The sequence below is a fragment of the Dermacentor andersoni genome, chromosome 11 (genome assembly GCF_023375885.2).
Source record: "Dermacentor andersoni chromosome 11, qqDerAnde1_hic_scaffold, whole genome shotgun sequence".
Taxonomy (NCBI): domain Eukaryota; kingdom Metazoa; phylum Arthropoda; class Arachnida; order Ixodida; family Ixodidae; genus Dermacentor; species Dermacentor andersoni.
In genome coordinates, this window is record NC_092824.1 from 51,926,676 (window position 1) to 51,998,764 (window position 72,089).

Below are 72,089 nucleotides of genomic sequence, written 5' to 3' on the forward strand. Positions count from 1 at the left end.
GCTCATCCCTCCGGCGGAGACGTCGGACGAGACCGCCACATCCCGCGCCGTTTAAATGGGCCGGCTTCGCCGTAAAGCCTCCAAGCCGTGCGCGTTAGCCATCGCCGCCTCGCGCTGGCGGTGGAAGCAACAGCTTGTCCTCCCACACTTTCCGACGTTCGAAAAAACAAACAAACAAAAGAACGAAAGGAAGATGCGCTGCCGACGCTGCTTTCTGTAAAAAGCGCTTCCAACGCTGCAGTCGCGTTCGGCCGCCCACGACCGCATGTCAGACGTCGTTGCGGGTCGACTATCTCGACAGACGCGTTTTCGAGAAGACCAGCTCGTCCGATTCACTTTCTTTTTTTTTTTTTTGTTATATAGCTTTCCGCTCTTGCGTGCTAAGAGTTTCGACCACAGTGTCTGAACCACGTGTCTGAAATGCGTTGACGCGCCTCTCTGCGCTCGCGTATACCGTAGGGCGCCAACGAGGGAACTGCGCACGGTTAAGGCTTGCGAACGCGCGCAACCCCTCCTGTAAGGCACTTTGTGTTGCTGCTACAATTCATCACGTAATGTAATGCTATTGAAATACTTGGTGCGCTAACTGGCTTCTTTTGTTTTTCTCGTCTTTGTGACTTAAGTGGTAATTAAGCATATGATTCGTCTGTCTTCTAATTTTATTATTTTTCTGGAACAGAACACGCTAATATATCGAGCTTCAGCCGGGTTTTCTAACTTTAGCATTTCGCGTCAAACCGCATGTATAGCTAAATAGCAAAACGTCACGCGAGACTGCCCTTTCTCGTCTAAGTAAGCAATAGTAAGTAACTTTGGTTCTTTGTTGTAAATAACGTGATGAAAGGCCCAGCAAGAAAATTACTGCTGACGGCGCTACAGATGTCTCTATAGCTACGTCTGACAGTTGAGCCTGGTCAGTGCTGAGCGTCGCGGTAAGGGGGACAGCGGGCGAAGGGGAGGGACACGGAGAATGTATAGACTAGGACGAAGGAAGCTATATAAATAAGGGGCGATAAATAAATAAATAAATAAATAAATGTCGCTAAATAACCCTCCTCAGATCATGCCACCTTCTTCACGCATATCACAGCGCAGTGGCCATCAACTTCAAGTTGCACGTCGTCGCAAACGAACCGTCACATTTCAAGCTTCATTCTATTGTTCTTTTCCTCGGGCAGCTAAAGACTGTAAGGACCTTCGCTGCAACTTTCGGAATTTCCGGAAGCTGCTTCGACTTGGTATTTCACCGCAACCGCCTGCTAATACCGTAGCGTAATAAACTGAGGTGACAATGTCAACCGAATGAATGCCTAACGGCAGGAATCAGCGCACAGATCGAGAACACCGCGCTACTGTTTTTGCTTGCTGAGATGATGACCATATGTTGTAGAAGGAAAGAAATGAAGGGGGCGGGGGGTGTATTAGGAAGACTACAAGCTACGGCCAACATCCCCTTTGATACATCGTAGGTACGAATTTCGGCTCTCCATCAAAGCTGAGTTAACAGGATCGTAACTCGCAATTAGGCAAACTATTAACCGATTAGTTGTCCCTCCGTTACAGCTGTCTACGACGAAACAAGTTTCCGGAGTGAAGCCGAACCTGAAAAACACATCCAGGGGCGCATTTTATGCTCAACACATTTTCTCATTTTTGTCGCGGATCAAAGTGACAGTTGGTGCTAGCAACTTGGGAGGTGGGGGCGGGGGGGGGGGGGAGGTGTAATGTGAGTAATGGCGTACGTCAGTTACCCTATGAAACACGCAATGCTAAAACAATCCTAGACAGGCTTTTTTCTTTTTCCTTTTCTTTCGTTTTGGTATCGCACGCCAGTCACAAGATAAAAAGGGCTTTGTGCCCATTACTTCCGACTTCGTAGTACGGTCGCACATCTACAGAACAATAGCAACACCTCATCGCTACAATCACTGCAGACAATGCTGCCTTGGGCGCTGTTCGCGGGATCGCCGGAGATGGCCTTAGAGATCACTACTTTTCGGCTATATTACGACCGGTTTCTCTAGAGCTCAGACAAGGAAGCATCTCGCGTGAGCCACAATCCCTTGGGTGTTGAAGGTTCGAGTTGTGTGTCTTGTCAGCGACGGCCAGTTATAGCGACTTCGGTATGAGCGATAAGAGTGGTCTTGTGTGCAGGGAATAATAGATGCATAAGTATTCAAGCAAAACTTTTTGTTCTGCTAGTTGGTGCAGTTACTGAAGTAATAAAGCGCCAAACAGACGACACAAGAAGAGACACGGACGTGTCTCTTCTTGTCTCCTAGTAGAGCGCACGTATATAGCCTTCCTGAACCGGGCGCACTCTCTGTTCGCCCCTTCGATTTGGGTATTTTCTTGGAGAAGACGTGAAAGCAAGCGCAAGCGTGCCATATAAATAAATGAATGAATGAATGAAGTAAATACATATGTAAAGGACAAATCTGAATGTAGCTTTTACAGTTAGGCCACGAGCGCTTCTCCCCGACGTAAATTGATTGATTGATTCATTCATTCATTCTTTCATTCATGCATGCATTCATATTAAGGAATTTAGGGGCGCCGCACCGGAAGAGTGTAGCACTTTCGAATGGTATAAGAACGCACTTCTGAACATCTTTGATGTATCAGTTGCTAAGATTGTCATACGCAAATGTTTTTGCAAAAGAAAGAGAGAGAAGAAGAAGAAGAAGAAGAAGAAGAAGAAGAAGAAGAAGAAGAAGAAGAAGAAGAAGAAGATGATGATGATTATGATGATGATGATGATGATGATGATGATGATGATGATGATGGCGGCGGCGGGGTGGTGGTAGTTGTGGTTCATTGGCGCAAGGTCCAGGTCTGGTCAACGAGCGCCAAGCATGCGTGAATAGATATTTAGGGTGAGTGATAAGAGAAAGGCAAGGGGGATAACTTGGACTCGACCCTGTTGGCTACCCTTCACTGGGGAAGGAGAGAAGGGGGAGTGAATGATGAGAAGAAGGAGAGCAGAAACTCTGACACTATCAGCGCTCCACGAATGCCTAAGCGGCAGCCGTTCAGTCCGTTACAGGTGGTCATATATAAGCTGGTGGACATCAAGCAGCGCGGCAGTGTTTTACGCAGCCTTTCGTAGCAGACGCACGAGTATTCGGAAGCGCAATGAAAACCGCTCGTCCTTGTATGACGGGCAGTCGTACAATAGGTGCGCTATAGTTTCTTCTGTGCTACGTGTGTCACATTTGCTGCTGTGGGCCACCTGTCAGTTCAGTCTTCTTCTTCATTCTTTTTCTCTCGTCCTTTTATATTTTTTTAAAATTCGTCCCTTTAGCCTACCTGTAGCTGCAATTTGCTTTGAACCGAACACTAGCTTCATGGCAATCGGTTTAATTATTGTGTACCCGCTTTCTACGTTCATCTAATAAAGCTAATTGATTGATTGATTGATTGATTGGTTGATTGATTGATTGATTGATTGATTGATTGATTGATTGATTGATTGATTGATTGATTGATTGATTGATTGATTGATTGATTGATTGATTGATTGATTGATTGATTGAGAATGAAGAGGCCTTCCTAAGAGCAGCATCTGTACTCAAGCGACAGAGTAAGGTTTCTTTACGTGAAATATGACTGGTTAAACGGGCTACCGCATGCGCCCGATATTGAAGCGACAGGACGACCCTGTCCCACTGTCGCGGCGGTGTCGCGCATCCACACGGACGCGACAAATTTATATTGTTTTCCGAGTAAATACGATAAATGCAAGGAGTCACAAACATGTTGCGAGGACAAGGTTTTAAACAGAGTGTCTGAAGCCCAACATATCTTCAGGGGAACTCTACCATAAAGCCGGCACTGTCTTCATCGCCGGCCCTGTCTTCAGCGTGAGATGAGACGAAGCGAGGGTTGATTTTACCCACTTATTTCTAGCAGTCAAAACACAGGGCAAGTAGCAATAGCGAATTCATATCGAAGCGGGCGACCTCGCTTGTGCCATGTTATTGCAATCGACGGTATTCCGGAAGCCGGTGTACAAACGAAATAATTTTCACGCCGGCTGAAGACCGGCGACGTTTGAAGCGACGGCGACAGATTACCCTCCGTGACAGCAAAACCTGTCGCTCCTCGTCGTCGCTCGAAAAAAATCGCGTGCATGTGGTTAACTTGAAATATGTGTCCATTTCGTCTATATATGCGGCGGTTTGCATACTAAACCCTACGCTACGCGCGCGGGCTTTAAAACTCTCCAGTGTCCCCGCATTCTTTCCGCGTTCGTTTCATCACTTTATTTTTTTATTCGGCAAGCTCCCTTCCCTGAGCTCCAGACACTTTATTACCCCGAAGTTCTCTCTCGTCGTCTGACATGACAGCTTCCGAAGTGCTTCCGAAAGCTTCTTTACGCGCGAAACGACTGCGATCAGAATGGTGCGACGACGCGGTTTTCTGGTGAGTACAGCGTGTCACAAAACGGGGTCATCGGGGGACCCAGCTTCGCGGAAACAGTCGCGCGAAGGCGTAGTAATATATAGGGGGGGGGGGGGGGGCGAAGAGGATGGGAGGCGAGGAAAAGACAGGCCCGCGCCTGCGTCCTGTACCCACATATACATACGAGACAATCGCGCGCGGTTAAGAGCAGAGGGTGCCTCTGCGGCCTTGTCTATACGTGCTCGCGCTGCGGCCGATCATCAATCACCGGACACTCATCCCCCCTCCCCCCCGCCCGCCTCCTCCTCCGGCAACGTGGTGTGTACTTACCCGCCGGTTTTGTCTTACCGCAGTGTCATTGCGGACACACATACTCTGTGTGTCGTCGTCGTCTACTCCATTCTTCCTTTAACATTTATTACATACTTCATCGTGCGGCTGTTTCCTTTCGTTTCAACGCTTTCTTTTTTTGTTCATTTATTTATTTTGTTTTCTTTTCTTGTACCGAGTCGTCGCGTGGTGAGGCCACTTTCGAAGGCTCTTTTATCCGGGCCCGATTCTACTTCTAAGGTTTCGTTCTATTGTTATTATTTTTTCTTACTGTTGATGTTCTTCGGGGAAACCCGAATTGACTCGATGGATTTCGCGATACTTGAGAGCCCGTTTTAATCACCCTCCTTCTCGCTTCTTCTTGACCTAGTTCTCATCTACGAAATAGTTATGCGGACGCGAGTGCTGCTGAGCTGACACTCGGTGATGATCTGGAGCAGTTTTCCTTGGGTACGGAAAAGTTCTCGTCACATTTGTTTCGGTAACAATGGCAATTGTATCCCCATAGGCAACTGGGGTCTTTTTTCTTTTTTTTCTTTCTTTCTTTAAAGACTGCCACAACTGTCGCAGGCCCTAAATAAAGTTCAGGGCAACAACAATTAGCATGTCCTTGTCACCGGATTTTTATGTTTCTCATCTTCTACATCTCGCTCTCATCAAGCCGCGGTGATTCTGACGTCAGCGTTTTCGTCACGCCGGGCTTGGCAATGGCAGTTTCGCTCCAAGTACCGCGGTGTCATAAAAGCAGAGTGTGCACAGGCCTTCCATGTAGGAGGCGCCGCCGTTTCAGTCAGCATCGTGCAACAGAAAGACGCGCTGACAGCGCGAGCCGGCAGTGCGGTCGAGACCGCCATAAGCAAGTCGACTCGCTGACGGTGTGTATATATATATATATATATATATATATATATATATATATATATATATATATATATATATATATATATATATATATATATAGCAACGTTCCATCACGCGAGCGGTCACGACGAGGCTACGGCTCCCTAGACAGCAGCGTTCGGGGAATGACAAATAAAGACGCGCTCGCACGCTGCCCGGCCGGATCGTCGCACAACTCGAAATCTCTCGTGGCGTCGGGTTCAATCGCGACAGGTCACCGCCGCACACCGTGAGCAATGCGCGCGATTGGCATTAGGAACGCAAAAAAATAAAGGCAGTGGCTTAGCTCTACTGTGCCAGGATATACGTAGCGAAAGCTAAGGAATAGCATGGTTAGCCTTGGCTAATCTTGATTGCAACTCCAGGTTTGTCTGGTTGTCCAGCTATGTTACGGCGTTTAGCCTGTCCTTCGGCGCGCTGTTCGTCTGTTTCCTGGGCGATTCGCTTCCTCTTCATCTCGTTCCGATGTCCATTCCAGGCCTCCTCCTGCTTATCAGAATTGTCGCCGTCCATACTGCCGCCTCAACTGTGGTTGCGGCGCACGCGAACTCTCCTTTTCAATCCTCCGACATGTTATCAGGCATGCGACGCAGCTGGCGAAGCGAGCGGAGGCGAGCGCAACGACGAGGAACGCGTGGGACGTCATACCAAACGGCGGCTGCGGAAAGGCGCGGCGCTGCGTAGCGGCGGCACTCCTGTGGCTCGGTGCTACCAGTGGCGCATGCGCAGTAGTGACTAGGGAGCGAGAGAGAAATATCCGCGGCGAGGAGCGCGCGTTGTGACGTCATGTGCCTCCTCGGAGCATCGCAACGGCGAAATCGCAAGTTCTCGGCGAGTAAAGCTTTCGCTTTAAAAGAAGCGGAAGCAGGATCGATCGACAGTGCGAGAAGTTACGACTCGATCCTTCTCCAAGCGTTTGGAGGTACAGTGGACAGACCTGCGCCGATTGAGACTGATTGCAATGAAATCGCGTGGGTAAGTCCTGCCGATTTTTATTCGGAAATGAGAAACGTAGACCGAGCGAGATGAGTGCGAATTCCATGGGATCGAAACTTTCAGTGAGAGACGTGAGCAGAATAAGGATGCAGAGAGGAGAAGATTTGTGCGTGCTTAATGATTGTCAGTCAGCTTATAGAGTCTGTGCGAGAGTATAAGTTTTGTAGGCCAATCAGTCGCAGAAGATCAACGGTCATGACAAGAAAATTTACAGAAGGATAAAAATATGGGCTGGACCACAACGATAGGCCTTACCGAGTGATGACCGGAAGCTTACCTCTATCTTTGAAAAGAAAAAAAAATGTGTACAGTCATTGAAATTCTACCGGTAGATATTACCTGCACCAAGTGATTCAGGACCTCATAGCCGACAAAATGTACGAGTAGGGCTGATGATCAACATGCAGAAGGCAAAGACACTGTTGAATAGCCTGCGAAGAGAACGATCGAGAATTCGTGATCAGTAGGTAACCTCCAGAACCTGTGAAAGAGTACGTTGATCTTTAACTCTTGCTTTCTCATTCTCATTTTCTCTCTGATTTTTTTTTCTGGAGGTTCACTAACACTTACTGTTTATGGCCTTTTCCGTCAATTTACGGGGAACAAATGACTTAGTTCACTCCCTTATACGAACAACTTTTGCTCCCCTTATAACTGCCGCTTTCAGGGAGTACGAAAGGCTGGAGTTTTCAGGCATCAAGCAATATCCAAGCAACAATTCTACCAGTATATTGTCACGTGGTAGTGACGGTGAAGAAAGAAGCAGTACGGTGGAATACAAAACTAGCTTTTATTGGGCGAACCTGTGCCCACAAAACAGGCTACACTTATAGCACAACGATAGCGGCGAACACGGTCGGCGATCGTCGGAAATCTAATCAGCGGGTCAAGCGCGTCGGCTTTTATAGAGCAGTCGTCGAATGTTCCAGACTAATCGTTCGGACCCACGTGCCTTCCACAAAGTTCTACACCATTCGCGTTACGCGATGAAATCAGATAACACACGGTTCGGCGAAACAGACAGCCGGGTAGAAGCATCGATAACTTTCCAGAAACGTCGGATCATGCAGGCGCGTCCCTCGCTGTGCTATTACATTTGTTAAGCGGCGAAACGTGGTCGCCCGATAAAGATAAGTACATGTGTCAATATATTAGCCACACTCTGGGTTGTATGACAGGCCCGGTGAGCAGTTGTATTTCTTTTTCGGAAATTAAGACTAATCGACTTGCGCAGATGAGATCTGCCTCTCAGTCTAGGTATACGGGTAGATGTTAGCAAAGACAGAAATGAAATTCATTTCGCTCACAGCATTCGCGACAAAATTTTCACTATACCTCACAAGGACGCGCATTGTTCAAGTTAAGAAAAAGGCGTTTTTTTTTCACCACCCATAATAACAAAAAGAAAGAGAACTTGAAATCAGAGAATCTCTGTTGTTTCAGCTCAAAGAAATTTCCTGCACTGAAAAGAGCTATTTTCTATTATTCTTTGTCTTTTCGGTTGTTTTCGTATACAGCGCACTGACCCGAGTTTTCTGGTGAAACTGCAGAAATCGCCGAGCGAACGCTTGCCACATTCGAAATGTGTGGTTAGGATATGAAGCTTCCATGGCGCACCGCGCGTGACTACGACGCCAGATACGCCGGGACTCGACAGCCTTGACGCTTCCAAATCAGCTGGCAACACTGAGCTGAGCATCAGAGATAGGTTCATCTTCTCCCCCCCCCCTCCCTTCCCCCTCCAGCACCGGGGAAATCTTAAAGGATTTCTTTTTATTGAAGAGAAAGCGGCGAAAAGAGGCTAGATATGCAGGCACAAAATTGCCTGAAGTATCTAGGCTAAGAATCCTAATCGCATTGACAACAACACAAGCCGTTGGTTCGAAGGACGTTTAACATTCGCCAACATGACCCTTAGTGGCACTGGCTAAAACTCGCCAGTGCTAACATCATACACAGAATAAAATACCCAAGGGATGGGCGGGCAGTTGGCAGCGCTACACGCATCAAGCGGGGGTCGTAGGTTGGTTTCCCACCAGTAGCCGTTCGTCAGTAGCAGTTGTCACAAGTTGTCGTTTATTTCACATTCATACCCCCCCCCCCCCCCCCCTTCCCCCGCACCTTTTATTTACCTTTACTATTACTCGGCATTTCAGTTATCAAATGCTGTCAATTTTCCCGATTTTCTTTTTTTTTCAATTTTGTTTGTTATCTTTATACGATCGTAACTCTTGCACCCAAACATTCTTATCGCTTGCACCATGCCGCGTAGCGACTCCGCGGCAAAAGAATAATATTAGTAAATAAAATATGAAGACGTTCACATGACGCTTCACGACTGCAGGAGCTGTGCGTTTAAATTTAAAGTGGTCTTTACTCGCCTGGGAACCGTCTTACTCTGCGTTGCGGTGTCTGCACCTGTCAGGACCAGTTTCGTCTGGGCATAGGGTTGCAGTCAGAATCACTCACCTGTGAAGAAGAAGAAGAAAAAATTCACTCACTTATACAGTGACAAAAAAAAACGGACATAGCCTCTCATAGGCTGTATCAACTGCTCAGCCCGAGCGACTCCATTGAAAACGCGTGAATAAACGTATTTGAAGGGAACAGCACAATAGACTGGACACGTGAGCGGAAAACACACATACACGGAGGGCGCTGTCTGTGTCTGCCATACGTTTGTCCCAATTCTTTCGCGTTTTCCCTTTCAAAGGCGCTTACCTTACCAACTAGTTTGGATTCCGAAGTTAGGGATAAACACGTCATAAAGAGAAACGTAAGAAATAGGGAAAGGCAAGGGGATTAACCACAACTGAAAATCTGGTTTGCTTCCCTACTTTGAGGAACGGGCGAAGTAGAGGAAGGTAGAGAGAGACAGAGAACTTCGACGCACGATCCCAACCGACCACTGTCACCGCAGATAGAAAGGACACGTGACATTACAATGACTTTCAAGTCATTGCGCGGGACGTGCCACAGAGTTAAACGCATGCAGAACGAGCGTATCTAACGATCGATGAAGATTAGGCGATTATACGGATCAGCGGTAGAATGCTACCTCTCCGGCTAAAATCGCTGCGTACCCAGTGAGAAGAATACCTCGCTAAATCAAGCGATTGGTGGTGTTTAGCTTTACTTGCTAAACGTCACCACTTGCTGCACACAGAACGGTGTCTTTAAGAAATTTCGGAAGGAGGAGGCGAGATGCCCCTCCCAAGAACACAACAGCAGTGTAGCAGTTTTCGAGGCTTTACCAGAGTCGTTATCTCGTGAAGAATGCACATACTATCAACCTATATTTATTGGCAAAGGTAGGGTATAGGTGCTTAATTTGTCTTTAAACTTTTTATTCGAATATTTTTTTAAATAGCATAACGTATAAGATGTACCTAAAGCCTGAAAAAAATGAGACCAGAAGAGACGACTAGGCCAAGAGGAACCAATTTTGCGCTTCAATGAGCAGTGTATTTTTTTCTTCTCTCTCTCGGCTGCATGTTCTATTGGGCTACTTGTTTCTCGGCGCCCGCGGCCTATGAACCACGGCCTATTTTGTATATTCACTGCATCAACTTACCGGAAGCAGCAGAATTATGCTTGCTAACTAGTACGTAACCAGAGGTCCACCACGCTCTTAACATAACGCTTTTGTTTTTGTTTTCGCGCGCGCTGGCATGACTTTAATGCACCTTTTTCGCGCTCACAGTCGAACACTTAGTATTGTTTTTATCCCGCCCCTTCCAATCCATCGGAGACGCCTAATGAACTATTATAGCCCGCACTGTCGCCACTTTGTTGGTTCTCGTACATTTCTGCTCTAGCTCTTAGTTGTGCAGTGCTTACTGCTGAACATATCCACTTCACTGTTTTGCACCATTGTAGTCCGTACATGTGCTTACTTTTTGTAATCTATGAATTAAATTTATGATGTTCGCCTCAAAGGTTGTCTACAGTTTTCTCAATCCGACTACATAGCCAAGTTGATGTATGTATGTATGTATGTATGTATGTATGTATGTATGTATGTATGTATGTATGTATGTATGTATGTATGTATGTATGTATGCATGTATGTATGTATGTATGTATGTATATATGTATGTATGTATGCATGTATGTATGTATGTATGTACACTCTTAAACAAATGTACACTCTTTGGGTAGTATCGTGCCACACGACCATAATCGTCATCGGCCTTGCATGACGATTAAACGCCGCGCTCGCTACTTTCCTGTCGAGAATGCTCTGTCATGCTGATAACGCGCATGTCGTTCGTGACCAGGAAGTACCGGGCTCGCAGCGTAAAAGAAAGGAAATGCGTACAAGGCAGACGACGATTATTGTTGTGTGGCAAGATACGACCCAAAGGGTGTCGTTTTGCTTAAGAGTGTACATATGCAGGTAAACATATCAGTGCATCGCGAACGCGACACGGAGCGATCCTGGTATCTCGCGACCACTCGGTTGCCCGAACTACCTGCCAGTTCGTACGTATTATACAGCAGACATCACAGGTTCTGCCGACTTCGACGACACAGAACCGCGGCGGAAAAACACGGGGAACCGCGACGCGAATGTGTCCCTGAGGGCGTACGTAATGAAGGCGCAGTGCGCTGCGCTTGGAAAAACAGGAGGCGCCAGCCGTTAAGTTCGTTGGTGGCACACGTCTCGCGTTACGCGGGTGTTCATCCTCGTGTTCTTGTTTCTCACGTATTGAAACGAAGCTTCACTCGATTTTCATAGCGATAAAGTGTTGCCACTTCCGCGCTCGCGTCAAATACGACGCGATAACGCCGATAACACAAGCGGGAACCGGCTACGTACAAGAGGAAAAAAAAACTTCACAAACAAATATCATGCAGTAATACCAAGAATCTTGCGATTGTACGTGGGATATATTCAATTCGGTTACAATTTTTTTTTAAACATTTCGGGTTTTACGCGCCGAAACCACCATCGCATTATGAGGCGCGCCGTAGTGGGAGACTCTGGCTTAACTTCGACCAACTGGGATTGTTTATAACGTGCACCTTAATCTGCAGTTCACCCATGTTTAGATGCGGCTGGCGTGATCGGGATTGAAACCACGACCTAGAGCTCACGTGCGCAAACGCAAATAACCACTTAGAGCTATCCGCGGTGGGTATACAATTCTATCATATTTTCGAAGGAAGGAAGGAAGGAAGGAAGGAAGGAAGGAAGGAAGGAAGGAAGGAAAAAGTGGAGAAGGAAAGGCAGGGAGGTTAACCAGTTTAGCTTAACCGGTTTGCTACCCTACACATGGGAGAGGAATGGGGGAGATGAAAGGCGGGGAAGGGGGAGAGGTACACACACATGTCGCTGGACTCTGGCATATTAACGCAGCAATCAACGGCTAGTTCGGTCCACCGAAACAACGGCGAAAGGTTGCCTTTGAACTCAAACTTTACACCGAGCTATCGGTAGCGAAGAGCAAACGTCAGTGCGCTGGACGTGCATACAGATTTCGTCTGGCGTCTCCACAGGATCTAAGCTTGAAAGCCGGCGAAGCTAAAACCGTAACATGTGACACGTAGGAGAAAGAGGGAGGGGGAGATGGAGAAAGTGGGAGTATCAACTGAGTTTGACGCATAAGGAGTTGGGTAGCCGAAAGCAGGAGAATTAACAAAAACTAAACGCTTCCACAAAAAGCAGAGGGCGGGAGGAACGCTGCGCGGCATGAATGAGTGGCGCGTCGTGACGCTGGCTTATTTAGACGAACAGGCAATAAAATAAAAGAAATAAAAGGAAAAAGAAAAGGATATCCTACGAGGTCGCGCCGCTGGAACTCGAGTCGAAGACGGGGAGAGCCTTCAAAGAAACGAAACAAAAGATGGCGAAAGCGGCTCGGCAGTCGTTCATCTGCCGAGGAAGGCACTTCGAGCTTTCTTGCCGGGACGGTGCCGGTTGGGAGTGGCTGCGAGGGCAAGTCGTGTGCGCAACGAAAGAGAGAAACAGCGAAGGAGATGCGAACGGCACACCGCCGCTGACTCGTGACGCCAAGCTCGTCGGCGATGGAAGCGGCGCCCACAGCGGGGCATGCGTTCGGGGCCCCGACATCCATCAAAGTTCGGGGTGGGAGTGGGGGGGAGGGGGGAGGCTTCGAGTTGGCGGCTGTCAGAATGGAAGAAAAGGAAAACTCTGCAGCAGGTGCCGCAGGCCTGCATGCGTTTCCGTTCCATTTCCCTCTCTCTCACCCCTCTCTATCTCGCTCTTCCTGTCCCACCAGTTTCGACTTAAGCGCGCACGCTAAGCCCTCGAGCGCGTCTCTGAAGCGGCAGCGAGCTAATCTCGAGAACTCCAACCGCACTCGAACTCGGTGAGGGATTCCACCACTCGGTATGAGCCAGGTTGCGATGTTTTGACCACCGGTGTACGGCCTTGACCTCCTATAGCGAACGGGCCCCGCATATCGCAGAATTCGTGGCCGAGGGGACGCCGAATCGGTCCTTCCAAGCGCGCCTAACCTGTCACGCACCCGCGTATGTACGTGTTCCTTATAGGCAACACGACTCCAATTACACGCACGCAGCGCATGGCGTTTGCGGGCATTTGTCTCTGCTGGAACCATCTATCATGTCGGGCACGGCACGCAGACTGCGAGATTGATGCATGCGAATGCAGGCACGATGTTAACACAAAGGAGAGAAGAAAATAGTGGAAGGAAACAGATTGCACGGTGAATGTAGCTTTCCGGTGCCGAGTCCGAGGTCGAGGGTTCGATTCCCGGCCGCGCTGAAGTCGCATTCCGAATGGGACGGAATGCTAAAACTCGCTTACCGTGCTAAGGGTGCACGTTAAAGCGCTCCGGGCGGTTAAAAACTTTCCAGAGAACTTGACTACGGCGAACCGCAAACGGTGAACGGTGGACGTATAAGCCCTACCATTAAAAAGAAACAATAAAGTATGCACGTGTGCAGTCTTTATAACCTTAGCGCTGTTGCGAAAGGTGATGAGGTGCGCGCGACGTGACCTTCCAGAGCGATCACACACCGCGTTGACAAATCAGAGTTTATATGTCGCGAATCGAAACCGCCAGTCTTTTCCAACATAAAAAGAAAAGACAAGAACGAAGTGAGCTCACAGAGCGCTGACTTTATGGACTCCTAAGTTTATTCGCTTAACACATATGTAAGATCTGCCCGACTCTTGGCCAATCCCCGTGAGTGGATATGTGCCAGGGAAAAATTGCCATCCACTCGAATTGTAGCACGAAGAGAGAGAGAGAGAGAAGAAACTTTATTAATGAATGGCCGGCAGTTTCGTTGTGGTGGCCTCAGATGGCGGCTCCAAGTCCTTGGACTCGGGCGGCATCTTTGGCTTGCCGGACGGCCCAGAGCTGGTCTGCCAACTCTGAACTTTTCAGAGCCGCCTCCCAGCGGCGGCGAAGCTACAAAGGAAAACCATACGGGTTTCTCAGAAAGAAAGATTCGCAGTTGGAGAAAAATTCGCAGCAGTCGCTGACCAGGATAAATTTTTCTTCAGTTGCGAGGCTTTCTTTATGAGAAACCCGCACGGGTTTTCTTTGTAGCTTCGTACTACAATCCGGGTGGGTGCCAATTTTTCCTTTTCATGCATTTCCTCCACCTTGTAAGCTTGCAAGCATGCAAGCTACCACCTGCCAAAGACATTAAGGTCGTCGTTGTCGTCGTTGCGTCGTCGTCGTCTCCACCACCACAACCACCACCACCACCACCTCCCAATTGCATTTATTTGAAGAAACAAACAAAAGGAAAAAAATGTACGCATGCGTAGATTGTACGCTTAGGAAAAGCAGAAAAAGAGGAAAGTAAAGAAAGAGGGAGACGGCAGGAATATTTGCGTACCACGTATCGCTTTAGGCCGGGAGACGTGCTTTCTGAAAGCGTGCAATCTACGCCTGGCGTATAATTTTTTTTCCTTTCATTGTGGGTTTCTTCAAATAAGTGGAGTTGAGAGTCGGCGCTCTGTGCGTTAACTTTGCTCCTGTCCGTTGTCTGATCTGCCCGAGTCTCCTGCAAGCTCCCTACCCAACCACAGAAGGAGCCACACAAAGTCTACTTGGATATGGCATGTTTCGAGAGGGCCAAGTTCTCTCAGGCAGCTGTCGATCGCTCCAAAACCACCACCTTGACGCCATACCTATAGGCAGAAACCTCAGAAAAAAAAAAAAAAGCTGCAGCGCTGGTTATCAAATAACAGGGTGAGCTTGGCGAAGCCTCACACGTATAGTCACAGACCTTGCAGCATGCAGGTTTGTCGAAATCTCCTGACAGGCAGACTCCCCAAGCACCGCGGTAAATATATTAGGCCACACACTCACACAATCCCCCCAAATTACGTTGGACCCCGGGTCGTGAGGGACTAGAGGGGGAACGAGACGGCGAAATGCTCCAGCTCGAGAGCTAACAAATTCCTAGCAGAGCCAACCGTATACCCGCGCCCAACTGTCGCGGACGACTAGAAACTCGCCGTCTCAATCGCGTAGTCCATCCGCCACCGCACCAACAGCTGAGCACAAACGATGCTGCGAGTTCAGAGACGAGTTCAGAGAAACTTCTTCCCAAATCTCGCAAAATATAAAGCGCGATGTATCCCACACAATACCCGCACACGTTGGCCCGCCTGGTGTTCCGCGATCGCCCCCACCTAACCAGCGAGATCTCAGAGCTCGTTCAACGGGTGCGCCGTGCGGCCAAGGTCCTGCAGTGGAATCCTGGAATGAGGAAACCACCCGCTAAGCTGACGAGTAACCCTACCTATAAGAGCATAATAAAGTTTTCGCTCAATCACTCTGTCACGCTGCTGTTAATAATGAGGCTCTTCTAAGTTGCACTTCAGGACGTTCGCTCCGTGCCCACATTTGTCGCCAACCGTTCTTGAAACAAAAACACGCCTTTCGTAACTTCTTTGCCGGTCTCAATACACAGAGATAAAAATGGATATATAAAGCAGTGGAAAGACAGGGAGGTTAACCAGAGTGTATCTTCGGTTCGCTACCCTGTACTACGGAAGAGGAAAAGGTGTATGAAAGAAAGAAAAGGAAACGAAGGGAAATAATCAACAATGTAGATCTGTCTGTGTGGGCGCTGTCACATCGTCTGTGAAGGAGCCACATAGTCATAAACAATGTCAGCGTCTCGCTCGCACATAACACACCCCACAGTGCACAGTCACAATTAGTCGCACAACCCGCTCAGGAAACGCGGCAGCGTCATTTCAACGGCTCGCGATGGCATTACCCTTCCAAGAGTCCCGATTGTAAGAATTCTTTTAATGTTTCGTTCTTATCGAACGATAACGAAGGCTTGGCAGGATGCCAAGCTTTCGTTATCGCCAGTGTCGACCACTCGCGATTGTGAGTGGTGATAAGAAATATGAATAGTATCGACGGAAAATAACCCTCACATATTGTATAGCCCATTTTATCAAGAAGTGCAGCAAATTTTGGGATGAACGCGAGGGCTCGGGCGACGTCGAGACGCGGCGAAATGATTTGACGTGCTTCTTATTCGCGCTATATAGCGCCGTCGGCGTAGTCCGACAGCGAAATCATCCTCACCAACGAGTGCATCGCAGATCACAGAGTGGCGTGCTACTTTTCGGCGCGGACCTTGTCATCTATCGTCTCTCTTCATTTTTTTTACCTTTTCTCGGTTCGCCGTCTCTCGTAAAGGCTATCCGTCCTACTTTCACACCCACCTTACGGACTATATGGAACGCGTAAATTATAAACGACAACCCCGATTGAGATAAAAAAAAATACACGCAAGCGGCTGGCGCTCGCTCGATTTTAAGGACCCTCTTCGGAAACGTGGCCGAGGTTAGGAAACAGTCGACGATAAAGGAAGATAAAACTTGGGGGACGGAGAACGGAGGACGAGAAGGGGGGGGGGGGTAGAGAGGGTGTGTACGACCGCCGAATTTCCTCAAATTGGCGTCGTTATATCACCCAGCGAAGAAGACGACGACGACGATTTCTCGCCTCCCGGTCTCCTTGTGCTGCCTTTTTCCAAACGACCCTCAGAAAAAAAAGAAGAAAAAAAAAACGGAGTCTACGTACGAACTGACGCGCCGCACGACAGAGGCAGCTTTGCCGGTGAACCGAGTAGAGGAACACGCCGAGCGATTCCTCGAGAGGCAGAACAAACAGAGATATATCGTCAGCTCCAAGAGGCGCTGTGTCAGCGGTGCGGTGGAACACCGGGAAAGAAGAAAACGAAAACAAATAAAGGACGCCGCGGAGGCAGCAACCGGAGACGATCGCAAAGACGACCTTAACGAGATATAGTAGAACAAGGAAAGCGAGAAAAAGAATCTCCAAGTCCTCCCGCGACAGACTGAGAGTAAAGCCGAAACGTTCTCGCCACCAACGAATCGGAAAGCAGACGACGAAGTTACAAACACACACGCCCGCCCGCACCATGGCGGCGTGCCTTGAAATTCATTCAGCGCGCCGCCGCGCGCGCGAAGCTTTCATGTCACGTCGTGCGTTCCCCTTCGTCGGAGGAAAGAATAGAAAATGGAATGTGGTCCCGCCGTCGGGTCGCTGCGCTCGACATATCAAACTCGAAGCACTACTGCTTTTTTTGTTTGTTTGTTTGCGTGCAGCAGCAGCAATAGCGCAGTCTCAGCACTAAACCCTGGTTGACTCCGAGGTAAAGTGCTTCCTTCCGGCTACGCATTCGTACAAAATGCGGCGGCAAAGCCTATACTATAGCAGTAACGCTGCGAAGAAGCTCCCAATGCTCTGGTGTCAGCAGGCATGTAGACTCCTTGTGCAAGGAAAGGAAAACGCGTGACGTCACCAGGAGGCGCCGAACTCTCGACCAACCACTTGCATTCATTCATTGTTTATTCAGAGAACGACAACACAAAAAGGAATAATGGTTTTTTGTCTATAGGAGTCTGAAAAAATAAAGGCACGAATGCCTGCGTATACATGCCGGTCCCGCTCCGTGTCAGTCCGACTCGCGTATCATGTAACTACATCTCTCTCTCTCTCTCTCTCTCTCTCTCTCTCTCTCTCTCTCTCTCTCTCTATATATATATATATATATATATATATATATATATATATATATATATATATATATATATATATAGTGGAATACGAACCCAGTTCTTGGCGGTAGGCATGCGTAATTGGTAATAGCATAGCTCGCACGCGTAATGGGAAGACGTGGTTGCTTTTCATACACTGGAATAGAGCAATGGCGTAGCCGCTCCCGCTCCCGTCCCCGGCTGCGCCATTCCTTGATTCCGAGACACTCAAATCAAACAGGTGCCAAAAAAGCGACCCGATTTAAGTCGAGTGAAATAGCTCAAGGCACGCATAGAGTTCCATTAATGATCACTATATGGCTTAACCGTATAAAGCTTAAGAACATACACGTCTTTTCCTTTCCCATGCACACAGTCGTGTAGTCTTGTAGTACGCGCAATAATAACCTACGCTGCAAAGTCGAACTGTAGCGTCACTTCAAAAATTTTGTAACTACCGCTATAAGTCCAGATTTACGGTGATTGCGCACATTGATTGTGGCGCAACGATAAGCTGTACACTATAAACCTCGTAGTCTTCAACAACGAAGCCCCTAACTAGCTCTCGGTTGCTCCCAGAGCTTACACGTGCGTATTAACGAAGAATACTCGTCCAGCCCTGACGTCGCAGGGAGAATGGAGAACATTGTTTGGCAATGGATGTGCTCTGCTCTGGCCAGTTGGATCTGGCGCCGATTAGCGACGCATCGATGCACGGATGGCTAAGGCTGAAAGTTTGCTCTATCGCAAGTTGAGACCAAGCATCGGCTTAGCGCTACCGCGGAAACGAGATAGACGGTTCGATCGATCAATGTTAACGGTGATCCGCAAGCCCAGCAGACATGGCATTCGGGGTATACTGCGCTCGACTCTGCATTGTGCGTCTCTACGCGCACACAATATGCATACCACTGCAGGAAATCGGATATTTGATAATACAATGCTGTGATGATCTTCCTCGGAATATTTGGGGCAGGTGTACCGCCAACGTCCGCCCCGGTCGCTCAGGGGCCACGGCGTTGTGACCGTTGAAAATGATTTGCAATATGGTTGTTAAAACTAATTAGCTTGCTTCCTTTTGCCTAAATGCTTTGCTTCGAGTCCTCATTGACGGTTTGTTTGGGTAGTAGAGAGCTATGGCCCCATATTTTACCTATAGGTGTTATACTGTTGTACAACTGTTCTTAAAGTTATACACATCTAGAGTTGCGGCGTTCGCTTTTGTTACGGTGTTGGTGTTTCGTTCTGTTCTTTTCAAGAATTCTGCTTTCATGATTTCTGCTTATTTATCTGCATAAATGTTTCTATTCATTGCCTTGCTGGTGTACCCTTGCACATGCTCATTGTGTCACGCTTTTTCTGCTTGTCGGGCTCCATTTGGAGGAAAGGCTTCTGCCAGGCTCGCTTGCGGCCTCAAGGTCCAACACGCCTGAATGTACAACGAGTCCAGTAGTGGGCATTCAGATTCGCTGGACATTCCGCCTCGGTCGGACATTTCGTCTCGCCGGTCATGCGGCCCGTTGGACGTTCCGTCTCGTTGGACATTCAGGCCCTGAACCTGTCAGGCTTATATGTTTTAGCGGTTCCTTCGCTTTTTCCCGCAGGAGCTGGCAAATGATAAACAGTTCACGTCAGTTATCTGGTGCACTGTGGCAATGACACCAATGTACCAATATAGCAGCACGTCGCCAGATGCACGCAGAGCGCTGTGCTAATTGAAGAGGACAAGGAATACCACAGCAGCGCGCAATCAGGATGCAAACACGGCGAAGACTGGCTAAATAATAAAACAGTTTCGCCCTAAATCGAGACAACTAATTCTTACTCAGGCTGCCTAAGAGACGGGCATTGTTACTGGATGAGTGTAAATTATTGAACAGGGGCCACCTGCCCCAGGATTTCTCACAGGCACTGGTTTCTCTGCGCAACAACCGCCGGGCCACCTGCATCCAAGTAATTCGGAACAGTCCCGACTTGCATCGATTTCTTTCCTCTTGACTCCAATAACCCACTAGTGGCCCCTATGGAAGGCATATTCGAAACTCTCGAGTAGCGAATACGTTTTGAATGGAATAGCAGAGGCTATTCTATTCTCATTCGAAATTTCGCATGTTATCGCGTACCTCTAACGAAGAGTTCGTTTTTGTCACGCATGTGCGGCAGACATTTACGGACACTGCTCGGTGCTGCACAGAATTATCCCGAGGGAAGTATGCTACAGGCGATGAAAGGAATGAGTTAAAACGAAGCTGAGAAAGAAAGAAAGAAAGAAAGAAAGAAAGAAAGAAAGAAAGAAAGGAAGAAACGACTTTCCGCAGAAGGTAAGTGGAAGGACACGCTGGCTGATTCTCGGAAAAAATGCGAGGGGGGGGGGGGGGAGGGAACAGATATATATGACATCTAGCGGCTGCTCAGCAGTTGACGCTATGAATGCTAACATCCCCGTGGAGACGGCGATGATGACTCAACCGTCGCGCGCCGGCGAGCGGACGCGACAAATTTCCGGCTAACGAGGCCAGAAAGCTCAGAGCAGGGATGACCGCTGGAAACTGGATCGCCGCCCAGAAGCCGGGAGTTTGTGTGTACTTGAGGGGGCGAGGAGGCGCGGGGCGTCGAGGCTGAGGGAAATCAAACAAAGTGTATCACTGTAAAATAATGTACACCCTTAAACGTGAAAAAGGGTGTAAATGTGTCTATAACTCACACCCTTGGGGTGTTGGTTATACAAATAACACCCTACGGGTGTGGGTTATAGACACATTTACACCCTTTTTCGCTTTTAAGGGTGTAAATTATTTTAGAGTGTACGTGATGAATGCCTTTCGAGTGGCATGAGGGTTGGCGAGGTTCGTCAGGCTGTAGCGTTATTATATGTTATATGTCGGTCTCTCTTTATTTTCACGAATTACATTCTTGTTTGGGCACGGACGTTTCAAACGTAATACTGCTTTTATTCATTACAGGGCTTGAGCGCGCGTTGGCGTTGGAATCGCTGCGTAATGTAGTAAAATGCAAAATGCTCACGCAAAATAATGTTGCGTTGGAATGCCTTTTCCTGCACATGTGTATATTTTTTGTTGTAATTTTTAGTATACTCGACACCAGGTACCACGATGAACATACACTACGCTCTAGCGAGGGGCCTATAAAATAGCGTGAATAAAAAATCAGTTAAGAAGCGCCGCAATTGTTATTGGAAAGCACGCAGTGGTTGCAATTAGCGTGAATGCCTTTTCTCTGGCGCTTTTCCTTTGAACAGAACGAGTGCCGGACAAACTAGAGCGACTGAAAGCTCGGAGCTTCAGCGTCTTGTGCTACTTAGGAGGCGTTTGGCTTTTTGCAGTGTTCCACGCTTCCGTTGCAAATTCTGGCGCAAGTGAGAAGACGCAAGTCATTGGACCATACATTGGACGTCCAATGCCTATCTCTCCAGAGTAACTTAAGCTGTCTCGACTTCAGAACGCTATCACAGTCTAAAATACTGGTGCAGGGATCTCACCGGTCGTTGCCGCGAAATAATTTTCAGCCAATTAATCTGTGAGATTGAGCTTGACGAGAAGCTCCATCATATTCGCCATATCGTTTGCCAATGGTCGGGCAGCCCCATTCCGAAGGTACGTCATTGGAGAAAAGTATCCTGCTGACAAGAATTAAAAAAAAAAAAAAAAAAAAAACGGGGGTCCCTATTTTCTACGTCGCGCACACCTGATGCGCGAAACATGTACAAGACGTCGATACGAAATTAAGAACAAGCGAGGGAGCATCAGCAAGAAACTTGAAGTGGCAACGCATGCTTGCAGGAGGCGCAAGCAACTGCTCCACTGTTCTACGGGGAAATAACATTTTGCAGAGACTAAAGGGAAACCGTCTTGCGCTTAACGGGACAAGGCTTGCTTCGTAGAAGCAGAAAAAAAAAGAGATACAGGCAATGAATGTAGGACGGTCGCTCGAATCTCTTTTTCCGTGAGGCGACCTTAAAATGTGCGGTGTCTATACCCGCTGCGCCTCATCTTGTCGCGGAACCACGACCTCTCTCTCTATCTCTCTCTCTCTCTCCTGATTCGCGCCAAAAGAGAACCACGGAGACTTCGCTCCCCACAGTGGACGACGCAATGAGAGAGCGAACAGGCTCATCGGGCACCTCAATGGGGGCGAGTTTGTGACTCCCGAGTCCCCCCCCCCCCCCCCTCCCCAGGTGAGCGTCGTCGAGCCACCGCTCCACGCACTGGCATGCGACAGACACGTCGCGTTATCGTGTGCACACGATGCGGACGTCTTCAAATGACGTCAAACGCTCGCAATCAAGACACCTCACCCCCCCCCCCCCCACCCCAACACCCCCACACACACACGTGCATGCAGCCACGTGCAGGCGCACTCACATTATACGTTTGACGCAGGGCAGCCTAGACCAGCATGCAGCTCAATATCGGCGACGTGTGCAAAACGTGTTTGCATGCGTGCTCGAGCGACGCTAGTGCACGTCAAAATGGCGGCCTGTCAATCGCGTCGTGCGATTAGCCGGGTGCGCGTTTTATCGCGTCTTGCTGGACCCAGTAAGTTTACTCACTCACTCACTCACTCACTCACTCACTCACTCACTCACTCACTCACTCACGCCGCACGTGACCGCGCCACAAGAAAAACGGAAATTTTTCTCTTGATGCCGGCGGACTTTTGCCCACGGCGCTGTATCCAACGCCAAGAACGTATGCTATCAACAACTGTAAGTTTTTCTTAATCTTTTTTTCTTCCTTTTGGCCGCAGGCTGTCGGTCGGACTCGATCTTTCCGGCAGGCAGTTCGCATTTCAAGTCTGCTCAGCCTGCGTGCGCTAATTTGATGGCTGCATATATAAGCGGGCGTCGCCGACGGCCGCGTTGTCGTGTCGCGATCAGCTCCGGTTAGTTGACTTCCTTCCTTCCTTCCTTTCTTCTTTCCAGCCTACGTATCTCTTTTGCTACGCCCATCTTTCGCGCTTCGTTTTCGCCTTCCCCTAATGGCCCGCGGTGACGCGTTACGAATCTACCCCTTTCGGCGAGCCCTAATTGGTCGGGAGCACGCGACGCGCCTGTGACGAAACACAGGCAGGGCGGAGCCCCGGCCTCCGCCCGCGCCTTGGCGTGAAGCTGAGCCTAAATGAGAGATTAAACCCGACTCTTTTCGTGGCAGTGTATCAGAAAAAAGGAAGAAGCGCGAAACGAACAAGGATAAAAAAAAGAAAGAGGGGCGGAGATAGGGAAAGTCCCTTTATCTTGCGTCGATCGTTCTGCGGTCCTTACGCATTTTTTTTTTTTCATATGCGGTACTCCGTGCCTTGATCGTACTTCATCGTACAGTTTCTCGCCGCAGGACCGCTTCCGTTGACCATTAGCATGCATGCGAATTAATGATCAACCGAAATTTCATTTTCTGCAATGAATATAGTATAACACAAGGATATGCTGAGCATCCTGTTTAATGTTTGGTCTTATATACTAACTTCGCCCCGCCGCTTCTCTTGTGTTCTTCTAAGTAGGGTAGTTTCAGGACCGGCAAAATGAAAAAAAAAGTGCACGTGAAGTGTGGGAAGCCGGTCACGTAATATATATATATATATATATATATATATATATATATATATATATATATATAACACCTGACGGTGAGTGAGTGAGTGAGTGAGTGAGTGAGTGAGTGAGTGAGTGAGTGAGTGAGTGAGTGAGTGAGTGAGTGAGTGAATAAACTTTTATTTCAGGTCCGGCGAGGACGCGAACTCGTCGCGCACCCGGCTAGTCCCACGTCGGGACCGGCAGGTCTAGCCCACCGGCCCGGTCGCGGGCACGCCGGACGGCCAGGATTTGCTTTTCTAGAGCGGGGCTACGCAAAAGCGAGTCCCACTCCTCCTTGATGAACTTGGGGTATGTCGACCCGCACTCCCATAGCATGTGAGGTGGAGTGGAGGTCTGGCCGCAGGACGGGCAGGCGTCGTCACGATACACGTCGGGGTAAGCCTCGTGGAGAGCGGACAGACACGGATATGTGCTGGTCTGTAGAAGCCTAAGCGAAACCGCTTGCGCCCTATTCAACTTGGGATGAGGGGGTGGAAAGACCCTGCTGGACATGTAGAAATATTGAATAATCTCGTTGTGAGTAGCGGGAGCGTCCCTGTGGCCGTAGTCTGTTCCAGACCCCTGTCAATTCCGCTTCGGTCCTCAGAGAGGCAGGACGTGTGTCGAGCGAGATCCCGAACAAGACTTTGTAATGTGGTGAAGATGGTGGAGAATCTGGGACCTCAAAGAGGTGCGAGGTAGTGCCAACGCCTTTCTCGAAATTTTAGCGCTAAAGTCGTTACATAATCTCTTTCATTTTCTTTGCTTCTCTGCTTGCTTGTTCTCCCCTTTTCTTTTTCTTACCCCCCGTGCTGTGGCGAACGCACACTCTCTGTTTTTTTCGCATGGGTTGCCACGCGGCATAATGAGGAAACTGAATTATACTAAAGCCACGAAGGCCAGGTTCATGTGGATACCGCGAGAGCTAATTGCGAAATGCAGTGCCCACGAGTCATCGCTCATAGTCGTCAGATTGTTCAGTTCTCAAGTTGATTACGCCACATGTCATAAGTAGGGAAGTGGGCGTGACTTTCTGTGCAGATGCAGGAGCAGAACACTTCGAAGACATTGTGCATGGTCTCTAGGCGAACACTCCGATCCATCTGATCTGTTTCGAACATCTACTTCATATTCAGCATCATCACCCCCACCGTCACATCATCATCATCATCATCATCATCATCATCATCATAACCTGTATGATCACTTCCTTCCTCCTCTTCCTGCTGCATCCTCAATCTAATCATTTTTATCATCGTCTAGCATTATCATACTCATCATCATAATTTCTTCATCTTTCTGTCTCTTCCTTCTTCCGCTATAACAGCATCATCTTCTTCCTCCTTCTCCTTCTTTTTCCCTACCTTCTACTGCTTATTCTACTACTACTTTTTTGTTTCCGTTCTTTTACTTGTTCCCTTCCTTCCTTCCTTCCTTCCTTCCTCCCTTCGTTCTTGCTCTTGTTCTGCTTCTTCCCTTTCTTTTACCTTTTCTTTCTTCCTTCCTTTCTTCTCCTTCAGTGTTACAGTCACTCTCTCTCGCACGTGCGCGAGCTGTTCAATGTTGCGTAACGTTCCTACGGATGACATAACACAAGCAACGCCATGATTGATATCGACTTCAGCTGAACTTGTTCTTCCTTCGTGGCATCCATAGTCAACTACTGCTTTCGTCCGTTCGCTTACGAAAATATTGGCCTCCTGCCTTCGCCGGTAGGTTTCTTCTATTTCTTTCTTTCTTTCTTTCTTTCTTTCTTTCTTTCTTTCTTTCTTTCTTTCTTTCTTTCTTTCTTTCTTTCTGCGTGGTCCGTGTCATGCGGCGAAGACAGACCAGCGAGTCCGGGGTTGGGGAACACACGCCCATGCCACCAATCTCCTTAACGTTAAGACCAGAAATAGGCGCGCGCCCACGGCGAGCTGACGCACAGGTGCATCTATGGGCCCCACACCTCGTAAACTCCGCGCGGATGTGTGTCGCGCGCGCCCCCCCTGACGCGATTGTCTCCTCAGAAACGCGTCAAGAAAGAAAGCGTGACAACACGCTTCTGTTGACTCGTGCCAACAAAGTTCGCGTAAGACTCCGCCAAGGGAGGACAAAAAGAAAAGAAGAAAGAGTAATGTTCAAAAAGAAAGGTCCCCATTTTTATTTTGCTTTATTTCAGCGCCGCGCGTGCCTTTTGCACAAGCGAGTGAGTGACGCAGACTTCCGGCGTGCCCGTCTTCGACGCAGCGCCGTCGTTTGTCAAGACCAATGGAGCGTGGTCGAATCACTCCGGCCGAGCTGTAGGAGGGACGACGTAAGAAAAGGAACGAAACCGAGCAGGAATAAAGGAACGAAAAAAAGCAGCGGAGCCATAGCGCGCGCACCCGGTGAGCTACGTGCATGCACTTGCTCGCTACAGCCAAGTCGAACCGCTCGAAAGCTGCCTCACGCGGAAGGGCGTAACTAGGCGCATGCGGCGTCGCGAAACAATTTTTTTTTTTTCGAAAGTCAGTTTTTTCTCGGTATCCTTTCCTTGACGCCTGCAGCGAGCTCTTCAAAGAAAAGGAGAGAAAAAAAGGAAAGCAAGAAAGAAATGTTCTCGAAAGCAACGAGCAAAAAAAAAAAACGCTCGTGCCTGAGTTCGAAACATGGGGGTTAGCGTATTTACCACTTGCGAGTGGCTCGCACAAATGCTAGGGCGTCGGGAAATAAAAGTTGAAACACTGTTTCCGGATGGTACGCTCAGTAAGTTTACGCTCGCGCGATCCACTTCAGCTTGCCGTTCCTTTTGTTGTCTTTCCACTTCGTTCTCAATCCTAGTGCGGCTTTTTTTTTTTCGGCAGCCATACGTAAGCTTTGTTTTCATCTCCCTCTCTCTCTCTCCCTCTCTCTCTCTCTCTCTTTCTTTTCCCCGAATCTTTGTCAAGGCGTGCATCCCGCTCGTCGCCGACGCGCAGCCCCCAATTTACCGGCACAGAACGTGGCCCGTTTGGTCCAGGTGCGCGGTAACGAAAGTGCTGCTCTCGGCCACGACAAGGCCGCTTGAAAAGGCTCCGATAGAAAACCCACGCTGTACTTCCTCGCGTATCGTTCCTTGAGCGTATCGGATAAAGGTGTCGCACTGATACGCTATTGAAAGTCGCGGGAAAGTTCGAAGAAACACTTAAAGGCCACGGGTCGCAGGACATACGGCGTCGGCGGCGTTGTCCGTGAGAAAAAAACAAAATCTATCTATCTATCTATCTATCTATCTATCTATCTATCTATCTATCTATCTATCTATCTATCTATCTATCTATCTATCTATCTATCTATCTATCTATCTATCTATCTATCTATCTATCTATCTATCTATCTATCTATCTATCTATCTAGTTTACAACGACCTTGAGCTCCAAGTTGTCTACCTGCTTGGGCCACGAGGTATGTGCTCCTGGTCGGTATGCCATCGTGGTCGTTTCGTTGATGTCATTACAGCTACTCTCATCTTGCCGTTGTCGTCACACCTTCTACCTCGACCCACTGGCCAAAGTTGTGTAAAAGCCCCACCGGACTTCCATGCTCCCCCCCCCCCCCAAGTCGGAGCTTCTGCTTTAGAGAAAAGAGAAGAGAGGCAGACCCAAATATTGAAAGCCGGCCTCCGAAAGCAGCATCAGTCTTTGCATTTGTGCCAGGGGGTGGGATCTGGGTGGGGAGGTGATACCCAGGGTCGAGCTCATTCGGGTCCTGGGCGTGTTAACGAATTCAACGGCGGGAACAGAACGGCTCTCCGCAAGATCATCGCAGAGACGGACACCGCTTTCCGCCTCGTTCGCGGAATGGCAGACACTGGGGCATGAAGGAAAACAATCTCCTCAGGCTGATCAATGCCTTCGTATTGATGTCATTCCCGCAATCTGAAGAAGGTGCTAAGCAGAACGACGAAGAGGACGATCGAAAGAGCGCGTTCGTGGTTTGTGGTTATTCTGCCATCTTGGCTGTGACTATCCCGTGTCTATCTTGTAAATATAATTTTGCCTAATCTTTATCTACGTCACATTTTTGGCGGACCCCGAAGTCGCCGAGCAAGCCGCCTATCGCCGTGCGAGACAGTCGTGGGTCCGAGCTCTACAGCGATTCCAAAACGGCCGTTAGGGCTTTTCAGAAGGCTTGCATCGCCAAGCAAGCTGCTCGTCTTCTTAGCAGCTCGAGTCCATATGCTCTCACGGATCATTCAATCCACTGGTTTCCCGTTCACGTAGGCTCGGCCGAGGGTGCTCCCCCGAACCTCGACGAGTCTGGTCACGAGGCTGTGCGTGACCTCACCGACCACGCTTCCTCTGTAAGGAGCGCCGACTCTCCCTCTCCCCTTCCATACGGCTATAGGGACGCTCCTGCTACTAACAATGAGGTTACGAAATTCTTCTACGTGTCTAGAAATGTCTTTCCAGCCCCTCGCCCCAAGTTGAATAAGGCGCAAGCCGTTCCTCTTAGACTCTTACAGACCGGGACATATCCGTGTCTGGTCGTTCTACACGAAGTTTGCCCCGACGTATATCGCCACCACGCCTACACGTCCTGCAGGCAGACGCGTCTCCACTCTAGCACACATGCTCTGGGAGTGTGGGTCGAGATACTCCAAGTTCAGCAATGAGGAGTGGGTCTCGCTTCTGCGTAGCCCTGCTCCAGACAAGCGAATCCTGGCTGTCCGGCGTGCCCGCGACCATGGCCGGTGGGCTATACCTGCCGGTCCCGACCCTGCACTAGCTCGGTGCGCGACGAGTTCGCGTCCTCGCGGGACCACCTCGATGGACCTTCAGCCACTTTCGACCTCAATAAACAGTTTCAAGTAGCACCTTGTCCTGTCACTGTTGTTTCTTCATTGGTGTGCTGTCTCTGTAGGCGCTTCGTCTTTTGAATTATTTCACTCATAGGCTCGTGGTAGTGATGCCGTCGTGGTCGTCGCGTTGTTGCCATTCAGGCTTTGTCATATGAAATTCGACATTCGCCATGCCGTTGTCATCACTCCATCGTCGTTATACAGCCGTCGTCATACAGTTTTATCATTGTCATCACTTCAGTAACGCCATCCTATTGTCGTCATGCCGCCGTCGTCGTTCCAGTGACGTCAATCTTTCTTTGACGATTTATTCTGATCATACGGTTATCGTTCAGTCGTGATTGTGCCGCCCTTCATATGCCGCGATTGTCTAACTCCGGCTTCGCCGTCCGATTCTCGTCTTGCCGTCCTCGTCGCGTCATCGTCATCTTACAGCTTTCGTGGTACAGTCATTGTCCTCGTGCCGTTGTCATGGCACCTTCGTCGCTGCATCGTCGTCTTACAGTCGTCGTCATGCATGCCTCGTCGTACTGTCGTCGGGATGCCGTCGCTGTCGTTCACCGTCATCATTGTAACTTCCACATCCGATCCTTGTCATGCCGTCGTAATCGTACCGTAGTCGTTATGCCACCTTTGCCGATCGATCGACGTCGTTCCTTGTTGGTCATTCTATCGCAATCATGCTGTCGCCATTCAATCGTGATTATGCCTCCGTTTCTTTTTTTTTGCAATCTTCGCCATTGCGTCGTGGTCCACACAGACGCCATCATGCATCCGTTGTCATACCGGCCTCATGTTGCCGTCGTGGCCGTGCCACCAACGTCACTCCTGCTTCTTCATGCGGTGGTCATCGTGCCATCTTCGTCGTGCAGTCGTCGTACTCTCATTGCCCTCGTGTCGTCGCTATACCATAGCGATAATTTATCGGCATCTCGTCGTCGTCAACCCGTCGTCGTTATACGCTTTTGTCATTCCATTGATATCATTCCTTCTTCCTCGTCCCATCCTCACTGCGTCGGTGTCACGCAGTCGGCGTCATGAATCCATGCTCGTGGGCGACCTTGGCAAGCGACGGCCATAGCAAAGTGCGACGATGTCCGAGTATGTGGCATATAGCCGAAGCAACCTCCCAGAATCGTCCCTACCCGTCTTAAATAAACGCGACTTCATGAATATGGGCTGTCGCTGCATTGCTGTATTGCAATTCGCATTACCGTCGACAGACATCGTGAGACGAGTCCTGGCGCAAGTTTTTTAGTTTCATTGTCACTTCTTAACTAAAAATTTAGTTTAGTAGTACTGTTTATTTATTTTTGCTGCATGGCATAGAAAAGTGGAGTAGCCGAGGTACTATCTACCTTGTTCCCACTCCAGTATAGCCTGTATGTATACACACTCGTATAAAACGTAAAACAGAACAGGACAGAAGGGGGTAGCTTATGTGCTGTCCTTCTAGTTCCAATTTGCGTCCGAGTTCGCACGCCTGTCGTTCTTTTAACTGCCACGGTTCGCTGCTAACGTTTTAAGGCGAAAGCCTTAGATCTGTTTCAAAATCGCGTTGTGAGGTACACAAAAGATCCCGTGACCCAAGGAAGGCCAGAAGCGAACCAAAGCATGTCCATCCGTGTATAAGAGATGATCAAATAATTAGCAAACTTAAAGGAGTACTGACACAAAAATGTGAAGTGGAGTTAACGTGAGATATCGTTTTATGTGGGCACGCGCACATTGTCTGCAAAATATAAACGGCGAATATAGCTTAAAACATATATAAAATCAATTTTAAAGTACGGGTGCGCGCTGCAACCGCAAAACGTAGCACTTCGCGACATCGATATCAAGGAATGAATGTAAACAAGAGAGAAAATTCTACGTCACGAGTTTGCGCTGCCATCGGGGCGGGCCCTGCGAGCAAGTTTCTCGCCGCTCCGATAGCCCTGATTCTATTTTTTTTTTCGCCGCTGACGGTTGATCTAAGAAAAAAAATTGATCTAAAGAAAAAAAAAAACTTCGAGGACGCTTAAGCTTCGCCTTCAAGAGTGGAACGCGATAGCGTTATCGCGCCCTGTTCGCACCGTCCACTCATTCGCTCGGCATGCTCTTGAGTCACACAAAGACGAAACTTGCGCCTGAGCAAGCGGAACGAACCAAAGAACAACTCGGTGTCTTGGAGGGAGAAACTATCTACGCGAGCCAAACGTCGTGATCGGCACGGGCAGCCGGGCCGCGACGCGCCATGAAGGCGGACGCGATCATGGGGCTGACGCCTCGATGGCATCGTCCTCTATCTCGCTTGGGAGCACCACGGAGACGCGTGACTCCTCGCCAGCAGCATGGCACACATCGTAGGGGACGCTTTCCCACCAGACGCGCTACGGCGCAGCGATCACGTCAGAGGCTCCCGCATCGGACGCTGCACCTAGGAATCGCGCTGTGAGCGGAAAGAGGAGTCGCGTCGCCTAAACACGAGGGTTCGAGTGACGCACGCTGGAAGTCGGAAGGGAAGAGAGCGAGAAAACTTATTAAACGCAAAGGTATTGGGGCATCCTCGCACCGGTCCCCGCACGGCCCCAATGCGCTCAAACGAGGCGAAGGGGAGAAGCGGGCGAGTGGCGCGCCACCTGTAGGGGCAGCGCCGTACATTGCGAGGAGTGGGTCTTTTGTGTTTGCCACAAGATGGCTCTGCGTGTGCGCCAAGCGCAGAACGAATGTACTGGAAACGTACTTCGCTACTCGTTTAACTGCGACTTCTGTAATTTACATGCTCATAATTACTGATATACACCGCAGTATAACTTTCTACGGCACGTTTCTAAGGCAACGTCTCATTCACTAGAAGCGCTTTTGTCGCGCTTTGAACCATCGAACTCATGGCTGAGTAATGCAGGTGAAACTATTCTCCCTGTTCGAGAGTATTTTATTGAAAGCGAGTCTTATATTAGAGATGTGTTTAAGGCTCAAAAAGATCAGCCAGAGTGGCTCCCATTAATGGACTACCTTGTTTAACTGAAACGCTTTTAATCCTTTGGTGTGAGCTGGCCAGTTCACCGCTCGCATCTTTTACTTGTTAAGTGATATAAATGTTTTGTAAGTGTTTCATTGTGTCATGTGCCAAGAAGGTAATAAAAAAACTCATGGCTGAGTGGTAGCTGCCCCGTCTCACACTCCGGAGACCCCAGTTCGATTTCCACCCAGCCCATCTTGCAAGTTGTTTTTATTTATGAATAGCGTTCCGTCATTTTTCGCTCACGGCCGACGACACCGGCTTTTCTGCGACACGAGCTCCTTAGCACTGTCGCGTTAAAATTGGAAACGAACAGTCACTAGATTTTAAGTTTTTGTTTTAAATGCAGAAATGCAACAAAGCTCGTCAACTTTGGTGCAGTGGTTGTCGAGAAAACGTATTTAGATGGAAGCACTCGAGCCAAAGCCCACTGTCAATGCAGTTCCAGGAACACTCCACGACGCCATCCGCACTTCAATGGAGCCACCTGTCCCAGCACTGCTAACATACGCTATATTCAAAAGCCTCGGTACATGCTCTGGCTATAATGCAGACTAGACAGCATAACTACATCGAATTTCGGGCAACCATGATGCGAAAATCTAACAATGTGAAGATCTTTCTGCTTCCTTCATAACCTCTAAGCTAACGTCTCCAAATGCAAGGCCTGGAACGGCGCTGCAGACATACGTGCTACTAATGGGCACAAACAAAACCTGGTGGGATGCTGATGAAGAGACGTTCTTGAAGAAGAAAAGAAAGCAGGCAAACTCAGCGCCAGTGGACATCTGCGTAAATCGAAGCATTCTTGGTATAAACGCTGTGTGTGTATACGAGGTGTCCTACCTAAATTTAGCCAGAATTTAAAAATATGCCGATGCACTCTAAGGCGACGCGAACAAATGCGTGTTGTTGACTATTGTATACAGTAAGTCATGCCATTTTTTTACATTGCTTAATTGCACAATTAATCAAGATTTATTGACCAACTTCTGAAGCAACAAATTTAGGCAAAAAATTCAAATTAGGAAGTTGTAGAGCGCTTTGCAAAACGTCCAATTAAACACGTTCTAACTTTCTATCTATAAGGCATCAGTGTATTTCTGCTTACTGCAGATGCCCCAAAATACAAAAGTATACCACGTGACATACCCGCTTGCGCGTCGTGATTGGAGCGCTCTCAAACGTTTCTCGTACAAAAGAAGGTAGCATCTAGCAGGGTGTGCTGCCGCTTAAAAGGTGACAGGGCAGTGACACAGGCGTTCACTGTGTGATTTACGCCACCTCTGTAGTTCCCTCGCGGCAGTTCATGATAGCGATTAGCAGGCGCAGTGGCAGCACACCCGGCTAAATGCTATGTTCGCTTGTACGCGGAGCGTTTAGGAACGCTGAAATCACGGCGGGCAAGCGGACGTGTCACGTGGTATTTTTTTTAGACCGCAGCTCTTTGGCGACCGTTCCTGCGTTTCGCGGCGCCGTTGAGCTTCGCCGTCGGCGTCGCCGTAACCAAGGTCATGCGCTGCTCTAGCTGCGCACGCTCCTGCTGCCATCTCTCGGGCGTGGGGCGAGTATTGCTCTCCCCTTGCCCTCCAAAGCCGTATCACGTGTTATCGCCTATGCTCTCGCCCCCTTCCTCCGCGCAGCGCGGTTGCGGTGAGCCTCGCCGCTACCGTCCACTCCGCTCTCGCCGTCCCTTCTCCCGCTGTCGCGGCACTGCCGCGGTGCCGACGGCGAGCGCTCCTTGCCGCTTCGCGCGTGATCCACGGCTCTCCGCTCCTCCGCGTCGTGTGGCTGTACGGCTCTCAGCCGTGTCTCTCGCTCCTCGTTGGCGGGGCGCGTTCCTCAGTGGCATTTGTCGCCTCTGGCAGTGCTTGCGACTGACTGTCCTTCTCCCGCCTCCACTCTTGCGCTATACACCTCTTATCTGGCGCAGTGCCGTTGCAAATACAGTTACAGCGTTTCGTCCCCTTCTACTTCCCACCCCAACATTGTGTGGCCACACTGAGGCCTGTCTGTGAGTGAATGAGTGTGTGACCTCTACTCAATGCCCCTGTTCTCCACCCGTTTCCTCATCCCACCTCAGAACAAACATTAAATAATAATTGCAAATCTATCTCCCTCTCCGCGTCGGTGACCCACTATAATATGGCGCGATGGCACGTCGCCGGAGTGCCGGCTCGATAGCGGCGCATCGCGGTGTGTGCTGCCCAATCCGAAACCCAGAACAGCCTCCATTCGGCAGTGCCTGTTCTGTATGCGGTTGCCTCTTGTTAAAGTAAGGCAGCAGCTGCACTCAAAGATCGCATTACCAAGAGGCGTAATCGTCGACCATTTTTTTTTTTTATTTCGCGAGCATCTGCAGTAAGCGGAAAAACACTAATGTCTAATAGATAGAAAGTTAGAAATGTGTAATCGGACGTTTTGCAAAGCACTCTACAACTTTCTAACTGGAATTTTTTGCCTAACTTCGTTGCTTCTGAAGCCATTTGATTATTCTTGACTAATTACGCAATTAAGCAGAATACAAAAAAAGTAGTGTGGCTTATTCCATACAATAGTCAGCAACATGAATTCGGTGGCGTAGTAGTAGACTGCATTCGCATATTTTTTAGACTCTGGCTAAAGTAAGGTGGGACACCCTGTATATGAAATGTGGTTTTGGAGGTGTAAATACATGTATTTATACATAGCAGCCCGCTAAACGAAGAATATATATATATATATATATATATATATATATATATATATATATATATATATATATATATATGCATATAACTTCTAGGCGTCCTATGCCCTGAGGAAACTGCGGGGCTATAAAGAAGTCGACGAGAGAGCGCGCCTGCTCGATAGCTCCCTTACCCCTGCCTCTCCCCTGGCTTTCCCTCGCCCTGCAGTACTCGTGTCCGCTGCGTCTGGTATGCGGCACGGGTTGCCACATATAGCCGGCTGCCTGCGCCCGAGTGCTACACGGCGGGTGTCCCGGCAGCACGTATTTCGGTATAGCGCCGGGTGCCCGACCGATATTGAGCCACAGCGCGCCTGAAACGATTGCGCTCGGTGGCTTAAATAAACAGGAAGGAAGACCGGGGGGTGGGTTTCGGGCTCGGGGGAAAGGATGCGCTGCGTCGAGCGAGCAAGAAGAGAGACCACAGCACGGCTCCCTTGGGACGCATATTCGTCGGAGGGGGGCTGGGGGGGGGGGGGGGGGTTCCGGCGGGCGCGGTACCCCGTCCATTAGCGCGCTCGGAGTGGACGCACCGCCTCGGCTTGTGCGGCCATACGCTTCGTCGTTCGGTCTATATATCAGCGCCCGAGTCTCTTACCGCGAGCTTAAGGGGCCGAGAGACTGCTGCGCTGAGGCGTGCGCGAATAATTCACTCATTCGTACGAGTAACTTCAGCTGTATAGTGTAACTATACATTATGGCGTCCCCATCCTCATTTGCGACGACTTAAATATCTCCTCTGAAACCAGGAAAAACGCAGCGTCTGTGCAAGCTGGGGATTGAACCAACAAAACAGTTTAAGTGGCCATTCATTCATTCATGGAAAAGTACTCGACCATCCTTTCCGTTTGCCACCAGCTAAACGGCTCCCATGCGTCACAAGCCGAGAACGGCACGGTAAACAAGTTGGAGTGGCCGGTTAGCTTCAGCAGGAGATCCTTCGTTAGTTCACTCGATCTCTGCTGTCAGGATGACGAGGAATAGGCCTCGAAGACTACAGCATCTGCGAAAAAGGTGTTCAAGGCACCCTCAGACACTTCCGACGGATACATAGTCTCGTGATTACACTGGCAGATGCTACAGTCACGTGGTCACGTGCCATCAGCCAAGCTCTCGGCACGCAGAACTTGTTTATCCGAATTTGCGGCCCGCGGTATCAATAACACCGATCGAGCTGGCCGTACGCAGTTCCCGTAGGGAGCCGTTTTGTTGACATTTAAAAGCATTATTTGGCTCTTTCGCCCACACGCGTGGTCCGTGGTTTGTGGTCGGACTTTCGCCGCCAGTACAAAGGCGCCAGCGCGTAGAACGCGTCCTCCCGCACAACGTTGCGATGCATGTTTTATATACAGCCCCCGAGACTCGGGTGCTGCAGTGCGAGAGCTTCGGGAGATGGCCGTCGCCTTCCCTGCCGGCGCTCGCGCCGCTCATGCCAGCATGCGTACGATGAATGTGCTTGTATGTATACAGCCGCCCATACTACTGCCGCAGATGCGCTATAGTTAATGACTCCGTACTTTACGAAACCACGCAACGAAATAATAAAACGCTACTTAAATATCATCCCCGTCACGAATTTATGCGCCTTCAAACGCACTATTCCCTTAACAAATGCTTTTACTGATTTTTTGCCCGTCAGACTGCAGTAATAATCATCGTCGATGATTTGTGGCTATCTTCACAATTCTTCCTTTCCTACATTGACTCTTTCAACAGGTTTGTGAAAATTGCCTTTGCTAGAACAGTTCTCATGTCACGTCTACACGCCTTTCTCGCCATCCTCGCCAGTTGCTCAACTCTCAGTTGTTCTAACCTATTTGTCGTGTCACCTCATTTTATGGCACGTAATTTAATGTTTCACTAATTTATGGTATGTGGAGAAGCCAGCGATATAGCAATTGTCAGCAGTTCCAATTTATCCCAAATAAAATCCGAGGACACCCAAGCATTTCCTATGAGTTGTGAATGCGAAAGCATTAAACGTTAACTGAATGCCGCCGAGCGGTCCTTCAATTTGTTATCTGCATGCTCGCGGGCAATCGAGCGCGTTGAGACGCTTCGCGCGTTTTGAGTTGGCCTTACCGAGGAGCAGGCGCAGTTTGAAAGCAGGCGAGATCCTGCACGGGCAAGGAACGCGCGGATAACCCAGGCTTCCGAGAGCGAGGGTGCTTCGAGGGTGACGTGGCGTCGAGGCGATGCCTTTGCCCCTCGCGTGGCACCTGGCGCGCTACCACAGCAGCAGACGTTCCCTTTCGCCCGCTCAGCTCCCTCGAAGCACCTTCCTGCCATGGCGTCGCAGCCAATGGGAACTCCGCCGAGGCATGCTCGTGACGTGGCGTCGCGGCCAATGACAACGGAAGCTTAGGTGCCGTTTCGTTGCTGTAGAACACAGATGCGAGGCCTTTTCGCTCAATGGGACATAAATTTGACGCTCTCGCACGAATAAATGATATCTGTGTAGCACAAGTAGCAAGCGTCACCGGCAGCCTCCGCGATTCGCAAACATCTGCTAGTTGGTTGCTAGTAGCAGTTGCTTGCCACTAGTAGTAGGTTGCCAGTAGTAGTTGGCTAGTTGGAAATGGGCGAAAGGCGCGACTGCGATAAATCCTGCTGACAGCCACTGTACGTTATATAGCACGTTGTTTTCAATCCCTTTCAAGCTAGCTCGGAAGCCGTTTCATAAAATCTTCGTCCCGCGTGTGTGACGTCAGATGCATGCGGAATCGTGCAGAAGTGGTTTAAGAATATTTTTACGGTCATTGCTAAACAAAATTGGCACTAATTTAACGAAGATCGCTTTCTCGTCACGGACGACGAACAACACGCACGAAGTGACTCGGCATAACGAAAGATCACATTAAAATCCAGGACGGTGCAACAGGCCAACCAACAACATCATATGTAATACCTTCATCTTCGTGTTTAGGGGAAAAGAAACGGTTTGATCTTTACAGACACGGGGAAACGATAAAATCATCCACGTACACTCGGATGCTAGCTTTCAGCATAGAACAGTTGTATACTTAAAGGGATAATAGATGCAAATACTAAGTCGACGTGGACTGTTTACATACCATTACAGAAGCGTCGCAACGGCTGCGTCGTGCCAGGAAAGACTTAGTTTACGATAAGATTGCATCTGAAGGCTCCGAATACCTTTATTCCAATTCAAGTATCCCGCCATCCAACCGGGGTTGGTGACGTCGCATAGGCCATCATCGCTCTTTGCTGGGGTCGGTGAGTGAAACGGCGCCCAACAGACGGCGGCACTGAGCCAAGAGAGAGCGGTGGATGATTCACCAGTGCAGCTGCTTTTGGTTAAGTGGCGCGGACAGTTCTGGCATCCCACGACATCACATTGGAATTCTCTGCCACTTGCAGTTTGTGCAAGTTTCGCAAGCCAGCAAAGCCAGCGCAGTACTACGGAATAACGGAACCACTGAAACATGAATGCGCAGGCGGTGCAGAATCGAGCAAGAACGAAACCTTTCGACCACCCGTGTCGCTGTCAAGGGTAACATCAATAAGTCTTTCTTTTATTAAAAAAAATGAAATAGAACTGGGTAAGTAGCATTTTCTTTCGTCTTATAATGCAATAAAATGATGTTTTCATAACTTGTGCTTGAGAACTAGTGACAGATTTTGGTTGACGTTGTTAAGAACGGCCAGCTGAAGTGCAAGTTTTGCCAGCCATTTGCGACAGCGCAGGCAACTTTTTCTTGGAACGCCACCGTTACGCTCTAGCCTTATCGCCGCTGTGACTAAACGCGATCGGCGGACCAACTATTGTTACTGAACCCGCCACCGCCGAACTGATCTGCTATGAGCGGGGGAGTGCCCGCGGGAACGTAGTTCGAGGCTCCTTCCCACGCGCCGTTCAAGGCGCAAGACAATGGGCACCTGGCGGCGCACTGCGGGGGTCAGCTCGGGGAATAAAAGGCGCCTTTCCTGACGTAAGCCCCGAGTTCTACGAAGTCCGTCTGGCCTCGGTGTTCCGGACCGTGAACCTGTGCGGAAGTGTGTGTGCGTAAGCCGTCCCGCAGAGAGGCGGCTTGTTTACGATGCCTGGACGAACGTTTCCCTCACCTTGGGATCTAGGGGGGCCGAGTGTTGGTAAACCGCTGTTGTGCGGCTGCTCAGGGTACTCTCTCTCGCAGTCATGCTAAACTGATGAACTGCAACATCCTTATGTAGATACCGTAAATAAACCCATATTCCTCGTTCTCGATGAGAAGAAGTCCTTCCCTTCAACAACGTCCTCAGCGTGGATAAGTTGGACGACGGCATGGGTCAGCTACCTTCTAATTCATGCCCGACTTCAATCTTGACAACTGGTTACGAACGGTGGGATTGAGCCCTCAATCCTAACAACGTCAGCACCACAAGATGGCGTCACGAGCGCGACTGCGTACGGCTGTGTCTAAGTTAATTTAAGGACAAGCTCAAATTCTCTGCCGCTGCTGGCAACACATTTGCGCAAAGGAGTTGTGGAGAACATGATTGTTGCAGTTATAGCGTAGGGTAGCAAAGTGGACTCAGTCTGGTTAACCTCTCTGCCTTTCCTTCCTCCCTTATCTCTCTCTCTCTGTCTCTCTAGTTCCGGTGGGCTATACAGTTGACGTGAGCGTCTGAAGATGGCTTCACCTGCACCGCCCGGTACGCGTCCTTCTCTCGAGAGTTCCAGCCTTCCCTAAACTGTACGTTTACGAACTGGCTCAAACCAGCTGAGACTCCCTAGTATTACATAGCTCTAGCGTGTCCATAAACGGCTTTTCGTTGTTTACAGATAACCGGGCTACCGGAGCCACGGACGGCAGTACAGCAAATCTGGTCACCGACATGTCTTGACACTTTGTCCAACTACACTGCGTTTGAAGCAGTTTGAAGCAGTCACGTAAGCGTTCTCGTCGGAGGGAAATCATATAGGACTGTACGTTAAAGATTACGCCGCCGTAAACAGTTTACATACTTCACAATGGAATATGAGAGGTCACTGCAGTATTATTACCTGTGTGCGCGCTCACGTTAAACCCTGCGTCACAAGATGCCGCCACCACGACCGCTGCTATACCGTATATACACCTCTCCAACAACACGGATTTTCACTGAGCGCAATGAGTTTGTGGACAAGCTAAATCTCTCTGCATTCACGACGGTGTGGTGCTCACCGCTGCGGTCCCACTGCCGCTCCCTTCACGCACGAGCTTGTGCTCACATCCCACGCGTCCACTTCCGGAAGCAGCGAGCTTCGCTAGCTAACCGCTCGAGGGAGCTGCGGCGAGCGAGTGTTATGGCCGTCGCGCGGCGGGCAATCTCTTTGCGCCGTTCCCAGCGGTGTTTATATTTGTCACCCTCCTCTCCACCGTCGGCCATCGCCTTGTCGTCGTGGGCACGTGCCGAAGTCAAAACACGCCGCGCAATGGCCCGCGCTAGCGGCCGATATAAATAACGCCGGGGCGCCTCACGCCGCACACGACGCGTCTGGGGGGCACGCGCTGACGGCGACACCCTCACCCTCCCTCTCCGCTGACAACCCTTCCCCCCCTCACTGGTCCTAGCTCGCAGCAAAGCCTTTTCACGAGGCGCTCAAGCCCGCTTCGCGTTTCCTCTCGCCGGTGTCGCTCTATCTTTTTAACGTCCTTCAACTTTTAAGGAAGTGCGCATGACAGTAGCGCTTCTGCGTGAACGTTGCAAGCGCCACTGAAAAACAACAACAGCATTGCCATTTGTTGGGCGTGTTGGTAAACTGACTTGGGAAGCATATTTAGCGCCAGCAAAGGACGGAAGGGAGACGACACCAGTTAGTTAGTTAGCGCATTGTGGTGTCGTCTCCCTTCTGTCCTTGTTTGCTGGCGCCAAATATGCTTTCCAACAACAGCACACACACACAAAAAAAAGAAACAGAGGTGAGCAGTCGCCAATATAAACCCAGTAAACCTACGCGGTTTAACCGCTCATGTGACGCATACCGGCGGTGTGAGCTGAAATGAGACTATGCCGCTACGTCCTCCAGTATGGCCACGGCTTTTCTACAACCAAGGCAATGATGCATAAAACCACGCGTGAGGTCTTAGCAATGGTTGTGGCTGCTATAGAAAAAAGAACATTGTTCAAAGCGGTGAAACGCGAAGAAGAATGGAAGCACACCAACGCACTCACCATGCTTGTTTTGCCTGAACTATGCCTGTTTCTTTTACAAACACGTGGTTTGTTTATGCATATCAAACACAGGGCGCTTGTCATCAGAAATCGAAATCGAATGACAGTATGGACGTTAACACTTTCCTTGCCGAGAGTCGCGCATGCGCAAGAATTGACTGAGCCATAACGGTGCCTTTCCTTTAGCCACCCGGCAGCCTGCACGAAAAGTTACGGCAGAGCCGAACAAGAAAGACATTGTTGCAACGCATTACACATTCGGGAGCCTTACAACTCCTTAGGAGCACTTCTTTCACTTGGCAAATTATACATATTATGGCCACGCTGAGCTCTTACAAACGGGACCATTCCTGCTTGAATGGACAAACGTATCGCCTAGCTACGCCAGTTCTCTTTTTCGATTGTCTAAGTTTGCTTTCCTAAACCCACGCTCTGCCACAGAAAATTTTATTGTTGTCATAAACCTAACAAAAGAACACGCGTGAAAGTGCCCGCTTCTTGGCTAATCCGCCGTAGTGAGCATGAGCCAGCGTTCGGACGCAAGAACAAGGGAGCGCGCGCTAACGGCGAGGGACAAAGAGGCGACAACGACGAAGGAGACCAGCGCGCGCCACTGACCGAGACGCCCGAGACAGAAGAACGATTCGAACACTGCACGTTCGCGAACCAGAAGCCATGTTTCGCATCCCGAGAAGCCACTTGAACCGGGGGAGGACCCTAACCACGCCCACTTCAAGCGCCGCCAGCATCCCAGCCGAGGGCGATGCGTGGTCCAGGTAACATACATACCAACAGTCCCACGCCTTCAGCATTGTGGCTAAAGCTGAAGAACGTTAGGCTTCGTGGCTTCGCCTTTAGCTTAGCATAGCTTAGTTATTGGCTTAGGTTAGCTTACTTTGTTCTTAGCTTAAGTGGTGCGTTGTGTCGGCGGCGGTGCGCCCAAGTGGCGACGGAGACGCGGGCCGTAGAACGAGGGGGGGGGGGGGGAGGGGATCGCGCCGCAGGTCGTAGCAGGCCGGCGTTCGATGTCACAGAAGGAAGGAGCAGTGTGAATAGTCGAAGAACCCCTCGTATGAAGGCCCGCTTAATTATCGTGACGCATCGATACACAGATAACAGGTGGCGCAAACGGCGCATGGTCACTGCCGCTCCGGGACGTCCCGCTCGGTGCATGCATGGACGACATCACAGTGTGTTGGTCTGCTTAGGCCTGCACGAGCAGGCCTTTAAGAAGCGTAAAGTAGTGGAATGCTCGCCATTCTTGCAGGCCTTCTTGGCCTTCTGCAGGCCTTCTTCTTCGCCATTCATGCAGGCCTTCTTGAAGGCCTGCATGAGCAGGCCTTCACGAAGCATAGAGTAGTGGAATGCTCGATAGTATGCATAGTAAATGCCACACAGGCTGACGTACAGCGCATTCGAACACCTGTCGCGTTTCCAACAACAGTACTCGCTATAGCCTATACGTGTGTCCCATTGAGTATATAGGCAAAGGCTTGCTGCGGGCACGACTAAAAGCGCTCACACAGGGGGCGACTTGCTAACGCTTACATTTAGCTTCTATTCTTTGCACCAAGCAAAACCTAAAGCGCTAACGTCGCCGAATCACGTGGAAGTCGCTGCGAGGATACCGGTAACTGTTGTAGGGCTTAACTGTTCGGTATAGTACTGGTGGGGGACCACGGAGGCTCGGGGAAATGAGTGCAATTACTCTCATGGCGGCGTGTTGAGCTGCAAGTAACTGATTCTACGCAGCGGTACTTAACGGTAGCTATCCTGCCATAGTTGTGAATGACAAAAAAAAAGGAAAAAAAATCGAACGGTTGGTTTTGCTGTAGGAAGCAAGAACGCCCGTATTCTCGACAGACGTCTTGAGAGCTGTGAAAAAAAAAAGTAATTTCTAACGTTCGAAACGATGCGCTGCTTGCGCAAGGATTCCGTAGCTTTACTTGCCAAGTGCAGATTAAGAAATAAGGAACTAGGGTTGTTAACCCCCAACTGGTGGTGCAATGAGAGGCGTGACGGTTTGCACCATCCCCTGAGATCTTCCAGACGACGGGCAAACCGCTCCTAAAAGTATAACGGCACTAACATTCAGTTAACCATTGAAACACAGTAGGATGTGTTCAGGCTGACAGTATAGGCGGACTACAAAGGCGGCGCCGCTGGCTTGGTTGTTCTTTATGGTGCATCTTCCGTCCTGAAGCAACACCTTGTAGGTATAGAAGGCCTGCGCGTTTAGAGCTGTGACGTCACACAAGATTCCGAGAGCCATTAAGGTACGCTGGCAGTGCTTAACCCGGTCGTCTTCCAGAGTTGCTCAGGGCACTTCGTCCACTTTTCGCACCGTCTGTTACAGGGATGATTGTCACGTTGATCATCATGTCTTCTCGGCATATACGGAGGCGCTAGGAAGAAGGCTGGGCCGGGATGGTGTAACGTACCGTTCTATTCCAACGCTATACTCCTTTTCACTATTCATCAGTTGCCCGCATTTTCCCATCCATATATAGACACATGCGAACATTGGGTGTTTTTTATAAGGGGTGCGCGCATACGTTGATAATACTAGAGATGACGGTCATGGGGCACATGCATTCTTTTTTTTTCGGTATGGACGTCACACCACAAAGCGCAAGGGCCCCCTGTATAATCCAGGGGGCGCCAGCGCCGGAAGCGAGAGGCCAACGTTTGAGAACTGCTCCCCCACGCTCGAATCCCGCGTTGCGCAGGAGACAACCACAGGCTGTTTCCGGAGTGCGAGCCCCCCCGTTCAGGCCTCTCCTCGTGCCGGGGGGAGGGCGCATGCCCCTGCGGACGCGGTCGTCGCCGCCGACGCCCACGTCGAGGCCGTCGACGGCAGCCCAAACCGGGACGGCCAGCTCCGACGACGAGGACGACGACAACGACGCCGAACGGAGGCGTGGCTACGAGTACGTGGCAACGTGTCTCTTCCTCTTCACAATATCTATCTATCTATCTATCTATCTATCTATCTATCTATCTATCTATCTATCTATCTATCTATCTATCTATCTATCTATCTATCTATCTATCTATCTATCTATCTATCTATCTATCTATCTATCTATCTATCTATCTATCTATCTATCTATCTATCTATCTATCTATCTATCTATCTATCTATCTATCTATCTATCTATCTATCTATCTATCTATCTATCTATCTATCTATCTATCTATCTATCTATCTATCTATCTATCTATCTATCTATCTATCTATCTATCTATCTATCTATCTATCTATCTATCTATCTATCTATCTATCTATCTATCTATCTATCTATCTATCTATCTATCTATCTATCTATCTATCTATCTATCTATCTATCTATCTATCTATCTATCTATCTATCTATCTATCTATCTATCTATCTATCTATCTATCTATCTATCTATCTATCTATCTATCTATCTATCTATCTATCTATCTATCTATCTATCTATCTATCTATCTATCTATCTATCTATCTATCTATCTATCTATCTATCTATCTATCTATCTATCTATCTATCTATCTATCTATCTATCTATCTATCTATCTATCTATCTATCTGTACGTGTTACGCGTTCACCTCGTTTCGTCTGTTAGCTTTTGAGGCTGGTCACGCGAGAGTCATATATAAAAAAAAAATTTGTACTAAGAGAGAGCTCTCACGCTATAGTGCCCACGGGAGCTGCAAGCGTGGCGGTTCAGTAAACGCGAGAATTATGGTTAGTATACGAATTTGCCCTAAACATCGTTATTCCGATTTCAAATGCTTCAAATCAACCATTTGTGAACAACACACTTGAAAAAAAAAAAGGTTGTTGTCTTCACTGTAACCGGTTGTCGCACTATTTCCTGCAGTTGGTAATGGTAGAGTTAGTAACGTTACTGCCCAAAAAAAATCGACTCGATTTTACAAATGCGTTTCAGCTAGTAATTCCAAACGCAGTTAGCATCAGATGATACAAAGTCTCTAATATGTAACTCATATATCGGGCCCATTTTGGAACACGCCAGAGCTAGTCTGATTTACGTGTTATTGGCTAGAAACCTTACATCCGGTAATGCCAACTGCGTTTGGAATTGGTATCTAAAACCCATTTGTAAAAGCAGCTAGCTCTTTTTGTCAGTTATGTTACTAACTCTGCAGAGTTAGTAACATTGGTAACTAACTGCATGCAGTTACGAACTGCAGTTATACCAAGGTAGCAAATAAACGAGAAGAAAGGAAGTTAACCGAGGGGCCCGATTTTTACCAGTCATATCATAAGAAGCCAACAAACACTGACACCAAGGACAACATAGGGCAAATTACTTGGGCTTAATAAATGAAGTAAGGAAACGATAAATTAATGGAAATGAAAGTGGATGACAAAACAACTTGCCGCAGAGAGGGGGGGGGGGGGGGGGAACGATTCCACAACCTTCGTGTGTCAACAGAAAAGTAATGACAACCTTTTTTTAAGAGTGTATATATGGCTTTGCAAACGCAACAGTTCGCAACGATTGCGCATGCGTAGAGTGAATGTGTCCTTAAATCCGTGAACTTCGATTCTAGTCACGCGACACACACGATAGTTTAAACGCTATACTTTCGCTGAAGACCTTCAGCGCGACCTTGTCACAGGAGTTACATAAACAGGGGTAAATGGCCTCAGACAGGACGGCCACTTTATCCCTGTTTACACAACTTCTGTCCTACAGCGTGTTTCCATATGTCGGCGCCCCCGCCTTGACTTTGGATTTCAGTGCGGCTTTGTTTCTTATGTTTGCCCTATGCTTATCTTACACTCACGACAAGCCGACGGCCACGTGACCACAACCTGACCTTTGACGAAGGCGGAGGTGCGTGCGTCGTGGTCGTGGCTCCGGGACCCATGGCTGCTGCCGCGGCCGCAGCCTCCAAGCGACAGGTACACATGGGCATCGGCTCAACATGTTTGCGCAAGAAAGTGTGCCTACAAACTACGTCATGTTACCTACATTTTGCCCCCCGCTTCTTTTTGTGCCATGGTTGTCAGCTACTCTTCGTCTTTTTCTTTTTTTTTTCTTTTTTTTTTTGAGGTGGAAGCGTTTGTGATACGCATTCTACCGTACGCAGAAATTTTGGACCTTGTCCATTCTGCCATCTGTCCAGCTTCACCACAGTGCAGCAGAGTAAATCAACGGGCATCATTTTAATTTCGAGTGATTTTAATCCTGGCCAAAACGATGTTACAACGTGGCAGGGAAGTTACCATTAGGTGCCGTAAATGCGTATTTACCAGAAAAGAGGTATTCAACAGATGTTCCTAAAGGGCAAGGTTCAAAATTTCTAAACATGAGTACGGCTTCTGCTATATGTATAACATGTTTTAAGTTAGAAAGCGTTAGCTGGAAGTTAAAGCGTGGGCTTTACTTCTCCCTTCTGCGTTCGTGGTTTATTCCCGCGAAAGAGGTTGGTCCACGGGTGTCTCTGTCACACCGCACTTGCGTCGGGCTGCTAACATGCAGCTACTACAAGAACAGAGCCAGCGTGGATCTTACTACTTGATACACAGTAAGACATATCAAACGACCGCAGCGTAACGTTTAAAATGTATACGGCGTGTTTTGTTTTTGAAACAGAACAGCGCGGTGTTCACGGGGACAAGCAGGGAGAAACGACACGGACGAGCGCTGAAGAACAGCGCGGTGTTCACGGGTTTCAAATATGTCTTACCAACTCGCCCAAACGTCTGTTTTAACGTGTTTTGTTTCTGTTATCGTTAACGGATTTTTTTTTTTTTTTTAAATCGTCCGTAGCATCTAAGACTATTTTACTTCTTGAGCGAGATTACGAGATTACTCTCAGAGGCGGGCGCTGTCTGCACGAGAACTCAAAATAAATATTTGACTAATTAACATTGTTTTGCAATTAATTTTAAACTAATTACATTACTGAACGTCATTGCAATTTTTTCGAATTGTAGTCGGTGACGTTGAAAGGGATATCCACTTGGAAAGAATCCCGAGGATGACAACATTTCCAAGATATGCATTGCCAAAGTCTGCGACAAAATGCATCGACGTTACAGCGATATTGGAGCCTCCTGGCACAAAAAGGCATTTTGTTTAAAAAGTAAATTAAACAACAGCCTTTAACAACAAATTACTACCTTTATCTCATAACTGTTTCTAGCTTCAAAATTCCTCCATCACTGGCTTGATTGCGTTAACGCAATATGTGCGCTAAAGTAATTATTCTGAAAGTTGATTAATGGAATTTTAGTAATGTGTCAAATATGCATTTGGATTCGCTTTGTAGGTAATGTCTGCCTCTTCGAGTAGTCTATCTCAGTGAGTAGATTTGTTATATGCTACTGGCGATTTTTAAACTTTTCTTTACCATGAAAAAAAAAAGAAAAACGACCGTTATAATGTCCTGAAGCTTAGTAAATAACAACGAAGAAAAGAAAGCGTTGTGAACATCTGGCTCGCAAACTATACTCGCTGAGAATAGCGCTCCTCAAAACAGACCCGCAATCTAATTTAATTTTCTTTAGCTGGAGAACAGAAACACAAAAATTGGTTAACTGCAGCAATTAAGTATAAGACACAAAAAGATCCGCACAAGGCCAAATAATTTTTTTTTTTTTCTGGTATTCTCTTCGGTGATTTTGGCAAATGCGACACCGCGACAAGCGGCGCCTGCCACGCTGATTCAAAATCTGCTTCCGCAAGCCGAAACACAAAGCGCTGTCAAACAATGCCGGACTACTTGGCGCAAGAACACGTGTGCTGAATCGCCGTAACTGTAGCTCGCTCTTCCCTGCCACCATGGAGGCAGGAAAAAAACAATTACTAGGGAGCACGACGTCAGGCAGCTAGCCTCGGTAAGCTGACATCGCCTCCCCTAACGTCACCACTCCTCCTTCGAGCCCATTTGAGCATTGACTCTTGGGAAGCAGGCCCTCCACGGTTACCGGACCTTTCAAGACTTCGTTTGGCTCCTGGCGACTTTTACTGACGTCCTCGTGGTGATCGGTCTTCACTACCCGCTCTTTCTTCCATAGTCTCGATGCGTTCGCCTGCAAGAAATTATCGCCTGCTTACGAGGGCTTGTTTCCGACAAGTAGTTCTTTTATTATATAACGACCATGTTTAAGAACTGGCACGTGACGTTACCTTCCAGTCATTTTTTTCCCTTCGTTTATGGCTGCTGCGAGTGTAGCAGTCCTAACAACCTAGCAGTTAACGGAAAGACTCTTCTTTAGTGTGCCTGCCCAGCGGTGCCTGAGCGTGTATGGAGTTATGCTGCCGATAACAAGGTTGCGGGTTCGATTCTGAGCAGCAGCGACTGTATTTAGATGCCGTTGAAATGCGATGACGTTCGTTCTCTATACCATTAGTTGCACCATTAAACCTTCACAGTCCTTTAGTACCCAATTGGGTTCGGGTAACATTTATTAATCCTTTTCAAAATTAACTAGCACGCGAATACACAAAATATCCAGCCCAGATATAAGGTAATGCACGTGGACCTGCGTGAAATCGAAGCGCATCATTGCCATCTGCCTCTGTCAAAATTCCTGCAGATTTCGTCTGGACTGTTGTGTGGTCGCAGACGAAAAATAAAAGCACCTGCAAAGTGCTCTTTCTATAATCTACGTCGAGCTGAACACCCGAAATTCCAGGATGAAGTATCAACGCACCAACGTATACCACGTGATTACGCTAACCTCCATAATGTGATGTTGCATCGTGGTCTCGTGAGTTCCTGAGATAGTTCCGTTATTCCACTGTGTTGCCTCAAGCACTCTATGGAACAAAGGACACAGACTAGCGCACAGTGGCGCTAACAAACACAAAAGTGCATTTAGTGCATCTTCTAAAAGTTAACCATCTAGCCGAATTGCACAACAAATGAAACATTCCGGTGGAACGCGCTGAAAAATAGAGGGATATTCATGGCGTAAAGATATCTAGTTATTGCGGTCGCCCCAGAACAGACACCAACGCGGGAATGGTGACACATATGAGCGAAGGGGAAGCCGGCCGTGGGACTGCCTCGTGCGCGATCCCTCGGCGTGCGACGAGGTCCCCCTCCCCAAAAGGAGGAAGCGAGTTCCTCTTGCGCCCCGATATTCCCGCCGTCAGGTGACGCCAGCATAGGAGCACTCGCGCCCTCTCTCGTACTATTCCGCAACTACACCGACTTGCAGCGCGACATGTGTTGCGCGGAAAAGCAGGATGCCAGGAGACACGCGACAGCCATGCGGGGAAGGCAACATCAGGGGACGCGAGAGAGACTCGAGCGCCCCACAACACCGTTGCATATAGAGATCCGGCCTCCAGCCTCCCGGGCCCGATTCGCATAGCCGTCGTACGCCCCGTCCCGTCATCGTCCCGACAGCGGCGTCTGTTATGACATAGCGTTCCTAACCAGTCTGTAAAAAAAAAAAAAAAAATAACGGACACATATGATGAACAATTTCAGACCATAAGATATTTGGCCACTTAACGCAAAACGGCAATAAAAAGGGAAGGGAGAATGTGAGCGCCCGCTTCGTCCCGTCCTATATTTCCGTTTCGGGCACAGGTCTTATGGTCTGAAATCGTTCACTGTGAACCAACAAGCTCAGCAACACGTACCACTGCCTATATGAAGGCTGTGTGAATAAGGCCTAACCTCGGTACTTAAAAAAAAAAAAATGGCGCTTTTAACGTTCGTCGTATACGAGTCGGCATTAAGAGGAAGCTTTACCTCGGGTGCTCCTATTTAAGTACATGTTTCAAGTTTCAAGTTTTATTCATAAACGATGTCAGTTTTACAAAGAATTGTATACAGAATTAGCACTACACAGGGAGTCCCAAAGTTAGAAACTGTCAGGGGGACTCCCATACATGTACATGTACAAGGAGAATTCGTTTTTCACGGCAACCACTGCACGAAATTTGACGATGTTTTTTGCATTTAAAAGAAAAACTTACAATCTAGTGACTGTTGGAGTGGAATCTTCATTTAGGTCGTCAATTTTATAATAAAGATTAGCAAAAATCGCAAATTTTCAGAAAATGACAACTATCAAGTTTACAACTCCGTAACTCTGCAATGAAAAATGATATCACAATTATGTTAATTGCATCTGATAGTACACTTAAAGCGGACCAAATTTATGTTACACATGAATCTGAAGAAATTTATTAATACGGAAATACAGCTTTTGCTGAACCCTTGTACAGAACGTAACAGTCCACGTAAAATATAAATTGACATACCGAATTTGTCCACTTTCAATTATCTAATGGATGCCGTTTACAGAACCACGATATCTGTTCTTGATGCAGGGCTATAAATTTGTAAACTTCGCGCTGCTATTTTTTTTTTCAAGCTTTCGACACTCGGAAAATCTTTTTAACAAGATTCAGGCCCTAACTAGAAATTCCGCTCGCAACAGTCACTAGAATTTAACTTTCACTCTCAAATTCAACAAATTTCATTCAAATCGGAAATGCATCTCTGCGTTTTACACGTATTCGAGTAGGCCGCGTCGGAGTTGGACCCGAGCTGAAGCTTCCTCTTGATAACGTCCTCGAGCCTACAGGTGTCGTTCGGTTGCGACCCTCTCTCGGTGTTGCAACGCAGAACCGGCGCCGGCGGCCCCCGACCCCCGTCGGGGGCGACGGATTCCCTAGCGTCCGGGACGAACTGCGCACCTGCACCACGACGCTGAGCTCGGCCGTCGGTGTCCCGCACGCCGCCACCTCGCGCGCCGCCGCCGGCTGCCCTTCCTCGTCCTCCCCTTCCTCCTGCTCCACGGTGGGCGACGACGACGACGACGTCGGGCCCGGGCACCACGGCCGGAGGAAGGCCGCCACCGACGACGCCAGCCAGGACCGCCGAAGCGTCGGCAGCAGCCGAACCAACACAGGCGAACCGGCTCCGAGACGCCTCCGCCACCACGTGCGTGTCCCGACGGCTCGCGGAGTGTAACCCCTCGGGGGGAATTCACAAAGCTCTTCGTTCTTATGTGAAGCTCTCTGCCGTGGGCCGGGCCTCCTTCGCTAATACGTCCAACGAGAGGAATGGCCAGAAATTTGTCTTACGAACGTGCGTTTCTGGCGTAAGAAGTTTTCGTGAATATGTGGGCCACGAACTCGTACTGAATGTTCCCTTTATACCTGTTTTTGGTCGCGACTGCGAGAAGCAAATGGTACAAAAAGAAGAAGAAGAAGAATCCTTTCACCTACATCTTACCTCACCCACTGCATAACGTATTAGCGATGTGTTGTCATTATCGTGAAAATCGGGGCGGGGATAACGTAACGATTCCATCCGAATTCTATATATTCCTTTTCCTCCTTCGCCAGTGGTTCGAACGGCGCTCCGCCTTGCGTCACGACAGGGATCGGCAGGTCGCCTCAGGAGAATCAGAAAGGAATGGAATCGAGCGAAAAGGAATTGCCCTTTGCGTGTCTGCAGTATATATAGTCCAGCTATCGACGCTCGTACAAGACGCCACCTGTTTTCGCGAAAGTGTACCGTTATGTGTCCGGTGGTTCCACACTATTTCGCGTTGGCATGCAACGCATTTTTAATGCGGAACGCTGTGCCACATGCCCCTTCGAGGTCGTTCGCGTGTAACGGAGTCGTAGCTCAGTGTCTCGCGTGCGTCTGTGTCGGCGGGCTGGACATCGCAGTATAAGTAGCGAGCTGCAAATGAACCTTGTTTCGCGCGAGACGCCACCGCCGCAGCGGGTGGTTGCAGGAAACTACGATGCGCGGATTGAGTGCAACGTTATGTGCGGGAAGGGTTCTTGCTTGAATGCCTCCGGTCCAGCTGCTCGCGGCTACACCATCGCTGATTAAAACAGGCTTAATGAAATAACGCACTGCTACGGGTGAGATGGGTTTCTTGTCTGCTAGTTTACAGTCATAGCAGTATAACGTTAGCAACTACTGCTTGTGTAACTATATACGGTAAATATCAGTAGTGATGTTGGTGGTTTTTCGATCATTCGAATGACGCTTAAGTATGATAAGCCATGATTTTACGATATATTTACCTGATTACTAGTAACGCATTCGAGTTTCCAGATTGGGCGGCTATACGTGAGACGTGCGGTAAGGGCCGATTTACGCTCGAGCCGCCCATCGTCGCACCGCACGCGTGCGGTCGCGCGAAAGATTGCACGTATCAAACACGTGTGCACAAATTTCGGTTTACAATGTGTAAGGTACACACTGTGCACACAGTGTAAATGGTAATTTGCGCACAAGTGCTGGACACGTGCAATTTCTCGCGTGACCGCACGCGTGCGGTCGCGCGAGAGATTGCACGTATCAACCACTTCTGCACAAATTTCGGTTTACAACGTTTAAGGTGTACACTGTGTGCACAGTTGTGTACCTTACACATTGTAAACCGAAATTTGTGCACACGTGTTTGATACGTGCAATCTTTCGCGCGACCGCACGCGTGCGGTGGGGCTTGCGGCGATGGGCGGCTCGTAGCGCAAATCGGCCCTAAGGCGGGCACGTATCGGTGCCTGAAGGGTGCGGTGCCCCGCGCAGTCCAAGCTTGGAGCGCGCTTGATGCTGACGGCGCTGGGCGGTTCCTCGGTGGTGCTGCTGGCGCTCCTGCTGGCCTACAACACGCAGCTCGAGCAGAACCTCATCCACAGGCGAGTCCCTGTCGCTCTTATCTCTGGCGCACCGCCGTATCGTGGAGGACGCCGTTGCTGGAAGCTCGGCGCTTGGAAACTTTATTTAGCGTCACTCGAGAACAAGTTATGATCATCAATATTGGGATTTCTAAAATTGTTTGCCGATCTTTCTTTGCATTTTTCTTTTGTTAAATTAGCGTAGCTTGTGCTTACCGCTCTACTGACTTCTATAGTTCAATGTTACCTGCGTATGCTCTTGCAATAAACACTTCTGTTATGTTTTGTATCATTATTATTATTATTATTATTATTAAAAGTGTATTATTATTATTAATAAGTGTTCGCGATATTTTGTCAGTATGTCGAGATTCCCCTATTTTACCCACCACTTTTAAATTTGAGTAGAGTTTAAATTGAGCAGAATGTTCTTCCAATTGCATGCTGCATTCATGCGGAAATTTACTCGTTACAGCCAATGTAACGTGCGCGTAACGTGCATGTAAACTGCATCGGATAATCTCGCATCTTTATACAACTCGTAGTTAAGGCGAGCGTTTTAATCATCATGTAAGATCACACAGATGCGTACTAATTCGTTCAAGTTTGCCATGCAGATGCCTCATCAGTCCTTATTAGTCTCCTTTATTTTCGAGATTCCTTACAACGGAATTCTACCGGATTCTCACGAACGCTTTAGCTAATTCTAATGAATTTCAAGTCGTCTCAGCAGAATCACCGGAAGAACAAACTGGCAAGAATACACTCTAAAATATTTTGCACACAGTGGCACTTATCTCGCGCCTAGTCTATAATAATAATAATAATAATAATAATAATAATAATAATAATAATAATAATAATAATAATAATAATAATAATCAGCCTGGTTACGCCCACTGCAGGGCAAAGGCCTCTCCCATACTTCTCCAACTACCCCGGTCATGTGCTAATTGTGGCCACGTTGTCCCTGCCTAGTCTATAATGGTCATCAATCGTGCGTACGCTCCCTTTGTTCAACACACTGCGCTCGCTGCTTTAGCGCACGGAACGCTATCTCACTTTGATAGCTATAATAATCCCGCGTGTCGTTTGTGACCGCCGAGAACAGTGTTCCTGAGAGGAAAAAGAAAAGAACGCGCGCACGATGACGATTATTCCGAAGGACAAGATAAGCCCCAAAGGATGCAATTTCTTTAGGATAAGTTCTTCGGAATCGCGTTCGGTTGCAAACCCTTTTCGCCGCACTGTCTGACCGACTCACTAGGGTTTTTTTAAGCAGCCAGATGGCCTGGGACCGAGCTCGCAAAGGTTGTCGCTTGTATACGTGCCACTGCCCGGCCGCGCCTTCGTGAACAGTACATGTCCATGATCTGAAGCGAAGGCGCTAAAACGACGGAGGACAAAGAAAAAAAAACACACACAGGGCGCCTTGTGTGTGTGTGTGTGTGTGTGTGTGTGTGTGTGTGTGTGTGTGTGCGTGTGCGTGTGCGTGTGCGTGTGTGTGTGTGTGTGTGTGTGTGTGTGTGTGTGTGTGTGTGTGTGTGTGTGTGTGTGTGTGTGTGTGTGTGTGTGTGTGTTTCTTCTTAGTCCTCCGTCGTTTTAGCGCCTTCGCTTCAGATCATGCTTAAGAGGAAGCTTTAGCTCGGGTGCTCCTATCTAAATACATGTAAAAGGAGAATTCGTTTTTCTTGGCAACCACTGCACCAAATTTGACGAGGTTTGTTGCTTTTAAAAGAAAACCTTAAAATCTAGTGACTGTTGGTTTCGAATTTTTTATTTAGGTCCTCAATTTTTTATTAAAATGTGACAAATATCGCAAATATTCAAAAAAGAAGCTATCAAGTTTACAACTCTGTAACTCTAAAACGAAAACCGATAATACAATTCTTAGAATTGCATCTAATAGTACATCTAAAGCGGACAAAATTGATATGCTATACCTGAATCTAAAAAAATTCAGTGATATGGGAATACAGCTTTTGCAGAACCTTTGTAAACAACGTAACAAATTCGCGTAAGATATAAAATGACATATCAAATTTGTCCGCTTTTAATGGTCTAATGGATGCCGTTTACAGAACCGCGATATCTGTTTTTGATGCAGAGTTATGAATTTGTAAACTTCGTTCTTCTATTTTTTTCTAACTTACGAATTTTTGAAAATTCTTTTAACAAAATCCAGGACCTAAATCGAAATTCCGCTTCCAACGGTCACTAGAATTCAACTTTCTCTCTGACATGCAACAAATTTCATTAAAATCGGCCTAGGGGTTATCTCAGAAAAAACTTTCTTGCGTTTTACATGTATTTGAATAGGCCGCGTCGGAGTTGGGCCCGAGCTAAAGCTTCCTCTTAACCAACACGCCCAACTATCCATCCTAACGTCGTACATGTCCAACAACACGATTGGCCGGCACAGTTCTGTATGGATGCATAGATGGCACGCATCCCCCTCGCAGGGTGAAGTCGGTGTTCGACAAGGGCCAGGGCAAGCGGCAGGCACGGGCCGACGCCAACTCCACGCACTACACTGGTGTCGCCGGGAGCGGTGAGTGCCTGACTGTATGGGGTCACGTTGTCGTTGCCAAGGCCTCGGAGGACAAAGTGTCGCGTGCTGAAAAACTCACGTCTTCAGAGGAAACGTCGCCACGGCAGCTCCTCTCGAAATACACGAACATGGAGGAGAGATGGATATCTCTATCTCTCTGTATATATCTATACGTGGAGAGAGGGAGCGATAGATAGATAGATAGATAGATAGATAGATAGATAGATAGATAGATAGATAGATAGATAGATAGATAGATAGATAGATAGATAGATAGGGAGAGAGAGAGAGGAGCTCTTTACTGGAAGGCAGAAATTTTTTCCGGCATGCACACGATCGTTAACCGGCTACCCATGCATAGGCGTGGGAAAAGCGATTAAAACACTCGAGAGGGAGAGTGGGAAAATTAAGGTCCGCAAAAATAAATATGAAATGCGCGACTGAACCTGATAATCACATATACAAGTGAGACGGTTGGGGCTTTTCTATATCCTAAAGTGCAGCTTATGTAAAGCTTTGCGAGAAGGACAATTTCTGATAGGTACATACACGAAGACGTCGTTTTGTGCAGTATCAATTGAACCAGGAAACGTAGTCAATGTTTGTTGCATTTAAGGTAAGAAAAAATAAATGTGGAGATCTGTCTACTGTTGGAAGTAGATTTTAGATTTAGGCAACCCCTCTTCTCTTTTACAAAAGTTAACAAAAGAGTCTAGCTGACAGCTCTATAGCTCAGTTAGAAAGAAAAAAAGAAAGACCGTTCCATGACTTTGCAAACTGAATCTATTGGAGCCTTTAAGGGAGGGGCAAATTGATGGATTATACGTGCATTCTGCATTGTATCTCTAACTTATGAGTGGCTTTTCCATAACTCACGTACTAACGTAACATTTCCGCTTAAGCTAAAAATTAACATGTTAACAAATTAACCGACACAGATTATAGAATTTAGACCTGCTATTCGTGCAGTGTTATGGATTCATGATTCGTTCCTGCGTTGTTCATTGACTGATCAATTTTCGGCAATCATTGTAAAAATATTCGCGGGTATAAATTGAAATTTTCTCTACAACAGTAGGTAGGCAAATGTCGACTTTGCTTTTTTATACGCAGCATACGTAATTCAGATGGGTTTGACGGTCGTGTAACGAACGCAGTTCAACGTTTTGCGTTTGTTTCATCAGCTAAGCAAGAGTTTGCCCCCAGCTAAGGCTTTCTCTTAAGTTGACGAGCTAATTCACGAGGTGGCTAAGTTTCCCTCAAGGTCAGATCCTCCTTTTACTCCTGCAATGACCCTTTCGGTCATAGCACTATATATATATATATCCGCTCCCTTCTATGTTCCCATTTTGTGTGTTCCATGCCGCCGATACGCTATTTCGCCCGCTAGTCTACGACAGCCTTAGACCCAAACACGATTATTGTTAGGGTTATTGAGCTGTACTCTTCATTCCAAGCGTTATTTCTTGTAACGTGCACACAAACACACACACACACATTTCACGCATTACGTGACGCCTGCGGTTGAAAGGATGTTCGACAACATCCACGGCCATCACCTTGAGTGGCGCTTCCTAACAGTCCCAGAACCGCACGCGGTAAGCGGAGTACGTGGGTTCGGTTCTCACCCGCGGCTGGGTTGTCGACCGTTTCATGGACGTTGCTTTCCTGATTATTTCTATGGGTTATTTAAAAACTAAACAGTTCTATTTCCTTTAATGATTTCTCGGGGCTCATTCTCTCGTGTTAATGTGGTTGTTAGTAACCTAAATTAAGCTCCCCCCCCCCTCCCCAAGACAGAAGTTCACAGAATGTACTCTAGTTGGAACATCGCCTTCATAGAGAATCCTTGTTCGACGCGTGTTCATCACTTCCCTTTCCCTCGTCATTCTCCCTCATCACTAGCGCGAACTTCCCTTTCCCCTCGCTCTCTCGCAGCGGTGGACGAGGCGGCGCCGGTCCCGCACCGCGGCGGCAGCTCGACGACCACCGAGCCCACGCTGCCCGAGAGCGCCGAGGAGTTCGAGCAGCGCCTGCGCCAGATGGTGTCGCGCTTCTGGACGCCCCGCGTCGAGGCCGACTACGCCGGCAGCGGCGGCTTCGGCTTCGACCCGCCCCGAGCCAGAGCCGCTCGCCGCGGCTGGCCCGCCGCCGGCCGAGGCGACGACGACGCGCTCCCGCGGTCGCCGATGCCGGCCGGCGGCGACGACGAACCGACCGAGCCGATGTCGCAGCCTCTGGTGCGGGACGCGCTTCGGCGGAGGGCCGACTGGTTCCTGGTGCAGGCTCGCCGCAGCCACGGGCGCCTGCCCGACGCCAGCTGGGCGGGCGACGGCGGCAACGCGTCCCGCGACGGCGGCGTGGTAGAGATTGAGAAAGTGTGGCAGGAAGGCGATGACGGGGACGACGGGGACGGAGCGCCGGGACTTGGGTGACGCCGAGCGCGCTTCGTCGGCTGCTCCGCTCCCGTTTTTCGGTGGGACCCGATTGGCGGGACGCGTTCTGGCGTCCGATCGCGACGTTTCTTTTTCTTTCTTTCCTACTCGACGTAACCAGCCACAGTTGGGTGCGGGCAGCCCCTGCAGCGCGGGGCGCGACGCGAGCGCGAGCGCTGGGCTGTCTCGAATATAAGCCACCTTGAGATGGCTGTGGCTGGCACTTGGCGGATGCCTGTCGTTCTTTTCTCGACGACAGCCGCCTTTGCGAGAAGGTGGCTGATTTACCCCTACCCATTGGGTCTGCACACCTGGAGAAAAATGACCAAACACTTACGGTTGAGGGCTGCTCGATGATGTCGTAGTACCGTGGTAAGTATACGCGAAGTTTTTCGCTTAAAGCGTGAGGCAGTGCCGCGCGGTTGGTCGCAGCAACGAGACGTCCGACAAGCTTTCTAAGTTCCAATTTCCAATAGTCCAATTCTAACAGACCAATTTCAACAGTCCGAACAGTTTTCCTATACGCGCGCCGTCCGTTGGATCGGACGGTTTCGAGCGCGAAAGTTTTTCGGAGCCCGGAATCTGACGAAAACGCGACGTTTTCTCGCAGCCCTCGAATCGAAAGCTTCCAGTGGCTGGTTTGCTTTATGACTACCGAAGTGCACAAGCTTCGAAAAAATTTTTGGGGTCATCTGTGCATATGCTAACGATTTAACTGTTGCTGCGCCACACCCACTAGTGACTACATTCCCGCACGCCGGTAGCTCGGATACGTTTGGCGCAGAGGCCCATGGTTACGACCGTGACTGTATAGCCTTAAAAGGTGGTTTAGCTGGCACATGGCTGACGCCCCTGGATCAGACATCGAAGTTATTGGAATGATTCCAATTTCGTGTCCTTAATGCGAGGAAGTACAAATTGTTTCTATCACGATCACTATTGGACGGATAATGATGGATAAAATGGTGAACAGCAAGCCGATATTCTATCAAAGACCAACAGGGAGGAGAGAGAGGCGAGTAATATGATTCGTGGTGCAGATAACCAGTGCTCCGTTATTGCAAGAATCGACGCCTAGGAAAGCTCTGTGGAGATCGGCAGATGACTAGGTAAAGTGAAATTGAGAAATGTGCACCCATGTAGCACGAATTCAGCCGATGCGCGTCATTTCCGACTATAGCCATCGTCAAGAGAGGCCATTGTCCCGGCCATAGTCATTTAGTCTGACGACGAGGATTAACAGGCAATTATGATGTCGGCATTCGCCGCTGCTACTACCAGAGCACGAAATTCGAAATTGGGTGTCTTGCATCGCATGACCATAAAACACGTGAACGTTGCCTACAGAAACGCGCTCGCTTCTGCACAGCTTCTCCGGTAGCGCCACTAAAAGCTGAACACACTTATCCTTCACATTTCGCATCAAATGCACCAGGATTCGCCAGGAGCGTAGTTTATTGCAAATAATCTGCAGACAGCATAATGCGGGCTTCTAGGCACTTGTTGCGCAATCGCCTCCCAGATATATGTGGCCGCTGTCCAATGCCAAGGGGGCACGCACATGCGAGCACGTGCCAGGTGATGGCTAATCACCGAAACATTCATTGCGGAAATGGAATGAAAGAAATGAAAGAAATGATGGGGTTTTACGTTTTAAAACCATTATTTGATTATGAGGCACGCCGTAGTGGAGGACTCCGGAATAATTTGGACAACCTGAGGTTCTTTAATGCATTCGTGGGGGAGTTCCCGAACGAGAGCCCAAGCCTATACTTATTTTCGGCGACAGCCCCGGGAGACCGTAAAATCGTAGGTGACCAAGGCCACTACCGGGTCCTTGCGAATTTCAACACTTACATATAAGGTGAAAGTGTAGAGGTCAGGCCAACTAAAGAACGTGTACTAATAATCATCATCATTGCGAAATCCAGTGTCGACGCAAAATCAAAAGCGCATCCGGCCAACCAAAAGGACGCACGCTAATAATAATCATAATTACGATTGCGAAATACAGCACTTGTGCAAAAGTGCGAGTGCCAGGCCAAGTAAATAACGTACGGTAATCACCATCACCGTAAACACACTACGTGACGAAGACACCTTCAGCGATGTCAGCCGTTTTCGTCAAACAGGAACAACAGCGAGAAACAGCGGACCATGTCGGACAGCGTGACATTCGTAAATGCTGACGTGTCCTAAACCTTTCAGGCTACCTTCGAAGCTTTCTCAAACACGCTGTCGTAATTCGCATGACTGGCCATTGCATGATTAATTGTACGACCAAACTTAAGGGATCTGCAGCAGTGGGATGGAGAAATGGCGGACACAGAAGCAATAGCTCTGGGTGCCCTCCATACCCCCATTATACAGAGGGTCGAGTTGCTTCAGAACATAGAGTTTCCTACAATTATACTTGACGGAACTCTGTTGTTGCGATCAGTCGGCCACCATGCTAACGATGGGCAGTACATCTTTGTGCTTCCTGCTTGGTGTTTGAGATGTCCTCGTGACTTCCTTTATTACGCTTTATCTGGGCCTAAATTAGTCTAAATTCCAAGGCAGTTCATACTTTTTTAATGCAGATGGGAATAAGACTCCGCAGGCACGCATACTCGCTGCTAATTGCAGTGGTCACGCTTGTTCATGTGTCCATGTCCTAATAGTTTCAACATCGGGCTTCTGGGCTAGGGGTCTTGTGTTCGAAGCCTGCCATCGGACAATTTTAATGTTTATTTAATTATTTATAACGCAGTATTTTATTAAAGATGATCACTTTGTTAAGTCGCAAAGCCATTTAAAGCCAGAAGGACGAAGTCCTGGATTTAAATGTGCTTGCAGCTTCCGTGAATAATAATAATAATAATAATAATAATAATAATAATAATAATAATAATAATAATAATAATAATACCGTGACTATGACTTGCCACTGCGACACTAGCGGCATAGTTCCCCCTAGTAATCGCACGAAATTCTATGCTTCTGAAGTAGTGAAACTTTTGCAGGCGCTTCATCTTGAGGACCCGAGCCATTATTCGACCAAACAACGCTGAGAGCTGAGTCCCGCAGGAGGACAAACATCTCATTAGAAACAACGAAGCTGTGACAAGAAAAGTACGAGGACAAAGAACACAGTACAAGCGCTAGAATGCGAGTTGCGGTTTTTTTGTCAGCTAAATCTCTCAGGGAACCTTATTATGATCATACATTTTTTTTTGTAACTTTCAATCATCTATTCATCTCGGTGAAACTTCTGTCAAAAATTATCAAATTTATTCATTATCCGTTGGTTGCCATAAATTTCTGAGTTCAAAGCCTCCGGTTCTTGGCCCATTACCCACTGTCGATACGTGTTATGTCTTGAAGGATCATCCTCTTCATCATCCTCTTCATCATCATTTCCCCCGAAAAATCCACCTGTGCTTTTTGTAAATGTGTTTTCCACTCGGTATATTACTTTTTGGTTCCCCACGCACTAGGTTGCTCAGGATAAAATTGTCCTTCTCATGATTTAATGTTAGCGCTACGGTCAAGTCATCGCTGCGGACACGTGCCTCCGTTGAAGCGAAGGAGAAGAAAGAAGAAGAAGCCATTAGCGTGCACTCCAAGTGTACGCCGCTAAAGCCGAGGCGAAAACCTGAAGGACGCCGCTCGTCTGATTAAGCATTGCAGGTTCTCCAAGCAATCGTCGCAGAGCAGTGCATGTCACGAGATGGAACAAGACAACAAAACAGAATACGTGGAGGAACGAGCGAGCGGCACAACGAAGAAAGATCGCGGGGAACGCGACAGTACAGTTGCATCGACCCGAAGCATCATCGAGGACGGAACAGCGCTGCTGGCGCTTGCCTTCGGAGACGGCAGTGCAGACGGTGGCCGCAAGAACGACAGCAAACAACGAGGCACGGGACAAGACGGCCACAGACGCGACAGCGTCGGCGGCCAAGTCGATAACGAGCGCTGCCTCGAGACGCAAGACCGGGGTTCGCAGGACAGGCATGCACAGAACAGACGCACCTCGGACGAAGAAGAAGGACGCTGGAGTCGGCGCGACGACAGCGGCAAGTCGCGAGATGACGGAGACCAGGGTGACGATGAGGACACGGTCGTCAGGTTTCGCGTTGCAGCCAGAGGCAGTACGGTCGCCAGGATACCGGCGACCGCAGGACGTCCCAGGAGGCAAGCCGTGGTCGCCACTAGTTCAAAGACGACAGAAGGCTCGCAACCGGAGAAACGCACGTCTGCCATCGACGAAGCGAGCGGCGCTACGAATCGAATGCGTACCGCGCCGCGTGCGAGCCGTGACGGACAGTCTTCGCAGTCATCGAGCAGGAAGCGGCACCTGGCGGTTCCAGGAGGCGTCAGGCGTAGCGCGAGGGCGGCGAAAAATGTTCGCGCACGGAAGCCACGTTTCGAAGGGACCGACGACGTCCCACGACCCGCGTCGCCGCCGGCTACGGAGCGAGGCACGGCCAGCCACGTCGACGACGTCTCGCCTTCTTCGTCGTTTATGGGTCGGGCCTCGGGTCGCTCCTGGTCGACGCGCTGCAGTCCGGCCCTCTTCGTCATCTCGGTCGTCTCGGCCGGCGTCTTCGTGTGCATGTCTTTTCAGGTGATTAAAGGTTTAAGTTCTCGGGGTTGTAAATGCCGAAAAGACAGCGGTCTGATCATAATGGACGCCGTCGTGGGGGACTCCGGATTAATTTTGGCCGCCTGGCGCTCTTTAACCTGCACCCACTGCGCGGTGCATGAGGTGTTCTTGCATTCAGCCTTGATCAAAATGCGGCCGCCACGGTCGGGATTGAACCAGCGACCTCGGTCTCAGCGATGCAACGCCATAACTGCTATACTGTGGCGGGTTACAGGTGACTGCTGCATCCACTGTTCGCTACATGCTTTAAGAGCCAACGTTATCGGCGATTGTGATAGTTGTCGTTGTGGCTGTCACATTGAGTTTCGCTCTACCCGCAGTAGTGGCCATGGCGCAGAGCTACTGAGCACGCATGCCACAGATTCGGTGCCGTACCGCGGAGGCCACGTTTTTATGGGGGTGGAAGGCGAAAGAACACCGACGTACTGTGCTTCGGGTGCAAGTTAAGAGGGCCCCGGGCGGTCAAAATTAATCCAGGGTTGGCTTATAACCCACTCTGAAGTTTCGGGAAGTTAAACCGCACAATTTGACCTGATGTTGCTTTTCATATTTTCTTAGAGCGAATGTTTGTTTGCCCACCTCCTCCGAAGTTTAACCTGTGGTTGTCGTCGGCTGTCCCGCCAAGTGAGCTGTGCCGGTATACCGGGGGAGGGTACAGGCAAAACTGGGCCGACCTCGGAAATTGTGTAATCGAAGACGGTGACTTGGTGGGCCGATCCTGACTCAGGATGGGCCTACAAATTAGGTCCTGAGCCAGGACTGGCCAGCCAGATTTCACCAAGAACTCAGGATTCCCGACACCAGCGCCCGATACGTGCCTTCGCTATGGTGTTGACGCACTTTGTTACGTGGACCAATCGTGGAGGCAGGGCGAATAAAGACGTGGGCGGTCCTGTCCCGATAAAAAGAGCACTATCGCAACGCAGTCGCTCGGGTGTTACTTGTGGACCCATAGCTTTGCCGTCTCCTCCGCGTCTTGGCGACGGTGTCTCACCGACTATGGAGACGTCGCGGCTTGTCTCTCGCAGAGATGAAAAGCGGAAAGAGAGAACGCGAGAAGCATATAACTGACGTTAGCTAGGGGGAGTTCGGCGAGGGAGCACTTGTGCATTGGCGCCGTTTTACCCGTCTCAAATGGCGTTCGTATGCTCGTACCCTAAATGACGTGTGCCCACGTCTCAAATGGGAGATGCGACTGACATCTCGTTCTTTGTTTTTTTTGTGCGAGGGTTGTGTCGATGCGTTTAACGATGGGATTAACAGGGTGCGAATTCGAGCGCTCGTAGTAAACTTGCGAAAGCACGTTCATCCTGACGTGACATGTAAGATAAAGTACGAATGTGACATTTCGTGTACTTCTACGTACACACATCCTCCGCACGCAATACTGCCTTACATAAGCAGGAAAGAGACGGCGAACTTTTTGGCAGACTTATTCACTAAACGTTTTCGGCTGGTGGACCAGCCTTCGTCAGAGTACAGTATAATATATATATATATATATATATATATATATATATATATATATATATATATATATATATATATTAAAAGGTTGCTTTACCGATCTAAGCAGATTTAGTGTTTACGGCACCTTTTTACAAATAATCACCGAAGGTTGCGCTTGCGTTCGAACGGGTACAAGGAGCGAGCACCGCTCGCTCGCGCTCGATCACGTTCGCTGGGTGCCTCAGCCCACGGCGTCCGGCCGCTCCCAGCTGTCAAAAACGTGCGCGCCCACTGCCAGTCCCTCGCAAGTTTCCTCTGGGTGCAGCGAAAAATCTCGTCAGCGACGAGATTAACGCTCTGAGTCACGTCCATTCCCGCGCTATGCCTCGTGGGAAAGCGTCGCGATTGCGGCTTCGCGAACCTCTCTTGCGCCCCGGATAAACGTATACCCACACGTAACTTGACCACGCCTCACTGATTGTGCTGGTAAACTGGGATAACTATAACGTTATGCCGGTTTTGTAGGCGCGTGGTTGCACGGCGCTCGCGTTTTCTCTCCCTCTCTCTCTCTCTCACGTGCCCGGCCAGTATCATTCATTCATTCATTATTATCCGGAACAGTGTTTATTACCCTTTCCGGAACGTTATTATTTGCAAATATTGTTCATCATCATCATCATCAGCCTGGTAATGGCCACTGCAGTGCAAAGGCCTCTCCCATACTTCTCGAACTACCCCGGTCATGTACTAATTGTGGCCATGTTGTCCCTGCAAACTTCTTAATCTCATCCGCCCACCTAACTTTCTGCCGCCCTCTGATACGCTTTCCTTCCCTTGGAATCCATTCCGTAAGTCTTAATGACCATCGGCTATCTTCCCTCCTCACATGCCCATTTCTTTTTCTTGATTTCAACTAAGATATCATTACCTCCCGTTTGTTCCCTCACCCAATCTGCTCTTTTCTTATCGCTTAACGTTACACCTATCATTTTTCTTTCGATAGCTCGTTGCGTCGTCTTCAATTTATGTAGAACCCTTTTCGTAAGCCTTCAGGTTTCTGCCCCGTACGTGAGTACTGGTAAGATACAGCTGTTAAAATATTGTTATTATTCCCCTATTATCGAGAACAAGATTGTTATCACACACCTCTGCGTTGAACCATGCTTAAGTATGCGGGACTTCAATTACTGCAACTACTTCAACTACTTCAACATGGTTCCAGGTAGATGTGTGTGAAACAATCTCCCGGATAAATATTACAGGTACGTGGAGCACTTCCGGATAACAGTCACTATTCCAACTGAACCCAGTTCAGCATACCTAATGATGTCATGTGTGTTTAAGAAAAAGTGAAGTACAGCTTATATTTCGTGATGTTTTATGTTGAACGCAGTTCCACTTAGGCACGTGCAATATGTTTGTAAATATTTCCCGCTTATAGCTGGATCCTTAGTAGAACGAGATTGGGAGTGCCATTCCACTGTAGGTAGGCGAAAATGTAGAAAGCGCCATAAGGATGGTGAAGTGCTTCAGAGTGAAATAAGCCAATGAGCTTAATGGCGTTCGTCCTGTGTCTGTCGTTGCTCTGTCCCGTCTAAAGTTGGTACCGGTTAATCACGTTCCACATTGATGATTAAGCCACATCTGCACGCACTTCGCTCTTACAGGTCTTCTCGGTGGTCCACACGCGTGGCTCCTCCGAAGAAGACTGGCCCGTCCAGAACAGGACGAGCGAATCGGCGGGCGACCAAGCTCACCGAGCGGCGTCGACGTCGGGTGCCGTCGCCTCCACGGCGGACGACGAGGACTTCCAGACCGCTGCGGGCACCGACGTCGAATGACGTTGCGTTTCTTGAGGAGTCGTCACCCTGACCCTTTCGGAACTCATCGCGGTATAACGCTACTCGTGTGTTTGGCGAACACTTGTGTGCTCGGTGAGATTGTGTGATTTAGGCGAAGATAGGCAAGCTCGGCTTCGCCGGTGATTGGTGTACTATAGTGTAGTTGCGAAGTTATGGTAAAGAAATAAATGTTCGATTTAGATATCGTTAATCAATGCGCCTTGTCTTGAATGTAGCGTTGAGGACTTGATGAGGCCCGCCGTAGTTGCTTAGTCACTATGGTGTTGGGCTACGAAGCACGAGGTCGTGGGATCGAATCGCGGGATCGAATCCCGGCCACGGCGGCCGCATTTCGATGGGAGCGAAATGCGAAAACACCCGTTTACTTAGATTTAGGTGCACCTCAAAGAACCCCAGATGACTGAAATGTCCCGAGTCCCCCACTACGGCGTGCCTCCTAATCAGAAAGTGGTTTTGGCACGTAAAACCCCATAATTAAAAAGAAATAACTTAATGCGCGTAAATGGCAACAAAGCGTGTGGATACATTTCGCAGACGCTGATAGACGTTGTGTGTAGGCCTGAAAGGCCGCCGAAGCCCGAGTTATTAAATCTGGCGTTTCTATTCCAGTTGCAGGCTGTTTTCTTTCGAATGAGATGACATTTATTTGGGTTATATCCCCTCTGATGCTTTGGCATTAAGATAATTGAGATAATTAAGTGCACAGATAAGATATATGCGCACAAACACGGATATCTGCCATAACTAAAGCTCAAACGACCCTGAATGTCGAAATAAAGTCAATTTGCACTGGGGAAGTATTCTTTCAAAACCAGGGTGGAAATTCGGCAAGATGCTCTGCGTGCCCTAAGAGTAAGCTTCAGGTGAGGGCCAACTAACATTCTGCCTAATCGGGTACATGTAAAACACAAAAATGTTTTTATGGGACCACCACTAGACCGAACCGAGTGAAATGTGCTGCATTTGAGAGAGAACGTTAAATACTATAGTGACTTTGGGAAGCTGAATTTCAATTTAATGCGTGCAATCTTTTTAGGGTCTCAAACAGACGTGTTAAGCACAGGCATGCTATTCTCAAATCCTGGTAATTGCGCCCATGTATACCGGCGGCACTTTAATGTTAGTTATTTTTTATAAGTAGCGCCCTCGTGCAGCTAAACACTCCGAAAACGTTAATTAACGCCACATGTATGTTTCGTCACGCAAGAGCATGGGAGCCGAGCGAAAGAGGAGGCCTTAAAATGCCTTTTGATAAACTGATGCTAATTGGCTTAAAATGATTTGTCTTTCTGAAAAAAAAATACCGTAAAATATCTGCCGAACAGTATAGAGTAAAACGGCACCGTTACGTGAATAATAAAATTGACCCGTCATCTCCGCCTTGCCAACGTGGATGTCCAGGTAAGCTGTTGCAAAATCACCACTACAACTTCTGAGGGGTGTGTGTAGTGCTTCGTTGGCGGTTCGGATGCTTGTTTTGTGCGTATTATTCATTGAAACATACGCTGTTCTGTACGTTGTATGCGGGATTTCAATGAATCTATGCGCTGTTCGCCTCAGTTTGCGGGATGCTTGTAGCCTCTGCTTTACGAGGGGGACGAACCGTATTGGATTTTTGCTTGCTTAGGGAGCGGGGGGGGGGGGTTATGAGCCACTGCGCACGTTGATCATTTTTGTTGACGGACGGACACAAAAAATGCCGAACACCGAGAGGTTATCAGCCTCGGAGTTAAAAAAGAAAGCATTCGAGCGTTGTACACCCGGATCAGTATGCTATTAAGTGACTAACGATACATAGTTTCGGAATTGTAGGAACCACGCCACACGTTTCTGTGGCGTAAAAGAATCTGCACTAGCCAGCACGGAGGTTGGAAAAACAAATTCATTTAGGTTGGTTTAGGAACGTCGCACTTTTGGCGCGTCAGTGACATCTTCGTGACGTTGTGACAAAGAGCACCACTAGCTGACGCCGCGTAGCAGTAAGGCCAGGCGCACATGATGACGTTGCTCATGAATAGCCAGCGTTTCTTCTGGCCACGCTCCCTCGAGGTAGCAGCTACAATTTACAGCAACGGAGCGAGCCAGTGTGTTCCAGGCCGTCATGACACGCCCACCTCGTGACCATGGAAACCAAAAACTGGCTCGTAGGGAAGAAGTGTTACGATAAATTATTTCAGACCCTGTGACGCTTGCGGCTGTTCGTTTCAACGGTTAAAGAGGTTGCACCTCCATACAGTGCAAAAAAAAGGACACGTCGGAAAATGTTTCCTCAAACGTAACTGAATCTACGTGGAAATTACATGCGTGGTTCTTATGAGCCTCGTAAGAACGGCACGAAAAACCTACGTAATCGTCGGACTGCATAGAAAATGGTTTTTGAGTAGGGAATGTTAGTTTCTCTCTTTCCGACTTCTTTCACAGGCTCGGTATTTAAGACGCGTCATGGAACCGGTTTGCGGCGGAAAGCGGATATCGAGTGTCGGATCCGAATGTAGCCTATAAGGAGGGGTCTCGCGTCCGAGAAGAAGCGACCTCCGCGTCCGCTGCTCGTAACCGGAAACTTTTGTTTTCTGCGCGCATACAACAGCAACCAGCTCTAGGAAGAACCGGGCCACTCAAGTGGCTCGCGTTGGCTCCGTCTCGGCTCGGATGCACGATTCATTTCTCTAATGGCAGGGAGACCGAAGAAGCGGTCGCGCAGGGGGGGCAATCCACTTTCTCTTCTTTCTTTTTATTGCCCATTGTCGGGAAGAGCAAAGCCGACGTCGTCCTGTTTCTTTTCTTTGTATACACTCTCTATAGAAGGGGGAAAGTAGTAAAGCGCCGACCGACCCCGGTGTAATGTTTGTTTGCCAGGTCCCGAGCGGCGGCATGAATTTATGCCCCATAAACCGCGCCGGAGAGAAGGGAGCCAGCCAGCAGTCACGCTAAATGCTCGGCCCGGATTGCAGGCCACGCCGGCGGGCCCTTGATCCCCGTCGCGAGTGAGACGCACGCGGGAGCTCGACGATCACGAAGACGACGCGGTGGCTCCCGCAAAGAGTTATAGCAACCGAGTAAACGATAATAAATAACAAGGGACTCGGGAGGCGTGGGCACTCTTCGCATTTCAGGCTCCTATACGTAGACTTAACCCACAGCGACACAGACTAACCAGGCCTCTGGTCGTGGTACCCATTACGCGCCACCGTCAGTTTTTTTTTTCTTCTTTTTCTAAGTTCATCTCTACCGCGGCTATGATACTCGTGTTGGGGCCGGTGGCGAAGGACTAGCAACCGAGGTTCATGAAGTGCCATGGTCTATGCGGCGTGAAGCGGCTACTGGCAGGGCACCAGGCGTGCAGGTGACGGGGAGACGCGAAGTCCGGCTTTCCCAGTATAATGAGAGCAACGGATGCTTGGCCACCATCGTTTTGGGAAGACAGAGAAATTCGCACCGTCTATGTCTACGTAAACGTTACGGTACACATACACACACGCGCGCGCGCGCGCGCGCGCACGCACACACACACACACACACACACACACACACACACACACACACACACACACACACACACACACACACACACACACACACACACACACACACACACACACGCAAGCACGCACGCACGCACACGCACACGCACACACACACACACACAGAGAGAGAGAGTAATAAATTTATAAGTTCGCGGCAGCTACTTGACAAAGTGGGGAAGGGCAAGATAAATTAGTACTGTTCACTACATGGACAGGAAGGAGAAGCAAGAACCCCATGCAAAGTGTTTCGATTAACTGGACCACCGTCCAGGCCGTGAGGGACAGGCCGTGACAGCGATGTGTGTTATCTGCTCATTGTGTGCCACTTAAACGTTTACCTTCTGTGTACCCTCTCACTTCTCTTCGTAGGCCCTTTCACCCGCAGCGGTGGCCATCCATAGTGTGTAAGGGGCTGCGCTGCTGCTAAGCCCGAAGGTCGCGGGTTCAAATCCCGGCAGCGGCGGCCGCATTTCGAAGGGGGCGAAATGCAAAAATGCCCGTGTACCGGTGCACGTTAAAGAACCACAGGGGGTCGAAATTAATCCGGAGTCCCCCTCATCATGTTGTCCGGGCATTGCCATTCTGCACGCAAGAACTTATACGCAAAAACTGCGGATGATGATAACGATTGCATCTGCTATAACAAAGGTGGAGGTAAACTATACGTGGTAATGATGACGGTGACGATGCTATAGTGGCCCGCTACCCATCAGTTTCGTTTCGGCTGAGATGTTGTATATTGATATCGTTACATAGCACTTGTGCCGCACTGATAGTCATTTCCGGCTGCAGGTTTTCTTTATTCCGCCTATGCCAAGCTCTTCTTGCTGCGCTACCAGTTTCAGATCTTTCTTCGCCGTTTACGCAGGAAAGTTAGAAAGTTAGCGCGCTTTGAAAGCTACTGTGGACACTGTGGCGTTATAGTCAAGTCAGACGCCTTTGCCAGGTACGACCACCCAGTACGATCCACTACAAATATTAGCATTCTTTTTCCCCCTAGAGGACATCGGAGTTCGCACATCGGATGGCGAACGTAAGTTGCTTGCTGGACCGACCGTGACCGCCAGAACACCCCTCTTCATCGCATGGATCCTCGGCGCCCCTGCTGTGTCATCCGGGCCCTGGGGAAGCACGTTGAGCACGTCAGTCGTCGATTGAGACTTCGTGTAACCTACGCCAGTAGCTTTTTTTTTTTTCGGGCAACTCGCTTCAGAGCTGTGCTACGTGTGCAAACCATACCTGATGACACTGAGCACGTGTTGTGTCAGTGTTGCCGCTGTACCACCGCTCGGATAGCGGCAAAGATTAGATAGATAGATAGATAGATAGATAGATAGATAGATAGATAGATAGATAGATAGATAGATAGATAGATAGATAGATAGATAGATAGATAGATAGATAGATAGATAGATAGATAGATAGAGAAAGAAACCAAGAGGGAAGGGCGGGGAGGTTAACCAAGGACGTCCCGGTTGGCTACCCTACATTTGAAGAGGGGGAAAGACTTCACTTGGTACATGGGGACAAACACAGGCTAGATATCTTTTAGGGACATGGGACAACAGCGCAAGTGCCAAACCTTCGTAGCGTCTTCTAATAATCAACTTTTTACCGCGATATCGCAGGAAATATAGTTGTGAAAAAATAAATCGGTAGTATATACCACTGAAGCAATCTTCGAAAAAAGTCAGAGGGCTGGTAATCATACAATTTTCTTGTTAGCAGCTTTTAGAGTGCACCTGGTGGTTGTCGCTATGATGTAAGACACAGCACACGGCCTTCGATAATGTTCAGCGCGCCATGTCGAAGTAAGGTCATGCCTATACAGGGTGTCCCACATAACTTGAGCCAAAGTTTTAAAAAATGAAAGGCACTCCGGACGCGAGTTGAACCGAATGCAGAATGTTGGCACTGGCCTAGAGTTACTCAGGCTATTTTTCATTTCCTCCTTAACTAACGAATTAGTAAGGTTAAATCACTCAACTTTTTAAGTACTGGCTGCAGACCCCAAGTGTGATACGCAAAGTTGTAGAGAACCTTGAGAAACCTCCCAATAAATTGTTTCCAACGCGATATATCTCACGCGGTCCTTCTTTTCCGCGTTCCAAAGAAAGCCAGCGAAATATGAAAAAAAAAAAGAAAAGAAATACCATGTTACGGGGCGCTTGCGCACTGTTAATTGTGCTGCTCTCAAGCGTGCGATGGATGGACAAGGTCGGGAACGCGCGGCCAGCAGGAAAAAAAATCTCGGAGGCGAGGAGCGCTCGGACTTTCGGGATATCCGCTGCAATTACAAGGTGCCCGCGTGGTCTTCTTAGGGTGCTATTTCAAGGCTGCCACTGGGGCAGTTAGTTACCAACCCTGAAGCTTTGCCAACCTTGCTCCAGTACAGTACACCGCTCTTTCATTGCCAATTTACAGCCGAAGAGGAGTGTCGTTGTAATCGGCCTTTAAGCTGCAGCGCAGGAAAATCCTTTACACACACACAGCGCGGCGTTTTCGGAAAGCTTTCCATGCGGGGAGGGCAGGACGTCAGCGACTCCACGATGCGCACGATTAGGAGACGTCAGCTCGGGAGCTTCTTAAACTGCGCGATCGCGAGGCCTTTGACCGAGCGCGGTATGCCACACATCTTATAGCTCCCCAGGATATAAGGCCCGTACTACTTCACATATACGAGCTCGTAAAACGGGTCAAATGTCGCGTCCTTTCCGTCTTACTTTTAATCTACATATACAAGTGCGCATGGCTGATTCTCGCAAACGTCATGTCGATGAAATGCGGCCCGAACGCTGCGAGAATTACCCGTGCTCCGCTCCGGGATTTGTGCCGACGCCATCTCGTGTTTACGACCAACGGCTTCAACGGTGGCGGCCCGACAATTCACGAGCGCAGCACGGAGAATTACGAAAGCCTCCATTTTTCTTTTTTTTTTTTTTGTCTAGGCGGCGCAACTATGTTTTACAAACGCGCAACATCGTGGAGACGTGCTATTCGGAGCTGCGCGAACGGCAACAGTCTCGTAAAGTGCAAATGGAGGGAGGGAGGGAGGGAGGGAGGGAGGACACTCGGTGAGAGAAGTCGTATTTCATTGAAGAAACGTGTACGTGTGGCTCGTGCGATTCCTGCTTGCTGTTATCTTGTAATAATTTGTTTTTGTTTTTTTGTGCGGGAAGAAGGGATAAAAAGAACGAAAAACAATTTTGCACACTCAGCTGTGGTTGACGTCTACGTGATGCGTAGCATTCATGATTTGTAGAGAACGGTTGTGTGAATAATGTTGAACGACTGACGTGTAGTGAACGGTTATGCAGGGGTTAAAGGCCACAGTGCAGCTACTTATGAGACGAAATGTTTGTAATGGCAAGACAGAAGGTTGAAAGCAAATTAAAAGCCCGCTGACATATGCCGGGCGGCACCTGAGGCGCATAATTTCAAATTGAGCTATCACCGGGATCGGCCCACGAAAACTGCGAGATAAGCTCGACCGAGATAAAGTGACTGGACCCGGAGAAGAGCCGGAGAAGAAAATCCTTAGAGCAGTAAAAATACGCCGATCCAACGCACATTATGGAATCGATATATATGTGAAGAGAAGCTTTCTCGAAACGATTAATTAAATGCGATAAAAGTGGTCATCTTGCTCAACGTGCTTTGCAGGACAGAGGTTACGTGCTTGCTGTTGAAGATGGCATGACGCTTCGCTTTAGATGACGTAGAAACGCGTTACGACGCGCGTATACAGTAAAAGCGAGGCTGATGCCCTCGGCAAGTAATGACCGTCGCCGTTTCGATTCCGCGGCAACCGCCGAAAAGCGTTTCGACACTGCGTCCATAGGGCACACGAATACCAAGGACACACGAAAACCAAAGACCGTAAGAACGGCGCAGCCGGCCTTCGATCGCGGATTCCAGTGGCAGCGCGGTCCGTTACGCGACCCGAGGGAGATTCGAAACTGCGGCGCGTTCTTATCGCCGAGATTCACGACGTAGCACGACAACCGTTTCGCCGATGTGAACAGCGTTCCACC

General features: G+C 48.8%; 2 protein-coding genes across 2 annotated transcripts; both read left to right on the top strand.

The window, feature by feature from the left end:
- Positions 1-40,544: 40,544 nt before the first annotated feature.
- On the top strand, positions 40,545-56,792 carry LOC126518191 (uncharacterized). The gene is made up of 7 exons (XM_050168036.3): positions 40,545-40,726; positions 42,680-42,880; positions 44,760-44,871; positions 49,566-49,883; positions 51,495-51,604; positions 54,046-54,134; positions 56,073-56,792. Exons 1-7 carry the CDS (start codon positions 40,626-40,628, stop codon positions 56,567-56,569), a joined length of 1,428 nt encoding a protein of 475 aa, XP_050023993.2. The 5' UTR covers positions 40,545-40,625; the 3' UTR covers positions 56,570-56,792.
- Positions 56,793-60,281: 3,489 nt separating this feature from the next.
- LOC126517560 (uncharacterized) lies at positions 60,282-64,711 on the top strand. The gene is made up of 2 exons (XM_050167311.3): positions 60,282-61,181; positions 64,337-64,711. The coding sequence occupies exons 1-2, from the start codon at positions 60,282-60,284 to the stop codon at positions 64,508-64,510; spliced, it is 1,074 nt and encodes a 357-aa protein (XP_050023268.2). The 3' UTR covers positions 64,511-64,711.
- Positions 64,712-72,089: the final 7,378 nt, after the last annotated feature.

What these genes read in the sequence shown, in the direction of transcription:
- LOC126518191 (XM_050168036.3), top strand. Translation starts at nt 40,626, where the DNA reads ATGTTTCGCATCCCGAGAAGCCACTTGAACCGGGGGAGGACCCTAACC. An exon ending in GAACGGAGGCGTGGCTACGA is followed by an intron (nt 42,881 to 44,759) that starts GTACGTGGCAAC and finishes ACTCACGACAAG; the next exon opens with CCGACGGCCACGTGACCACA. An exon ending in CACTGGTGTCGCCGGGAGCG is followed by an intron (nt 54,135 to 56,072) that starts GTGAGTGCCTGA and finishes GCTCTCTCGCAG; the next exon opens with CGGTGGACGAGGCGGCGCCG.
- LOC126517560 (XM_050167311.3), top strand. Translation starts at nt 60,282, where the DNA reads ATGGAACAAGACAACAAAACAGAATACGTGGAGGAACGAGCGAGCGGC. An exon ending in TCGTGTGCATGTCTTTTCAG is followed by an intron (nt 61,182 to 64,336) that starts GTGATTAAAGGT and finishes TCGCTCTTACAG; the next exon opens with GTCTTCTCGGTGGTCCACAC.